This window comes from Aspergillus terreus, genomic scaffold, assembly GCF_000149615.1.
Source record: "Aspergillus terreus NIH2624 scaffold_2 genomic scaffold, whole genome shotgun sequence".
Taxonomy (NCBI): Eukaryota; Fungi; Ascomycota; class Eurotiomycetes; order Eurotiales; family Aspergillaceae; genus Aspergillus; species Aspergillus terreus.
In genome coordinates, this window is record NT_165925.1 from 1 (window position 1) to 67,926 (window position 67,926).

Consider the following 67,926-nt stretch of genomic DNA (forward strand, 5'->3'; position numbering starts at 1 on the left):
TTTAGCCGCTTGGGCGGCTTGTCGCTGATTTCGTTGTCGTGTTATCTTCGCGGCCTGTCGCTCTTCTGCAGACTGATACTTGGGGGGCCGACCGCGCTTTCGGGTGGAAGTAGAGTTAAGGGGAGACATAATAACGGAAGAATCACTAGAACCGAAGCCTAAGAGAGGGGAGAGAAAGTAGGCGGCGCTATAAGATAGAGAGATTTCAAGTGCCTTGGTCGTCGAAAGTTGAAATAAGAAAAAGGGGTAACAGGATGAATAGGTCGGTTTCTATTCTGTCTCGAAGATGATCTTAAAACAACGCATTATTACAACCTTCCCTAGCCAGGCAACCGATAGCAAGGTTTTCGGACATGACCGAAAGTCTTACACTTTCCTTATAAGTAAACCAGTGTCAGAATGTGCGAAGCATAGCGGTTGAAAGAAGCAGTGTACAGTATGCCAGGAAGTAGAGGTGTTTAGAATATAAAACCAAAATAGGTCTAGTGTTGAGGACAAATCTGAAAGTAGTTTAGTGTTGAGGAATTTAATCGAAAAAGGCTTAGTTTTGAGACGTTAAGTCGAGCGGGATGATTAAGTAATCTTCCACCCGGAAAACCTCAAAAGTTGCCAACTTTGGCTAACGATTCCACGCGAACGGAAGAAGATATTAAAATTCTGATTGAAGGGCAGGATTGTGCATTAGCTACTCTATACCTCAGCGAATTTTTACATGGCATCGACGTTGTTGGGACTCTAAGTCTAGTCGGCAAACACCCTATGGCGGGGATAATGCAACTCTCGCGCGACGGAGCGAGGTCAGTCCATGTCTGGACAGCCTGAATAATCGGCTGTGCGGTACGATGGTCCAGCCGATGCTGCTGCTTGAGATGGGTTTCGACTTCGGCCGGCCAGACCCCATGATGGCACTGGCGGCAGATCATGACCTTTAACGGGGGGACTTTCTGAAATAACTGGTCGGCCATGGTAGTGGTGTAATCGGTATTAGGTTGTAGAATCCTGACAAAGCGGATTGGGAGGAAGAAGCAGCTATGTGAGAGGTATGCTTGAGATATAGGAAGAGCGATTGTGCCGCCTGGGGGAGGCACGTTGGAAAAGGGGCCTTGTCTTAGCCCGTAGAGAGATATAGAGACGTATATCACCATCTATTATAATTGATAGATCAATCACCGCGACCGCCGCGCGCCAGCCAGCCGTACCCCATCAAAAAAATCCGCCCGTGCCAACCCGCCCACTTTGACCAGACCGAACAGCGGCATTTCACGCAATCAAGAGCGTCCGACGCAACGGGAGAGGACGAAAATGGCGGCCGAACAAACAGGCGAGGTTTCGGCGCGCGGCGGGCCCGGACAGCCGATATGCACCACACTCGGACCCGAAAAAACGCACCCTTCTCGGGACCCCAAACCCTAGCCCCCTACCAAGCCGCCCAACCCGAAACGCACCCGACCAACCGCCCCGGGGGGCTGCTGGGGTAGGGCATTGTTGTGGTATTTTTGACAGGCTAAGGCCCCAGGATGACCGTTTAAGATCCTAGAGACTGATATAAAGTAAGACAGAATTAAGGTTTGCGGGAGATCTATAGAGGTGGGGCTCTGCGTTAGTGAATAGGGACCCGTATCCGCCTATAGAAAACGTCTGCAGTTCTGTCCCTATCAAAGTAATGTAGGAGTTCGGTTAGCATATCTAAATAGAATAACCGTCCTACTGGCGATTATTCGGTCATGTCTAATTTCCAGTCATGACTGAAAAGTGCCCTAGGATTCCACCGGCCGGTTCACTTCTGAGATAGTCATATAATCGCTATGCTGGGGGTACTGCGCGCCTACAATAAAGTAAAAAACCAGAACTAGCACGGAAAAGAGAATAAATTGCTAATGCCTGCCTTACTTCGGAATCGAATATTACAAGGGGCGGATCCATGCGTATGGCTTTTGTCGTTTCCGGTTCTCTTTTTCCTCTTTGATTACCTCTGCAGGAATCTGCAGTAATAGTAAGAGTGAAAAATCATGTGCAGGCAGTCGGCGTAATTGAGGAGCAAAAGCCTTAATCGTGCCTTCGTCCAGGCGAGGTCGATTATATTGCTTACGATCGCGACAGATGAGTTCGTACATCCGCTTCTCGATCTGCTGAATATACTGGATCAGCCGGGCTTTCTGCGGTTCGATTCCCTCTTCATCGGAGGTTTGCTCATCATTTTCGGCCGGAGGCTCGGGCTCAGTGTCAGAGTAATAGTCCGGGTAGGAGGAGGGATGGCGACGACGCTGGACGCACTGCCGACGGTGGTGAAGAATCTCATATTTATATAGAGCGGGATGGAGCTTCCGGCTACACGCGGAGATCGACCATGTCTCAACCGGACCAGTGATCGGATCAAATGGATTCTGGATCCGCTCCTGATTCTCAAAAATTACTCGCGAAGATTGGTGTACCGGTCGTTGGGGCGGCCTATCTGGCGACGTCCATTGGCTCTGTAGGTCGCGTAGGGTCTGATAGAGCTCGGGATCTGATAGATGCAGAAGGCGCTGTTCAGGTTCAATTGTATAGTCAAGATGGGCGAGAGAGGGCTGCGATGGGCTCCAACCGGTCGTCGGATGATGCTTGATATAGGACGCCGGAAAGGGGCGGTCAAACACATTCAGCTCGTGGTAGTACAGATCCATCCCGCGATGCACGCTGGACCACCACATCACCTGGCCACTCTCCTTAGACTTTCGCATGAAGCTATTGTTCTGAGGATAGGGAAGCATCCAATGGCTCTGAATAAAGGAATCTTTTAGACCCTGTTTCCACTGACGAGTCGGCGTCCTTGCCTTGGAACAGGGGTAATCACCTCGAAGCTCTTTTGATAAAGAAGGTCGGTAGGGGCTTGTGATCCCATCCTTTTCGTTCGAATCGGCCATCGCGCCACTCCCATAGCCATGTAAAAAGGACATTAATATGTTTGACCGCCATGCGGTTCCCCGACGCAATATAGGGCGGACAGTGTTGGGTCTGCAGCGCGCCTTCGAGACTCGGCCAGCAGAGCGGGATCTCTCCCGCTAACGCTGCGCTTACGGATTCCGGCTTTAGAAGCCGTTTGATCTGCGTAAAAACATCCTTGCGAAAGGCCCGCAAACACAGCTGCCGCAGATATTTCTGCAGATAGTCTTGGCAGGTAGGAATACTGCTAAACTCGGTCATCCACTGGTGGATCTGGCTGATGCGAATGAAGTCCGTGCGAACATCCCGCACCTGGGAATAACGCGCGTGGTACGCGGCTTGGAGCGACGGGTTGTTGAATTGGATGTATTGCGTGGCCGGCTGTCGGAACACCATCATCTCCCAATCTATCTTCTCCAGGAACCAGCCGTACCCAAATTGCTGCATATTCCGCTGGAAGCCCAGCCCCTCGCACCGCCGAAGACCGTCCGGCTGGGTGGGATCCGGGCGAAACCAGACATCGCGCCAACAGCCGGAGACCCGCTCCAAAAGGCCGCCGGAGTAGGAGAATGGAAGGCAGCGGAGGAACATTAACATGACCCGGGTATGCTCCCAGGTCACAAAATGCCGGTCATTTAAGCTGTACACCATTTCAAACCCAACACAAAACTTGTTGATATTCCATCGGAACCAGCGAAGAAGCGTCAAGGTCGGCAAAGCGTAGTAACTCTCGACCCGATCTCCAGAACCCAGAAATCGGGTGGTAAACTGTTGCCGGGTCTGAAATTCGTGCAGAATCTGACAAAATAAAGCGTGAGAGACCCGGTGCTCTTCGCGCAGGCCAAAGACCTTAGGGACCGATCCTTGTAACGCAGCATGGCACCGTTGCTTTGTGGTGAGATAGGCCCGGTTGAGCGCGATCGGATTATGGCTAAGACCACCGCCAACGGTCTGCCACGTCTTGCGAAGCTGGGGATCCAGCGCCAAGGTCTCCGTTGCAGTATTGGTAAATGGATATGTATTGCCGGCGGCGAAGACCTCTTTCACACTAGCGTAGAATTGACTATAATAGAGACCGGCCCGCCGCTGCGGTGATGTTCGCCGGGTCTCTAACGTCAGGCTGCCGGTGTCTTCTAGCATACTGATTGGGTAGAAGTGCTGCAGAGCATGGGGCGCGTCCGCTGGCTGCTTGCTATGGATCCACTGGCTATACGCGTTCAGGCAACAACGCCGCCAGAGTAAAGATTGCGGCGGCCTCTCTCGCTCGCTCGCCGTGGTTGGGCAGGTTTCTTTTCCAAGGTCGTAGAAGAACGGCTCAGCGAGATAGTCCTCATTAATAGCGTTCTGCCAGTGTTGTTGAAAGCCCGCCATGAGATCGGCTAATGTGTCTGCCTTAGTCAGGGTCTTTAGGTTTTTCCCCTCGATTAGAATCTTAAGATCCTGAAACTGGTGGAATCCGGGGCGGTGGGTCGCCTCTAGAATCTGTTCCCAGATTGTGGGAAGCGCCTCGGGAGGAAGAAAGTAGGAAAGCAACTGCTCGCGGGGGATCGGATCCACTCGCTGGGACCGCATTTCCACTCCCCGGGCGGTCGCGTTCAGCCGGCTATGGTCGAAGCTAGAGGGGTAGTGCTGGATCAGGTCGCCGGAATAACACCGATTGATGATTGGGAGGAGGATTTCGTCCGTCCATTGCTGGAAATCCTGGTCTAGCAGACGGCTGGATTGCTGATCTTCCCGGTACAGTCGGGGAAAGAGCAGATACAGAGAGATATCTTCGAATCCAATTAGACGACCAAAGGTATAGTGCGGCACTTGATGGACCGGCCGGCGAACATGGTGGGCCTGCCCGGTTGAGTCGAAATACTGGACTGAAACCGGATCTATATGCAGGCTGGACTGGAGGTCGGACACCGCCATCTGCGTAGGATGCCATCGGATCCCCCGACGAGCTACCGCCAGACTACTGACAAACCCACCCACGCTATCGATATCAACAGTCACGCCCAAGGAAGGATCGGGACGATGGTCGGCTGCCACGCAGAGATGCGTTGGGGATTCATCGGGCTTGTGAGGATCGATGCCGCAGTAGATCTGTTGTTTTCGTGCCTTGGTGACTTGCTGGGCGAGATTGGACTCGCGGGCCGCGATTGTAGCCGAGCCCAGCACATCCGGGAAATCGCCAGCGATATTAATCTGGTCCACATACTCCCCCAGCCCGGTATGAACCGAATGCGTCTCTTGGTGCGCCGCGCAGGCCTGCTCATGGCACTCCCGACAACAGCCGTGATGCTGATATAGCTGGTCGGCCAGCACGCGTGCCAGCGTGCAAACATCCTCGCCATCCTCGGCAGCCGCTGGGGCAGGGCTTCCGGTTTCTAAATTTGATAGATCACCCTCGAGGTGCTCACTGTGCGTCGGTCGGGACTGTTCGGGAAGGTTAGGGGTAGGACTAGCGGCAGGTTCGAGACTGTTAAGCTCTAGAGGCGGCTCGTCAATTAGGATAGAGCTATCTTCGAGCTCAAGAGGAGCTGGATCAGGGCTTAACGGCGGGAGCAACTCTTCCAGTTCATGGGTCACCGACAACGCCGCTATGCCAGGAACAAGAGCGATCGGGCGTTCACCAGTTGCAGATGGACCGGCCGAGTAGTATTCATCAAAGAAGGTGTTGCGTTTAGCCGCTTGGGCGGCTTGTCGCTGATTTCGTTGTCGTGTTATCTTCGCGGCCTGTCGCTCTTCTGCAGACTGATACTTGGGGGGCCGACCGCGCTTTCGGGTGGAAGTAGAGTTAAGGGGAGACATAATAACGGAAGAATCACTAGAACCGAAGCCTAAGAGAGGGGAGAGAAAGTAGGCGGCGCTATAAGATAGAGAGATTTCAAGTGCCTTGGTCGTCGAAAGTTGAAATAAGAAAAAGGGGTAACAGGATGAATAGGTCGGTTTCTATTCTGTCTCGAAGATGATCTTAAAACAACGCATTATTACAACCTTCCCTAGCCAGGCAACCGATAGCAAGGTTTTCGGACATGACCGAAAGTCTTACACTTCCCTTATAAGTAAACCAGTGTCAGAATGTGCAAAGCATAGCGGTTGAAAGAAGCAGTGTACAGTATGCCAGGAAGTAGAGGTGATTAGAATATAAAACTAAAATAGGTCTAGTGTTGAGGACAAATCTGAAAGTAGTTTAGTGTTGAGGAATTTAATCGAAAAAGGCTTAGTTTTGAGACGTTAAGTCGAGCGGGATGATTAAGTAATCTTCCACCCGGAAAACCTCAAAAGTTGCCAACTTTGGCTAACGATTCCACGCGAACGGAAGAAGATATTAAAATTCTGATTGAAGGGCAGGATTGTGCATTAGCTACTCTATACCTCAGCGAATTTTTACATGGCATCGACGTTGTTGGGACTCTAAGTCTAGTCGGCAAACACCCTATGGCGTGCCAGCCTGCTCCATCAGCCCGCGGCCGTAGATCATACCGGCAACATGCGACGAGTGCGCCGCCTGTAAGTCGGCGATGTGGCTCTGCCACTGGTCCTCATCCATCGCCGCTTCATTATCGGAGTCGGCGATGACCTGCTCGCGCTCATGGCGCTCATCGGCCCGCTGTGGGAACTGGCTGCTGGCCCGCAGAAACCGCCGGCTGATGCCAATGGCGATGTCGCGGTACGCGGCGGGGTGGACGGGCTTATCCGCTAAATCGGCCCTGGGTCTCCCGCTTAAACACCTCGCGGAACCGGTCGGACGACCACCCCCGCCGCGTGCCAGGGTCGGGCCCCCACAGCAAGGCGCGTTCCTGCGTGGAGAGGGGCTCGCGCGGCGCGGGCGACTGCTGCTCCAGCCAGATATCGAGCTGATCGACGAACGGCCGCACCAGCCACAGGTAATAGATTATGAGCTCGCCGACCTCTTGCGGCACGTATCGGTGGATAATCTTCGCGTCGTTGCTGGTGTAAAAGCCCTTGTGGTACGCGGTGACCAATGTGACCAGCCCGTCGTCGATATATATATTCCGGCGGATGTTGGTATCCGTATTTACATGCTGGATACTCAGCAGCTCGGGCGCGCGACTGGGTTGCCCGCCGCAGATATGTGTCAACACCGCGAGCTTCTCTCGAAAGGTGACGACCTGCTTGCAGTACGCCCGGATCTTAGGGGGGTGGAACCGGTGGGTCCGAATAAACTGCGCCTGCAGCCCCGGCTCGGCCCGAACGCGGTCGATCAACCACCGCTGCCCGTCGACGGGCCACGTCGTCCGACTATCGCGCAGAAAGCTCCAGCCCGCCTGGCCTTCGACGGGGTTGTCGTACAGCCGGCCCCATGGGATCGCCGGCGCCGGCCGGTCGGCGGCGCAGAACAGCAGCTCGTCCAGCAGCCCCCGCGTCGTCTCAACCAGCCCGTGGAGGAAGCCGCGTAAGTCGCCCATCGTAAAGCGCAGCTCCTTGTACAGCAGCTCGTCGGTCCCCTGCCACGTGATGTGTCCGGGCGTGGTGCTGTTGTAATGCACCCGCAGCCCGTACGTGCGCCAGTCCAGCAACGTCTGCATCGGGCCGTGGCTGCCGCGCACCAGGAACCGCCGCACCATCCGCTCGAGCTGGTCCTGGAACGTGGCCCCCGCGAACAGGCCCGCGGTCTGGCTGCCGGGGCGGCTCGGACCACTCAGGCGCCCTCCACGGCTGATAGGGCTGCTCCGCACCGGATGGACGGGGGTGCCAAACCCCTCGCTTGACCGTTCGCTCGACGGCGCCCGCCATCGCTCCCCATTTCGATCATAACTGGGATCCGGCCGGGACCGAAAGCCCGCCTCGACACTATCGAACTCCATGGATGATGGCGCAGGGCTGCTCGCAGCCGACCCGCTGGCGTACCCCTCATCTAAATCCGCTAGCTCGTCGTCTGCGCTCTGCAGCGCCCACGGGACGGTTGCCTGCTTCTTCTGCCACATGGTGACAATCTGCATCGCCGCGGAGTCGAGCCACAGTGCCTTCTGGACGACGAAAAACCGCGCGATCTTGATGACCCGCGATAAGATAGGGGGATAGCTCTCAGGGTCGCGCCAGCCGTCCCGGCCGCGGCCTAGCACCGCCATCGCGCATACCAGCGCGCTCTCGTACTCGTGGGTGCGGTGGCGCTGGTTCAGCAGCTCGACGCAAAACTCGAGGCACGCCCGTTCGCGCGGCTCGAGCAGCCACGGCTGTAGCGCCTCGTCCAGATCCGGGAGCTCAGGCGGCGGCGGCGGTGGCTCGGGGTGCTGCACCAGCTGCCACAGTCGCGTCCACTTCTGCTGCTGCCGCGCGGTAAACTGGTATACGGGACATTTCCATGCCTGCGGATGCTGGGTGCGCGCAAAGAACCCCAACATCTGCTGCCACGGCGGAACGTGCTTCCGCACGCTGTTCGCGTCCATGTACGCCAGCAGCGGCTGGTGCGGCAGCTCCCCGGCCTGCGTGCGCACCGCCTCCATGCGGATCGCCTGCCCGCAGTGCATGACCGTCCGCTGGCTCTTCCGCGCCAGCTGGTCGACCGTGTGGTACAGGATGAGCACCCCCTGCTCCACGGGGTCGGCCGTGTCGGGGTCGGGGGCCTCCACGCTGCGCAGCAAGTCGGCCGGCGGGATGTCTTTCAGATACTCCGTCCACCGCGTCATGCGCAGCCACGGGTTGGCGTCGTGGAGCTGCGTGGGCTCGATGGGGGCCTGTCGACGGGCGGCCTCCGCCTGCTCCCACGCCTGCACGACCGCATCGACCGCCTGCTGCGCCTGGTCTGGCGGCGGCGGCGGCGACGCGCGGCCGTGCGGGAACCGGATGTGGATGTAGTGCGAGCCCGCGCGCGACGGGAACAGCTGCTGGTAGGAGACCACCTCGTACGACCGCCGCAGCTCGGCCTCCCGCGCGGCCTGCTGCGACTGGGGGGCCCGGCCGCGCTCGGGGTACTGGGACCACTGGTGGACCGCCTGCCAGTGTTTCCGCATGGACTTCATGTTCGCGACAAGATAGTGGCAGGTCGCCGGGTCGCGGCGGCATAAGAGGCCCTGCGAGAAGCAGGGGATAATCGGCAGCGGTTCGTCGAGGCAGTGGGGGATGTCGACGGCCTGACTGTTACGCGCCACGTCCGTCCACTGCGCAATCGACTGGAGCATCGGCCGCACGGTCTGGTGGTCGAGCTGGTGATGTCGCTTGAGGTGTCGCTCCGCCTCGGCCGGCCAGACGCCATACCGACACTGCCGGCAGATCATTACCTGGAGGCGCGGGATTCGCTCAAAGAGCATGTCGGCCATCGTACCGTTCCTGTAGGGGACTGAGAGGGAGAGACGGGGTGAAAGAAGGAGAATTAATTGTGAACAGTTACATATATGTACAGGCGGCGACAGAGGGAGCGAGGCGTCGCCGGCCCTAAAGGCAGGCGAGACGATTCAGGGGCCGACACCCAGGAGGAAAAAAGAAAGCATCAAACAAACAGACCTATATTTAGAGTGAAAGAAACCCTTCAAAAATGACGATATAGGGGGAGTTATCTGGTGATATTATAACCCTAACAAACGGTGTGTCAGCCGATCCGTCCGCGCGGACCGTACCCCAACCAAAATTCTCCCCTCCGACCCGTGGATTTGAAACCGCGGGGACCAGCGCAATTCAAGGGCGATCGCCTTGAAAGTCTACAGGGAGAGAATAAAATGGCGGCCGAATAGATCGACGCTGTTTCAGCGCCCGCCGCCGCCGGGAAGCCCAAAAGGACCGGGTGGCAAGTTCCCAAACCCGCCCGTCGACCACCCCAAACCCTAGCGCCCATACAAAATCGCCCAACCCGAGATCCGCCGCTCGAACCGCCCCGGGGGGCTGCTGGGGTAGAAACCCTAAAAAACCCTAAGCTACTCTATACCTCAGCGAATTTTTACATGGCATCGACGTTGTTGGGACTCTAAGTCTAGTCGGCAAACACCCTATGGCTAAGCTTAATTCTCTATATCTCTCTAAAGGCTATAAAATTATTTAGTATTTAATTAAGTAAGAAAAAATTTATATCTTTAAAGAATAGTAGAATATTACTATCTAGGCTAAGAAATAGAAAGAAGCTAAAAAGCTATTAATTTAATTTAATTCTAAAAAATACTTATTTATATAGAATAAATTCTATAAAAATATTTAATTTCTAGATAGAACTCTCTATATTTTTTATATCTTATATTCTTATTTACTTTAATATCTATTAACAGAGTATACTAAAACTAATTTAATAGCCTATTATATCTAAAAAGACTGCTTTAAAAAATCGTCTTTTATATCTTCTAAATAAATAGTAGCTTAGATATTAAGTAAAAAACCGGTAGGATATTTATCTTTCTTCTATTTATCTTATACTAAAAGTTTTAATTTTTTAAGGCTTAACAACTATCTATACTAAATAAAAATTTCTTAACTAAATTCTGCGATTTATTATGAATCTTAATAAGGTTAACCCCGACTCTATTATCTTTATATATAAGAAAGAAAACAATAATACAACCGAAGCGCCTTTATATATTAATAACAATAAAAATATAGATAGAGTAGGCATGGTTAACCGTTTTATTAACCGTTTTAGCTAAAACGGTTAAAAAATACCGCCTCAGGTATAAAGATTATAGCTTGAATATTAGGTATAATTAAATTTAAAATTGAAATTTATATATATATAATATTATTACATAATATATATAGAACTATATTACGTAATACATCTATAATACCGTATAATACTCAACGGTTAAAAAATACACTATAAACAAGGGTCTAAAATTGATTAGTCATGTATTATTTACTAATATAGCGTAATAGTGGTATGTTATTATGTAATTAAATATTGCATAGCACGTGATATCTAATTTCTCTATTATAACACTATATTACATAATTTTAGTGGGTTAAATACATATTATAAAAGCTCGGTAATTAACCTGAACGGTTAAGAATGCCCACTCTAAATATAGATAATATAAATAAGAATCTAAAAAATAGATTATTGCTAGAATCTCCGCATACTACCTAGACTGTTAAAAAGATACAATTCCTTTAATATTATAAATAACGCCCGAGACAGTATAAAGAATAAAAAATAAATAATAGATATTTTTTTTTTTAACGTGTCCTCGAAGCAGAATATTTTAATTAGTTTATTCTAAGTAGTAAATTATATCACGAAATCACAAGAATATTAATATTAAAATAAAAAAATACAGTAAACTATAAAGATAATTAAGATATATTAATTACTGTTTAATCTGCGGTTAGTACTCTTATCGGATTAATCTTCTCTATCTTACTAGCTAGTTAATCCAGTAAAATAGAACCTTTATTTTTAACCTAATTATACTAGTCTAGTTATTAGATTCTTTATACCTTAACCTAACCTAGCCGGTTATAGTTAGATTATAGTAAGGTACAACGGTAAGATTAACCCACTCTACTTGGAGTATTGAGGTACGTCATGTTTCCGACGGGAGTTGAATTATTGCAAAGTCGCGTGATAGGAAGTTCCCTGCAATATCTCGAAGCGCCTGTGTCCAGCAACCAATAAACATAAGACACGCAATATTTCCGCGTTTCCGGGAAGATTTCAGTAATACTACTTACCCCCCTAATCAGGACGTAATCGTGATGGCGCTTGTCCGTCACGCTGTTCTGGCACCACGTGTGCAAGCTCCGCTCTTAGATAGGTACGGAGTAGAGAAATGTTCTACAGGGCCACGCTGGGAGAAAGATATCAATTTTGGTTAGCATACAAGGAAAGGCGTCACTCGCGAACCTACTGTCCACGAATAAAACGTCGTTAGAGTCCAATGTTTGAGATTGAACCATAACTTGTTACCCTGTCTGAGTCGGAGCCCTGAGAAATCGTACAGGTCATACAAGATTATTCAACAAGACAGCTTCACCTTATACCCCATGGAAGCGCTTCCGAAAGGAGCCAAAGCGACGTTTACGGAGCAAAGATTTTCCAAATCATGTCATCGATATGATGTGATCGATGTCTTAGCGGAATCAGCGCCTAGCCCTGCGATTAGTAGAAGCGTCCTGTCCATTGATGACCTCGAGAGGCATTCCCAACTTCAAAGGTCTTGCCCGTCAATGAGATTAGTCAAGCTCGATTGGGACTCGTCCGAAGACGAAAAGTTCAACACCAGCGAAACCCACATTCTCGGATTATTTGAGATCCACCAACTCGACCAATATCTCTTGGACATGGTTTCCACAGATTGGAAGGGTTTCCACAGACTGGACAACGCCCGAAATATTGGAAAGAGCACACACCTCACCTATTATCTGAACTGTGATGCATCCAAAGTCGCCTGGGCCTACAACAGCACCACTTTCACGATCAATGGAGTCGTCATCTCTCGAGATACGGATAGGGGTCGAAAAGCATTCGCAGAGTTTGTTTCAATTCTTAATGAGAGCCTTCAAATGATTTCGCACCCACACTTCCTTCTGTTCGTTGGTATTGTCTAAACTATAGGCTTCATTGAAACATCAGTGCGTGCGCAACGTCAATCCATCAGAGGCGTTGAATCACAAACTAGACTTCATCCTTGGCACTCATCGCCAGCAAGGAAAGTCTCGGACTAAGACGAAATAGAGAAACTGGCCGGAATGTCTCAGCATATGAGTGCCACTTTGGTACAGCTTGAACATCTTATGTACCGGGTGAAACAGCCACAGAGGGCCATAACTGGAGTTCAAAACCAACAAGACCGTTTGGACAGGCAGGAGAGAATGCCAGGTGGCTTCGGAGACGAACCTCAAAGTTCCGTACAGTCAATGGATGAAGCTCTATATGTTTTACTATCCCAGCTTGATTCAACCCAGTTGCACATCGACTACCTTCGAGAAAGAGCTAAGAATCAACTGAGGGTGGTAAGACTATCCGCGTGAAAATTCAAAAATGGATGGGAATTGACCGCGGTAGATATGCAATATGTTGACCCGGGGTGATGCGTGGGCCAGCCTACAACTTGCAAAGTCAGCACAACAGGACACCTCGTCGATGGAAGTTATTGCGATAATGACGATGGTTTTCCTGCCGAGGACATTTTCGCCACACTCTTTTCGGTGCCTTCTCTGAACTGGAATTCTATCCCCGTGATTCAAGACAATTTTTGGGTTTATTGGGCATTTGTACTCCCGTGCACAGCTTTTGTGTTGATTCTCTCGTGGTGGTTTAAAAAGCGAGAACAGCATATGTCCTCCTTCAGTCAGGTCCTAGAGGATCCCAGAACAGTGGGCGACACTTCGAAACCCATGTTCAATTACGCCCTCCCTCGGTTCTAGACCATCATAGAACTTGGGGAAAGGGGTTTTCCCAAAACAGGCTATATGGAAATGGTTGGCACCGCTCCACGGGCCGGAGATTGTGGATCGATTTGGTGGGTTTAACATGGATCCGGGGTTGTTGTCCATTGCGTTAGTGAGCTACTTCCGCAAGAGAGTACTGCGAAGGGCACTCCCTATGTCTCACTGCAACGCTCAGGCTTTTATCAAAGTCGAGGTTTTTTTCTCGGAACAGGGCATCAATTGGCAATAATGCTGCAACAGAAATGAGAAGGAAGATTTACCGGGCATTAAAGGAGGCTGAGTTTAAGTCATAATCTATTCTACTTTTACTAAGAACGAAAGTCATTGCAACAAGTGGTGTTGGACATCTCCATCCGCCTTCGTCCTCCTTGGGCGCCGCTGTAAAACTAGTCCTTCGTTGACATGCACCAAAATGACGCCGATACTATCTGTATTGAGAAAAATCGAGCAACTCCCGTCTCGGTATACCCCCTACTCTCTAGTAGCTCGTCCCACGGTGGATCTCCTCGCCTCCTCGCCCTATTTGACATCACCGATACTCGACTTCCTGTTCTTCAGCTATTCCTTCTTGTTTGTACGGCACGCTTAGATAGGAAGATCCATCTCTATTCTTCCCATAGCATTCTTAGGGTCTAGAATTCCTTTTGGGTTCGGTCAGTGACAGATAGTTAAGGTTATCTGGTTTCTTATCTGCATCCGATTGGCGGGGATAGACGCTAATACTTTGTGTGACTTATTCTTATGTTACCATCTCAGAGGCTCGCACTGAGATGGTCTCCCATTGGTTCTACGTAACAGAGTCGGGTTCCAGCCACAGGCCCACAAGCATGTGATCGTCCAGAAACAACGTTTGTCATGATGTAACTACAGGTTGCACGGCATAATTATGCAAGAAATCTGGCCAATACTAACTATAAAGTAGAAATCGGGCTATACATATAATATAAATTGCCTAATTTTGCCCCCTGGTCCTTTCTGTCCTTCTTTTCCTTTTTTTTAATTTCTTAATACTCAATTTATTCCACATAGCCATCCCCAAAACAGTCTTCATTCACTAGCAATGACGTACAACGATAGAAGGGAACCTAATGGTCCCTCAGGTAACCTTTCTAAATTAACCAAACTTGTCACCGGACTACGTCAAGATATTTCAAGTCAAACAGGTCGCATCCTGCCAGATTTGGAGGTCCTTCAAGGAATTGGCTCGACTATTATTGCGGGGGGTATCATTGATGACCGAAAGTATCTGGTAAGATAATAACATGACCAGACTACCATAGGTGATATGGATGACAGTATTTTTAACTGCCAAAATAGATTGAGAGGATCATACAGGTTGCTGCATCTTTGCCAGATAACTCAAGGCTCCGTGACGATATCACCAACGAACTTGTGAAGACATTATGGAATTCTCTGCAACACCCACCTGTCTCATCTTTGGGTAATGAATTTAAGTACCGCACGGCTGATGGTAGTAATAATGTGCAAACATGCCTTCCATGTCGTTGCTAGGGCCAGAATAACTAATAAAGTGTCACAGAACATTATGTATCCCCATCTTGGGGCAGCTGGAAGCCCATATGCTCGGACTGTGACACCACAGCACCCAAGACCCAGTGTGCTACCGGACCCGTCGGTCATTTTTGATAGTGAGTGTTCTTCATTAATAGCCACAACTTCTACGGACTATGATGTACTAATTAAATATAGCTCTTCTCGCACGAAAAGGCCCTGCCAAGGAACATCCAACTAGGGTATCGAGCACTTTGTTCTATCTTGCAACGATTATTATTCATGGTGACTCCCACTGGTGCTGGGGCGATTGTCTGGGATTGAACTAATTACTCTTAGATCTATTTCATACCGATGAAAGTGACATGAATAGACTGAAGAATTCATCCTATCTGGATCTTGGTCCTCTGTATGGACACAATCAGGAACAGCAGAACCGAGTACGGACATTTAAGGACGGACTTCTGAAGGACGATACGTTCTCAGAATCACGACTTCTTGGCCAGCCCCCAGGCGTGTGTGCCTTGATAATTGCCTTCAATCGGTTCCATAACTACGTGGTCAAGGAGATGGCTTTCATCAACGAGGCTGGGCGGTTTAGCTTGCCTACTGGTCTCACACCGGATAGTCCCGAGTACTTATCCGCCCTGTCCAAGCGGGACAATGACTTGTTTCAGACTGGAAGGCTGTGAGTATATCCTCGTTGATGCAAAGGGATAGATAAGTTAATCATTTAATGGCAGTGTTACTTGTAGTCTTTACGTTAATATAATCCTCGGTGATTACCTCCGGACTATACTCAATTTAAACGCCAATCCGGTTAATTCCAACTGGAAACTCGATCCACGCGGCCAAATTGATTTCTTTGACTCCGAAGGTGTACCAAGAGGTCTAGGGAATCAGGTTAGTGCCGAATTCAACATGATTTACAGGTGGCATGCGGCCATAAGCAACCAGGATGAAGCTTGGGCGAATGCCTTTATGAAGGACCTATTTGGGCAGGATGTGGATCCAAGTAAGTAAATATCAACATGTAGCATCTCTTTGTTGTATCTTACCAGTACTTATACCAGGCACTTTATCCGTTACGGAATTTCTCCGGGGTTTGGGGAAGTGGAGCGCGAACCTCGACAAAGAGCCTTCACGTTGGACTTTTGGCACGTTGGAACGTCTCCCAACCGGAAGTTTCAAAGATTCAGACCTGGTGAAGATTTTGCAGGACGGCACGGAGCATGTTGCTGGTTTGTTATCAGGGCTTCTTTTGTAAAAGTCGTTCAGTACTGATGCTATTGCAAGGCGCGTTTGGGGCCCGCAATACCCCACAGGTCTTAAAAGCCATCGAAATGCTCGGCATCCAACAAGGACGTGACTGGGGATTAGCTACTCTGAATGAGCTGCGGAGTTACTTCAAGTTGAAACCGTATACCACATTTGGTAAGACATTATAGAAGGGGATTTCGCAATTAGCTCTTGACTGACAATGCTCTATAGAAGCCGTCAACTCTGATCCTGCCATTGCGGAAGCCTGTGAGTATACTATAGTCGACTGTAATCACTGTGATTGCTAACAAATTTTCCAGTGGAGGCACTGTATGGCCACCCGGACAACATCGAACTCTATGTCGGCGTCCAAGCCGAGGAGTCTAAAGTGCCCTTTTCCCCCGGCTCCGGACTATGTCCTGGCTTTACTATTTCCGTGGCCATACTGTCAGATGCAGTTGCCCTGGTGAGGGGCGATCGCTTCTACACTGTGGACTATGGCCCGGTCAATCTAACGACTTTTGGGTCAGTGCTTAGATGAAGGGCAAGCCCTCAAAGAAGTATAACTGAGATTTTAATAGGTTCAAAGAGAGCAATTCCGACTTTGACGTTGCGAATGGCGGGGCAATGTACAAGCTTCTTATGCGCGCTTTTCCTAGATACTACGCCCCAAACAGTGTCTATGCGCTCTATCCTTTCACCACACCGCAGCAAGTGCGAGAATCCTTCGGGAAACAGGCTGCTTCGGGAGATCTGGACTATAACGTGCCATCATTCCAGGGCCCGGTAACTGCAATAAAGTCATGGGAAGGGGTGACGCACGTATTAAACCAACAAAAGCACTTTCATGTCCCATGTGAGACTCGCGAGCATATCCCTTGGAATTGTCAACCAGGCCTCATACTGACCATACCAAAGGGGGTTCACATACATTCCAGCTCACACACCACGATTATATGCTGAGCGGAGACTCAACAGCAGATGCCAACCAAAGATTGTTCGTCGATAAATGCCTGTACACGCCAAAAGATGCTCTTGATGAAGTGCGGCGCTTTTACGAAGATGCGACCTCAAGGCTTCTCCAGAAATATAGTCGTAAACTAGGGCCATATTATCAGGTCGACGTAGTACGGGAGTATGTCCCCTGACAAGTCAAAAAATTTCCAGTCTAACGTGATTATAACTAGTATCGGAAACTTGGTACACGCGGAATTCACTTCCGAATTCTTCGACATTCCCCTTTGTGCAGATGCAGACCGAATGGATCGCGACTCCTATACGACCACAGAACTGTACGATGTACTTGCAAGTCTTTTCGGCTACGTCTTCCTCGATGTGGATGTTATGCAATCATTCAAACACCGTGTCGCTGCATCGAAGTACACAGAAAAGCTCGGCAAAGTGATGCAGAAGCGTATTGGGCATGTTACCACACATAATTCCCACCTCCGGGAATACTTAATTGGCTCAAAATCGAAGCAAAAGTTGCTACCTGATTATGGTACTGAACTTGTTCGTCGCCTTTCAGCCGGTGGAAAGTCGGCCGAGGAGGTGACTTGGACTATCATACCAACCGCTGCCGCCGCATGCGCCACGCAGGCCCAAGGTGTAGGTTCTAACAACGCGCGAGTAATTTTCAGGAATCTTGCTAAGTACATGCAGTGGGCCCAACTGATCGATCTCTACCTGTCCGACAAGTATTACGTCCACTGGCCTGACATTCAGAGGCTCGCCAGGTCAAATGATGCAGAATCGTTCGAAAAGCTGAAGAAATATGCCCTTGAAGGGTATGATACCGTCCCTAAGTCTGGCTAGACGAGACTTGCTGAACTTGTTAGATTCCGCCTCTCTACTCCAGCCTTCGGCGTTCTCCGCGAGGTAACGAAGGATTCTACCATCGAAGACGGTGTCGAACAGGTTAACCTGAAAAGAGGCGATACTCTTTTCGTCGATTTTGTTACCGCCGGTCGCGACATCACCAAGTTTCCAGACCCTGAATCTATTCGATTGGATCGACCAGATGATTTGTACATCCACCATGGATGGGGTCCCCATTCATGTCTCGGTCGACCAGTTGTAACTGTCGCTGCTGCTGCTATGTTGCGCGTTGTTGCTCGTCTGGATAACTTTAGGCGCGCACCGGGTCCTGTTGGTGAGATGAAGAACAAAGTTGTGGCCCCAGGTTTCAAGGTATACTTGCCAGAGGATGGGAGTGAATGGACTCCATTCCCGTGCAGTAAGTATATCGTAAGTGGACTTTTGATTACCGCTTTAGGCTAACCGGTTTCTAGATAAGAAGGCACTATTTGATAGTATTTAAGGACCGGATGCCTCAGACCCTTCTGCATACCAAGCAGGTGTTACCATGAACTGGTCATTGTGGAAGATTTAGTTAGGCTTAAAATTTATTTTTCCTGTAATAGGCTATGTGCAGTTCATTCCTTGATGTTATTTGCTGGTAGGAGCTCTCCACTTAAGAACTCTATAGTGAGTGTGGTAATGTTTAATGCCTCGGTTCCTACAAGATGCGGAATATATCCAAAGTAGCGTCCACCAGACACCCTATTTTATCAGGCTGTGGATTCCTTCTTGTAACCAAAGACCAAAAGCTGGGACTGGCGAAAGATTTGATCAATGTAGATTGATTGTTGTGTTTACAGACAACATTGAGGGCTATATAACTACAAATCGGGCATCGGACTGATTTCCAAGAGCCTCAGTATATTCTTTCTTTTTAATTACTATCTACAAGAATTGATGATAGGTGCAACATGTTTTTATAAGGGTCTTAATGATGTGGGTATACGACATTCACTTTAGCCTTCTACTGTCCTTTTTTTGACAACTGCTACGGCTTGTGTTATCGTGATGGTTTGGGTTTATAGCTCTGACATACGTATTAAGTAGAATGAAACAGGCATATAGTTCGACTTTTGTGCAAAAAAGCTGGCGGATTAGACGGATTGCTGGAGTAATTCGCCAAATGGAATATACCATGTGTGGTAGTCTCCCAAATGGAACCTGGGCAATTTTCCGGTTAAGTTTGTTACAGGACGGACCCCAATTGCCTTTTGTTCCTCTTTCTCACAACAATGTTTACTTGGAACAATAAAAATAGTGATGGCCGAAGTAGATGAGTATGTTTTATATTTTACCGTCAGACCTAAAGAATTATTGGCTCATCTCGGTAGACTTTTAGTTGCTGCAATTTGGAGGCTGGAGAGCGAGATTATGGAATATCCCTAAACTCTTTCGCTCTAGAAAAGCGGGTACTATACAAACGTCCCAAGCACACATGGTAAGCCCAGCATACGTTAATAAATATTCCATCAATTCAAGCCTTTTTTGCGCACCCGCAGAGTCCATGCCAGCTGTACTTCAGCCGGATTACACCTAGTGCATCAATTCCCACTTCGTGTACGTTTTTGACGGATACCGATGCTCGCAAACAACCCCAAGATCCATAATAGATCTCCCAATACCTGGGTCAGGGTCGCGAAAATCGTAGACAGTCGCATTGCGATCTGGTATAAGGCGATCCCGTAGATTAAAGAAAAGTTGATATATAGCGGAGACTTTCTCTCTAGTGCCTCTTAGCGCTCTCATAATATCCAAGATGGCTGATCCGAAAGGCGCAAATTCAAGTACATGGCCATAAACGTCACCGTCCCCAATTCGGCCAGGAACTTGAGCTTTTTCTATAATACCATTGGTCACATACTCAATGTAGGTGTCAATTTCCGGTATTATATGATATGCAGCGCGTGCTTGGGGATTGTGAGCGCGGATAGCGAACAGCATCCAGCGTAGGGCAAAGTCAGCGAGCACCTCGTTTGGTTCAATGACCTTACTGGCAAATTTGAACCTTGCCAGGAAGTCCTCAAGATAGCCGCCGCCAAATTCACGAAGAAATCTGAATCTTTGGCGACCAAGGTCATAATGCACGCCTGGGAGCCACTCCTGCTTTGTAACGCCAAAGTCTTCCAAGCCCTGACGATGAATATTCTCGTTTCGACTCACAAGGCAAGGTTGAAAAGCGTACATTCTGTCGTGCAGTGATACAGCATGGTACACATTTTCGACAGCGCTGGAGACATTTTGATCATAGAAGGCTGGCCAATCCAGGCCCAAGCCTCCGGTAAAGTTTGGTAGTCCCAGGCTTCCAACAGTGTCAAAGAGTCCCATGAATTTCACAGGAGGAATGAATCTTGGAGCCATCGGTTTGTCTGGGTCCTCATCACCAATGAGTGGCCAGGACTTTTCCTGTCGGAAGATTTGCGACTGAACAGAGTGCGGTCTGTTGATAGGATAAGGGGAACGGTAGTTATTGTATACAGCTTCGCAAAGTGTATGGGTTTGTAGTTCATCAATAACCCCATTCACCTTTACCGGTTTAACAATTCCACAGTTGTTAATCATGCCAGCAACTGCTCTAGCCAGGTAGGCACCTCGGGATAGACCAAACATCCAGATTTCGTGATCTGGATAGGTATAATTTTTGACAATGAATTTGTAAGCTTCTATGCACTGGCTGGCAATGTCTTGCGCTGTAACACCATTAAAGACGTAACTGTATGGCATAGCAGCTTATCATCAGTATGCAAACCATAATGGAAAGCTGAAAAAGAAACATACTCTAGAAATGTACCTCCAATGCCTACCCCCTCAAGGTAGAAGACTCTGTCAGGATTTTCTTCAACTCCCATTATTCTCGCGAGCTCAAGAATATTAGTGTGAGTATCTGTCTCTCGACCACACCAAGTTCCATCACAAAGGAGGACGAGAGGTTTTGTAGGCTTCTCAGAAGGCGCAGGCCGCCCTAGGGTTTTTGATAGTCTTGAGGTGTAACTAGCCATATTGGGTAGTGTCGGATGGGTTGTATTCCGGCTTGGAATGATGGCACACCGAGAAGGTAGGTATTGTTCGGATACGAAACCCCGAGTTAGATCCATGTACAATTTATAGCAGTTTTCTATATTTGAATTTCGGTGCTAAATGAATCTCTGGTTCTGGTCTGTAGTGGGCCAGACTAATCCTACTAAGTTCTAGATGAGTCCGAAAGCTGAAAACGGAACGAGAACACAAAATAGAGCATTGCCGCAGTTACGTGACATTATGGCTGGACAGTTTTCAGCTCCTGAAGCCTCTGACATCAAAGTATAAAGTTAAGATAAATGTGAAAGAGTCTGGAATTAAGAGCCGGCTTTGGCTGATGAATAAGTCCTAATGAATTCATGCCATTTTAAAGCTGTTTGTCATTTAAGAGCGGTAGCCCCATGTCAATTCAACTTCTACTTTTTACCTGATCTTTGAGTCATGTCACTAGTGCGTAATTTAGTATCTCTGAAGCGACATTGTCACGCCATTGACGAGAGTAGAGGTAATAGTCAGTGAGGGCGACTTTGCATTTGCCACTGCGAGCTGAAAATGCCCACCTAATCGCTAAGATATCAATTAGAGTTTAGAGCCACAAGATGTCTGTTCTTACGGTTCCCTGACAAACGGGGAGAGTTCGAGAGCTTCCTTGGTGATAACCTTAGCCAGAACTGTTACTTGTTGAAGAAGACGAATTGGACAAATAGGATGCCTTGCCAAGGGAGATATAGAAGCAAAGCTCATTTTCTTGGTTGTGGTTGAGGAGAATCCGACAGGGTGGGACAGATCCCAGGTCATGCAGACATAGGATACACGACCGCCGGCCATGGTTACGATGTCACCCGCCACATGGGTCTCGGTGCCAGTGGGAGCCTCGCCAACCTTCTTTCCACTCAAACCGACCTGCTAAAAGGATGAACCGGCAAATTGTCCGCAGCAGTGCATGGCAATATGATCACAGGTCCCGGTTGAAGATGTAGCGGGCAGAGTCGGCAACCGGGCCAGAGCGCCGAGGCCCTTCTGGGATGCGAACCCCCCAGATACATGCATTTATGACGCATCTATATGGACAAGTATGTGTCTTTATGGTAATTGTTGAGAACGTCATGACCTCCGTGCAACAAGACTGGCCTTACTTCAGGGGACCTTGGCTTCTATTTTTTTATCAGTGTTCACGCTTGAGCGAAGTGTCGTTGGCTGCCTCGGAATACCTGTTCTGACGCTCGGAGGTTGACAAGATGCCACATATGAACCGCAATCCCATTTTCCCATATTAATTACAAGAATGTTCGTCTGGTTGTTTTGCAGAGATACTACATCATAGGTGACAGCACAAGGGAACTGGCGTTGGGGTGTCGAAATGAGATATGCGCAGGGACTAGTTATGCCCAACACATGTAGCCACGATAGATTGATAGTTATAAAAACTAGAATTCAGAGGTTGTATTTTTGTCCAAAGAGAGCGGACTTTCGTCCAGTAGATCTCTGAGCATATTTTGGGGGTTGGGGAGAGTGCGCCTGGTAGTACGCTTGACACTGAAAAAAAAAAGTTCCAATAGCTTCAGCTCCTTGCAATGGATCGTAAACTAAACATGGATCTAGTAAATAGAGGGAATATATCGTAGCCATAGTTACTCAGTTCAATAAACACAGAATGAAGTTCTTTTCAGTAAATGATTGGAGAAATGACTGGAAATAGATAGAAAGAAGTGATAATGGCAGTTAGGAAAGTGAAGTGAAGCTGACCCAGAAAACAACCAGCAAAATGACAGTAAATTACAAGCCCTTCATTCCCTTTTTGACAACAAGTTAAACTGTGCCTTGGTTTCTACTTACCCCCGCATGCATCCCCAGGCTGGCTCCACCCTGTTTAATTGAAGACATATGTGGGTAACGCCTTGTAGTCAGGGTACAAACTCCAACAACAGAGCCACATGAACACACTAACCCATCTCTGTCTGGGTTTCAGGGGCCCGCCTTGTTCAAACTTTGTTCATACCATTACAAGGCTAGCTGTATTATAGTAACAGGGTTACTCTGTTTTTATACCCAGCAGACCAAGTCTGAAAAGACCCAGCCCGACAGAGTTAATATAAAACGGAAACCAAAGATAACTAGGCAACCAATAATGTGACATAGATAATGTTCTTGTAGCCGGTATACTCCGCTATGTCGGAATAAGGCCTGGAGTGCTAGATCATATAAGACTAGTTGGCCCATGTATTTATGTGCTATTTATTGTGCTTGTCGCGTTCAGCGCGCCCCTTCACACCTGACAACCTCCAGGCTACCCATCCCTTTATTTCAGCATCATAGCAGAAATGCGTATCGCTGCTGCTGTTGCCGTGCTCAGCGCCGGTGCCATCACCAGCGCCCAGCTATCCAATATCCCAACATGTTCTGTAAGATCTGTCCGCTCAGTGCTCCGGCTCCATATCTTATTTCATAACTAACGCATGCTCTCTTCTTCTTCTTCCTCATGAAGCTTCAATGTCTCACCTCGGCCCTTGGTGCGGACGGCTGCTCCGAGTTGACAGACTTTGCATGCCATTGCCAAAAGGCGGGCCTCGTGGAACAGGTTGTGCCCTGCGTCAAACAAGCCTGTGATGTCGGGGACCAACTAGGTATGAGAAGCCACATTCCCCTCCATATGATCCCCTCTTACCATGCCTCTTTAGCCCTTTCCAAAGTTGTCGCATCCTTGTGCTCTGGGGCTGGACACCCAGTCTCTATCCCACCGGTGGACTCATCAGCTCCCATCTCGACCTCTGCGGGAAGTGTTCCCACCACGGTGGGCAGCTCCTATTCTACCACGGTGAGCGGTCTGGGTAACAGCCCTCAGACTTCGTCTGAGGCCTCTATGACTTCGACTATACGTTCCACGACCTTGGCCACGGTCAACACTGAGTCGCCTTCAAGCACTTCCCTGTCTAACGGGGCCTCTGGTATTGGATACGGAGCTGCTCAGGTGGGTAGTACTGCGATCCTGATTGCCAGCATAATGTTTCTGGCCTAAAGTATGGCGTGCATAAAGTCTCGGGGCTTCGTTCCACTGTTGTCTGATATACTTAACTTAATGCTAGTATCTTCTTTGGACCGATCTATCTCAAGGTACAACCATTTATAATATTACCTATTCTAGGATACACTGTACAATCACAACGCTGCGGAAAAACTTACTGCAGGGTGCATTTCTTCCCTAATTTCTGTCTCAAACTACACCCTAGAGCTTCTCAAGTTGAGTTATAATCCATAGAAGGAATAAGGATGACCTGGGTGCTCAAAATAACGCCCTATGGCACGAAGGAAAGGCATTTTCATGGTCAGACTACGCGGACTGGGTTGTTCACATGTTTGGGACGGCACATAGCCTCACTGGAATGGCGTCACGCCAGTTGAAAGCAAGGCACTCTCCAGCAACACTGCCAATATGAATACGCGCACCTCTAAAACCCGGCTATGCGGAAATAGAAGTCCGACGAAAGCATCTTATCCTAAAACACTCTAGTGGTAATATTGGATGCAACATTGGCAACAGCAAGCTAGTCGAAAAATGGAGAAAAAGCTTTAGTACGTCCTTGGTTCGGAATCTTTAGATCATTATTCGTGGCGTGCCATCAGTCAGTTCTCCTCGGACCTCCTCAGTGTCCCCTTTGCTGAAATCTTATTTCTTCAGTGGAGACTGATTTCCACCCGTTTTCACATAATGTCTGTTTCCCTGGATCGCGGATTCCAAACCGCGCGCAATCCTTATCCCTAACTTCCTAGTGATGCTTGACTGTGCCCGCATTGAACAATTCCTGTCATCGTTATCCCGTAGAAATCAAAGGTAGCCAGGTTCGATTAAAGCAGCCACCGACTGGATATCTGGCTGCATCGAGATTGTCAGCCGGAGGGGCGTTTCTGGCAGTGAGGTTGGAATTCTCCATTGACCAATTGACGCATACATCTAACGCGGGGATCTAGATCCTTGGCTTGAGGACCATATGCCCCACCCAAAAGCACTAACTATTTCGAGTTCCGGGCACATGCTCAATGTTCTTCTAGCACCCCTCCAGGGATGGGCCTCGCCTCGGTCGATAAATTCTTAGACAATATGGTGGCAAAAATCATGTGAAAGTGCAGGCCACTTCCGTGGATCGCTAGTGGATTGCTCGGTGGTGGACTGAACTCCCAATATCGAAGCACATCTAAATATTATACATCGTAACAAGGTCGTATTCCTCTCAAAGGCAACTATAACACGAGACTTGCAAGCCACTAGAAGTCCTAATGAAGAATTAAATCAGAATCCTGTACACATACCCAGCTCTGCTAAGAGGTCTCTCGCGGTAACGTCGATACCGCAAGCGGCCGAGTCCTCCCTCCCAAATGCCAGGAATAATATGTCATCAATGTACCCATGATACTTCTGACCTCGGCCTTTCCAGCTGATGCTAGTCATATAGAGCATCTCGGAGTCTTCCGAGAATGATGTTGAAGATGAATCTGACTCTTTCGGACCAGTTCTGCGACCAAAAATCCAAATTGGTTTTGCCGAGATTGCATGAATTTCGTATGGCGTAGTACGCCGCGTAAGTACGACATATGGCTCATATACAGGGTGAAGAGCGTGTAATGTCTTTTGTTGGATGATAAAGAGCACAAAGGTATTGTTCGTATCAGGTTGGCAAGAGTGGTCAGATCGTGCACATAGAGTGATAGCTAATGAGTTTGTGGCTTGATGGATGCTCGCTGTTGGGCTTGTACTCTGAGGCAAGAATCTGTCAAGACACGCTTGGTCAGAAGTCGCGGTCGCCAGAGCCAAGTTTGGCCCAACGGAGCCATCGGTCTCGAGTTTCGCAAACACTCGCTCCGGTGCAATATCATGGTGTATGAACATTTGTCCAAGGTCGTCCCAGAAAAGAAACCAATTCTTCTCGACAGCATTCCATGGCAATGGGCGCTGGAGCTCACGATACTGGCGGAACTCGTGTTCATGTATCGTGTCTATGCCCCAGTCCACCAAGATTCGAAAATCGGAGATCCATTGCCCAAAGCAGGTAAAGAACGAATTGGAGCCATAAATGGTGTACGGAATCTTGGGACCGTAGAATACCCTCGCATCATGAGGCCCAACGTTGAGACTAAAGTGTGAAATGTCGCCGGTGCACTTGCTGGAGTCACCAAACGTGGCTGGTAGAGGCAATTGCAGTGGTGGTTCCAGACAGCTCAGAACTCGCTTATCTTCCGAGAATGCCGCATTGCAGACTAATTCAGCAAACCAGACTGATGCCATTCGAGCCGCAGGAGGGTTATGAAGTTGTGCAGTGACGATCCAGGTGTCAGGTAATTCAGGATGAGGTATGATATTGGGATTTATCACGGATCTTCTCCCAAAATCGATTTTAAAATACTCCCGATCGGAACTCGATACCGAGTATAAGATATGGTGCGTTCGAGAAATGTCTCCTTCGTGTTTAGGACCTCTTCCGTCCTCGTCTGCAGGTTGTCCATCCCAGCAGTGAGACCAAGCTTCGCTGCCGGGAACGCCTGAGCAAGCTGTCTTGGATTCTCCAGGATAGCTCTGTGACTGTTCATATGGGGCAACCGCAGAGTGACGCGTGGTCATAAAGATCGTTTGCAAATCAAGATGGTTGGATAGAAGTCTAAGGACGAGGATCCCTGCGGAAAATAGCCCTGCAAGAAGCATCAGGCGTGTGGCTTGCTTTTTAGCCATGTTCAGTCTGGCGTGCGTAGAGAAGAGCATCGGGAAGTAACAGTAAGAGGTAATAAGCTATATTTTAGAAAACGGGTTGCCGAGATTGGTCACTGGCTCATTGACTAGAAAAGGGGAACCTAACGGACACTAGAAGTGGACTGAATTAAGGGTCGGTTGTTTGCCACTAGTGATCGATGGGGAGTGCAATTCTTACTTTCTGTGTATCGTAATCAGCGTTGCCTCGGGGCATCACCGAAAATCCTCGCTAGATACAACTCCTAAGACTGGCATTGCATCGGCCGTGAGAAATTTGGTAAAGCGATGAAGGACACGTGCGGAAATCGATCCTCTGATAAGCTTTTCCACTGTGATCTTGAATACAAGGCATACATACTCTCAAAGCAAGTTGTTACGTGACGATTGAGGTGTATTTGGACTTAAGAATTGCTACGACTTTTATCATACAACAATATATAATGCGGGCGGGCTTTGCATGAGAGCCAGAAAAATAAATAAATAGATGGATAAAATCAAATGGGATAGAATAGAATAGAATAAATTAAGTAGATCATAAACACAAGCGGCGATTTGTCAAGCTTTGTCGACCAGTGCCTTTTGATACATCCACTGAGAGACCCTCACAGCGGGCTCGTCAACTAGTCTAGTCGTGATATCTGCAAGCCAGAGGGTCAAGGGCAACAAAATGAACTGTGGGACAAGAAAATTGATCTCAAGCCCGAAAGGACCAAGGGTAGGCAGGGGCAAACGATTAATCCACCAGGGACAATTTTGGGCATGTGAATCGCGCTCAAATCCCACTGCCGCGTACAGCCTGTCTCCTAAAATCCACAGAACCGGTCCGTGGACTAAATATAAGGCAAATGAAATGCGCCCTAAATACTGGTTGAACGGGGAGGCAAAGAAGGCCTTGAGCCAGGGAAGGTGAGATGTGCACGAGACAAGGAAGACAGCGGCCCAGAACAGGTAGAACCACTTGTAGTCGAACACTGCCTGTGGCTTGAGGAATGATAAGAAGTACCACCCCGGTGAATCACGTAGTTGTTGTAGGTTATCCGTATGAGATGGGACCCCGCCAAGGTAGAGGCTGGCATAGAAGAGTAGAGTCATGATGGCTGACTTGAAGGGGTCCAGTCTGCGAAAGATGTCGGGCAAGTCATTGCGCATGGCGAGGAGATCGAGATCTCTCAGAAGCATGCCAGCAATAAACATGGCAAAGTGCGCCCCATCGGCAATGTACAGGAAGTATACCACCAATGCGACTTCACCAGTTAGCCGGGCGTTTCGGCGAAACCTTGCTAGAGCGATCGCGGCGGTGTAAACAGCCAGAGAGCCTCGATATTCCACTGGTATAGACCAAGTATGGACATTGTACGTGAACCAAGGCTCACCGCCTGTTCGCAGAACGAAGCTGAAATTCTTGAATTCGGCGTACCAATTCCATAGCTCCGAAAGGTAGCTTCCTTGAAGTTCTGTGACAGTGCGGATTTTGAAGAGATGCAAAACTGTCATGTAGCAAATTGTTGTGCAAATGACGGGTATATAGAGACGAAACCATCGGCGGAATACAGCAGAGGAAAGACTTCTACCTAGTTCAGCGTAGTCGCCATCCTGGATGCACCCTAGTGGCTTCATGGAGAGAACGTACCCAGAGAGCACGAAGAAGACGCTGACAGCAAAATGACCCCCGGCGAAGATCGTTCGGACACCAGGAAGGCATGCGAAATAGTACTTGTTGTCGTAACCGTAGGCCAACTCGAAGGCCTTTCCCACTCCTACCCCATCGTGGGCCCAAAGTTGATGATGTGCCCAATAGACCAGGAGAGCCGCAAACCCTCGCAAACCATCTAGGTATGCGGTCGACCTGGTACGCTGTCGTTGTTTTTCATTCGTATTTGTATCGCGATTTGTCGGCCCAGTGAATAAGGTGGGCAGGAAAGGCGCCGCCCATGAAAAAGACGGCATTCTGCGTCGAGGGTGTGTCCTTTGGGCTAACAGTGACTTCCACTGTCCACCCTCGACGACTCGTTCGGAGCTCAAATTCAACTGGGGCGAGAGTCTCTCGATTGAGGTGGGTAGGATTGACATCCTGGGCAAGAGTTGAAGTTGCCAGAGTCTTTTGAAAGGATGAAGAAGACGATCAATAAAACGCAAATACCACCACTTAAGAGATCTCAACGGCTCCTGGTAGCTGGATAACTTGTGAATTGTGTAGAGTCATAGGGTGAGCACGGATTACGGCTCTCACAAGGCAGGCCTAGCGCCAGTGCCACTACCCACTGGTGCCGAGGCTACTGCTATATTTTGTTTCATACAGGTCATGCTACATCTTTGTGGACCCGTTGCTTATCTCCACGAGTCGGGGTCTGGACGCAGGCCCCCGGGGGAACATGCTCGCGTGGCTGAAGCCATACAGGCACGATCTCACCCCAGCAATTTGACAAGGTTTGGGGCCGTATTTGAGTGGGGTCCATGAAAACGAATAAGATTTACGGAAGTCTCAACGGCACTTTCCACTCAAATATGCCACGATTGGCTGGGCCCACCACATCCCCGCTATTTAGTCCGGTTGATTGAGCAAGAGCGTCCGGAGACCACCAAGTAATGAGTGGATCTTGGGTTTTATACGGTTCCTGTACCAGTGGCTCCAACTACATTCGCGGGGTAACCAAAAGGGCGGCCCTCTAAATGAGACATAAGCTTACCAGGGACTAACACAACCCGAGGTACCTAAATGATGGCCACATGTGAAATACAAAACTGTGTACTGTGTGTAATCTATACCAGCAGTGAAAGAAGTTCCTGGACTCATGATCTTTCGCCTTTTCTGCGATTTCTTTGCCTCTCCCAGACGAGAGGTCACTGAATAAGATCACACCACAGGCACAGTCATGGTGGAGAAGAAATTCGTGCCGATCAGTCTCTTTCCGAAGAGAGCACGTCGATTCACACATGGCGGCCTGGTAGCATTGTTCCTATTCATCTATTTTTGTGTTACCAGGACATCACACAACTTTAGTGAGACTCAATTATACTCTACCAAGGTGAGAGGCAATGTTGGTGAAACATTTCCTCGGAAAATCTGGCAGATTTGGAAAGTGAACCCATTGGAATTCGACGGACGTGATATCGAGGTTGCGCGCAGCTGGACGGCGAAAAACCCGGGCTATCGGTACGAAGTTCTGACCGACCAGAATGATCTCGAATATGTCGAAACGAATTTCGGACCTCTTGGGGAGAATCGACCAGATATCGTTGAAACGTATCGATCGCTCACTGCGCCGATTATCAAGGCTGATCTGCTTCGGTACCTTGTGATGTATATAGAAGGAGGTGTCTATGCTGATATAGACGTGGAAGCATTGAGACCTGTCGAACGATTTATCCCAAGCACTCACGACGAAAGGGACATCGGAATGGTTATAGGCGTCGAAATTGATGAGCCACAGTTCAGCGACCATCCTATATTGGGTCCGAAATCACAGTCCTTCTGCCAGTGGACCTTCATGTGCAAGCCCCGACAACCCGTGATGATGCGACTGGTCGAGAATATCCTCCACTGGCTTAATGAGCTCTCTATCAAGCAAGGAAAGCCAATCTCAGAGCTTCAGCTGGACTTTGATGATGTGATCACGGGCACCGGGCCGTCTGCCTTCACGGGCGCCATTCTATCTGAAATGAGCCGTGCCACTGGCAAGACCGTGACATGGAATACGTTCCATGATATTCCCGAGTCCAAAGTTGTTGGAGGGTTCCTGGTCCTGACAGTTGAAGCCTTCGCTGCTGGGCAAGGACATTCCGACTCAGGCACCCATAACTCTCGCAACGCGTTGGTCAAGCATCATTACCACGCCTCCGAGTGGCCAAAACGTCACCCCCGGTTCCATCACCCCATCTTTGGGGAAGTTGAAAGGTGCAATTGGAATGTAGACTGTGTGAAAAAGTGGGACGAAGGAACAGCTGCTTTTGCTGCCCTGCCGCAGGAAGAGCAGGAGCGACAGATTGCCACGTTTCAGGCGATAGGGGAAGCGTTGAAGGATATGGACCCCCCGCTGGAGCCCGCCTTTGGTGGTTTTTGATACATTGGACGTTCTTCTTTAACTTTCTCTTGTCCTTTGCCTTTTTTTTTTTCCCCTCTTGGATATCTGGTGATATATTATAGATAAGTGGCTTAAGCGATTATTGATGAGAAGTCCATATGAGACTCTCTTATTACAAGTAGAAATGCAGCTATCTATAGTTTCGGTAGCAGGCATTTTGACGTCAATTCACATATCCTTATATTCTAGTTGTAATGTCTTCTGGCAGAAAGGAAAACTTCGGTAGCCGAACACAGTTACTCTTCAAGACGTTAACCTCGGGGACACTGAAGGACTGCAATAGTAATGCTAGAACGGAGGCTTGAGATGTACGCTACAAAATATCCTATACCCTACTTAGTGCAGACATTAACGAAGGCAAAGAGGTAGGGAGAGTTACAAATTCAGGCACCTGGCTCCCGGGCTCACGAGCCTCGCCCAATCCAATTCTAAGCCCAATAACACGGGGTCTCCTTCCTTTTCTTAGCTCTTTTTCTCTTTCTTCCTTCTTGAATGGCGAAAACAATTGGTAAATGTTCACAGGGTTATCTCCCCTTAGGTGCAATTCTGTCTGCCATGTATCTAGCTCATTATCTAGTTTTCCTTCGTTAATATATTTCTCGGTTAAGTGGGCTGTCTTATTGAGACCTGCGTTTATTGCCTTGTTCAAGTTAAATATCAACCAAACCCCTGAAAGCGCGTTAAAATCCAAGAGGTCTAAATTAGCAGAAGGGAATACTTCTACCTACTATATTTATTTTATAAAACTAGCAATCTCATACATTCGCCAGACGGCACGCGTCTTTGAAACATTATCATGACCATATAATATTACCAACAGACAAAAATAGTGTCACAATAAACAACACTCCAAGAAGAAGAGAAAGCCACATTCCAAGCCGAAAAGACTTGAACAACAAATAGACGGCTACTGCAGCAGCCTCTGGTAGCACATATGGTGGCTAGCAATATTATGCTTTCAGACGACTCATAACCGGGCGTCAATAACTAGGAGCTGCTGGCGTTATGATTGAGCCAGAGGCTTGCCGGCCATAGCCTTTCCCTTATTCCTGGCATTAGGTCGTTTCGGAACGCGGCAGTGTGCCTGGTCCACTTCAGCGACAACGTATTCCCTTTGAACCCAGGCCTCCTCAGATCGTCCGCGGCAACTCTCATCACTGCTGCATGTATTCCTATCGTAACCAGCATATGTGTAGAAAGCAGCCTTTTTCTGTGCGAGCGTCTCATCGTCTATGTTAACCGCAAGCGACTCCACAGGGTATCCCATGTAACTTGTAATTGGCTTCCCAACGTCACAATTGTCGAAGGCCTCCCGGACGAAATAAGCGGTGGTAAGATGATCGCTATGGTCACCTTCGCCATATCCATGAACAAAGTCTTGTGTTCTGATGTTGTCACAGCCGAAATCATTGGCCATTTTTCTAAGCACATCCACCAATGCGTGCTTGGAATACGACGACCCGCTGAAGGATGTTAGAGAATCTATACTTCCTTCCCATAGGCGTTGCAGACTGCCTAATCCAAAGCCTTCGCCCCCGTTGTTCCCATCTGGCAGCTGAAGGAATGCGAGTGATATGTTGGGGTTATTATTAAGCGTAAACAAAGGGATGTTGAAACCTGGGACCCCGGCGTCCGACTGGGTCCAGGAGTTACTGACGTTGCTCATCCGGGCATACGCAGCTTTCGACCCTTCCTGCCGCGAGGTCCAATAACTTGCATCATTGCCTGCATCCCCAGCAGTAATGAAAATGGTGCGGATATGCCGTCCAGATTGCACCTCATGAAGAAGATTCGGGCTGAGGAAGAGAAGGTCATCGTCCTCGTGCGCAACGATGTTCAGGGTTTGGGCGAGAGCTGTAGCTGTAAGTGCTATAGGAAGAAAGAACGACGGAAGCTTCATTTCAGAGACCGACAGGAGATAAATGATAGTAGAAAGAATGGTGAACTTTCAAATAAATCAGGTCCTGACTCTATCGAAGTCATCTAGGTACTATTCTCGACATATTTAAATTTTTTCAATGTGTTAGATGGGGCCACTTGATGATCAACGTGGTGTTGTGGTAGACAAGGAATGTTGAAAAACAATAACAAAGTCAACATACACTTTATCACACCATTTTCCCCCCTTCTCCCTTGCATACATGCATGAACAACGGGTTAACTGCATAGGAATGCAAACCAGACGGACCATTCCCAATGGCCATTTCGTGCCGAGGAAAAATAACAAATACATTGGTGTCATCCAGTTGGCTGTCCTACCAAATGAATGACCCATTTTTCATCGTTGCTAGGTAGAGCTGTCCCCACTATACTACCTGCCTTTTGGAGAATTTATAAGGGCTTGTCGATCTTGTTAAAAGCTAAGCAGGCTATTATGAGTGCTGACTATGTACGTGCTATGCAGAAGAGAACTAACCGCCACTCTCACCAAGAAAAAAGAGCCAACAGAAAAACACCATACCGTCTACAGTCCTCTAGTACAGCAGATCTTTTATAATGATGGAGAAGGACACAGGTTTGTAGTCTCTGGTAAGATTAATAACATTATTGTCTTCTAGCTGCCAATACTTTTAATCCCCGCAAAGAATAGTGGGTAGCAGAATATATAAGCCAAAGTAGTATAATAGGGTGATGGACAGCTTGTAACCAGAATAAGATAACCACTTAGGGCTCCCTTTTTGCTTCGTGAACAATATTATAGGTGTGAGAGACTTGACTGACAGTAAGGCTGGGGAGATCACTGCTGCTATTATCACTATCGCTATTGGGCCTTATTAAGGGAATTAGCGATGTAGCAGCTGTCAGACGCCTCATACCAGTGTATAGCTCCTACAAATTTGGCTCAGGGAGCAGATGATTGATATCTTACGGTCCTTGGGATGCAACTTATAACACCATAGCTTGTTCCAGGATTAGCGCGGCAGTTAACTCGATTGCCCTTCAATAGAGGATGTGTCTATCAGGAATACCGTGGCGGCAAATAGAAAGGAGCAATAACCTTGATGACCGCTTTACTGGTATATCCAGATGGGGATCCAACAGCTTAAAGAGACCTGCGAGTTAGAGTGCAACAAGAGAGCTTCTGAAAGCCGCTGATTGCTGGCATTTCTAACGTAGCAGATCTCCTATATCGATATCCAGAGGGGCGCCCGCATTGGATTTTTAACCTCAACGAATATCTGCAGCAGTTTAGCAGGGACAGGACTTAATCCACTCAATAAAGGTCTTTAGGCTTATAAATCAACTACGTACGGTATACACCACCAGTAGTTGAAGACTCATCTTGCTCTGCTTTTCAGACACTTACTGTACTTTTTGACAGTTAGCTACATCCCTAGGTCCGGAGATTACTGGCGGGCTTATAAACTGGCGGTTAACAGGCGCCATAGTGGCGGGATTATCGAGTCCCGACTTATTTTTGTGTAACAATTCAGCTGTAATTTTAACGCGGCAGCAATATACAATATCAGATTATTTTGAGCATAACATGAACTTTTCACTCCTTGAATTCAACTTCCTTGCCACTTTTCATTCCTATAGCAGCGTAACTAGCCGGGTCTGGGGCCTTGGTCAATAAATGATGCACGTGCGCCTATCCTGAACAGCTTACCCAACGGTTGAAAGATAACTTGCTCGCCAGGCAAAAATTGAACATCTTGCGTACAGTTGAGCTCAACCGCATTTTCTGGAGATCGATAAATGACGACCCGTTCAACTTCTCCAGTAACAAGCTCCATCCCGTCGGGTTTGATCATTTTGCCACCAATCTGGGCACCGATGTGGTTGCCTTCTTGCAGCGTTATAGTGTCACGGTCAAAATATGCTTTAGGCATGCTGACGATTCGACGTGCATACAATATTAAGGAGCATGAAATCGCGAAGATGGATCAAGAGTTCACTCAAGTTCTGGGCATAATTATATACTATCCTCTTTAATAGCCGGTACATTATAGCGAACGACTGGGGCCAGACTTCTTTCGTCATTATGACATATTCATCACTATGTATCGATTAGGTAGTATGATGCAAACATATAAGGTAAAATTTATCACCTAGATTTATCCTTTATTCAAATTATTGATAAATAACATTATTAACGTGACGAACTGGTCGAGGACATCCTAGACTGGCGTTACAAGTTGAAGTAGGGGATGTGCTCAGCAGCTTCTCGAGACTGCTAGGGGGCTTGACTGAGGGCAAGAAGGTAACCTAACTTGCAGTCTTTTGAGTTAGGGTCGCGGCCGTTCTAGACTTTGCCGCGAAGTCACAAAGTTTCTGGCTCTACCGTTCCTCGGCTTAAGCATTTTTTTAGTCGCCTGATCACTAAATCCTAATACATATTACTATAATCCCCGGATACAGACAGATCGATAGATGGAGTGGATATTCGTAGGATGTGGAAGACGATAGCTAGATAGAACCAGCAGCTGACTAGAAGGGGTCTATCCTAAGGACAGCGTAACGCAGGGCTGATAGAGAAGTATGTACAGTGACAGCCACGGCCACATCATCTACCGTTCCGACCACAACTTTATGTACAGCTGACCCACAGTATCCATGCCACTGTGCGGGATTAGCAGCCCACATTATTACGCATGCTTTAGAACCAGACTGATTCGTACATAGCGCATGAACAGGCTACGCGGGTGGTCAATCTAGAGCCCGCCAAGTTGCCAGATTTCTCACGCGAAGGTTCTCACCAACGGGTTGGACGTGGAAAGCTACAAGGGTTTGCGAGGCAACACGGAACATCACCTACAGGCCACATGATCCCCGCTCCGAGCGGTATTGAACTGTTATAAAGCCTCCTCGATTCTCCTAGTCTGCCCACTATCGTGCGTCTAGCTCCCCGCAATTGTGCTACGTAAACTGGGAGGCAGACTGAGCTAGATTCGCTATAATACGTAGTACCACTACCAGGTAGTGTGACCGGCAGTTTTTGGTCGAAATCTACGCACGTACGACCTGCGAACATAAATACAGACAAAACGGTTTCCAGGAAGACAAGATTTATCTTTCGATTACTCTGTCCAAAAAAATTGAGCTTTGCGCGCCATGAATCTTTGATTCTCAACTGCAAACCGAAACCTCGCTGGTGTGGCTCCTTTGGCCTGCAAATTCCTAAGACACTGGCACGACCATCATGGGCCCCAACTCAGCAATATAAACCAGACAGCTCGCCATTGAAGGCCATGTTATGTCCCCAGGGATCCTCACTTGGTCTAGTTGGCTCTAAAATGATATCTTAGCGGAATGCGATGGAGTGTCGATTGCTAAGGGTAATACTTCCTCAAGATGATGCAGTTAGTATAAGAAGACTCTGCCCTAGTAGTTAGAAATGACACCGTTGGCTTACTAGCCTCTTATCTGATGGCTGACGGCTGGTCTGTAGGTCTGCAGACCAGACCGTCTGAATCTCCCATACTCCATGAAAGAAAGGAGAATTATGTTCTCCCATGCGTCTTGAGCCCTCCATCAGCCGATCAAAGTGTGGTTTTCATTGGATTATCTTGTGTTCCGGCTTAGTAATTGCGTGGCCAAACTTTGGATTCTATCCCAAATAATGAGTCCAATAGAACACTTTTATTATAAACTCTGCATGTCATGATGATGGAATGTCAACCATTATTTAAAGAAACTTTGTTCCAAAGTCATTTAAAATTGATATATGCATCACTGACTGACGTCTACGCCTTCAGAACAACAGTTTACTTTCTAGGTTGTGATACCAAAAGAGTGAAAATAACCCGCCAACCTCACTATCTCAACACAGCGCTCTCTCGGTTTGCAATTCATCAGCTATTTTATCCACATTGTTAATTGGTAACAATGGAAAACAAACTATGTTCCCAATTAGCTGGTCGCGAATCACCTGCACCTGAAAGCCAAACTGCCGAACAACAGGCGCCTCTGTGTCAGGGTAGAATATGCCCCAGCCTCCGACAGGAAGCGCAAATTCGACTTCAGAAGACATCGGAAAATGACAATATATCCAGGCTTGGGAGTAACCCTGTACATCCACTTGAAGGCCCTGAGATGGCAAAATACGAAGGAGACAAATTGAGGCGCAGTTCCTCTTGTTAAAGCTGATTTTGCTGGGCGTCTACCAGCACATGACAGGAAAATGTACCCTTTCTGCATTGTGTTAGTATCTATCCTTCATTTTTGTTAGTTCTAGCCGCCTGCGAGTTGTGAGTGTAAAAGCATGAACACTACATTTATGTATATTATATTTACGGAGTTGAATGTTTTTGCCTTATTTCGCAATGTGGCATGCTACTAATACTCATAATGCTAGCTCTCTCAATCCCTACTTAGCTGTAGCGTAGTATACTGGGCTTGTTCCTGGTCCACTCATGCGCATAGACAAATATTGTAGCCCTTTATTACCCGGGAAAGAGCTAGGCCAGCTATGTAGGGCTATCGTCCGATCACTAAGATCTTACGAAAGCAATACGGACCAGCTTCGCCACTGCCCTCACTGCATCGTCTCCCGCCTTTTGTTGGCCCACCGACATTAAACTAAGTGAGTGAGATGTTTCTGCGCGAGATATAAAGACCTATACGGAGGACAGGAAGTCGGTAGCGAGGAATAGCGAGGAACAGAAAGACTCCGCAATTGGATGTAAGAATAATTGCTTTACGTATTGTACCATGGTGTCAATAAAACCATTTCTCAATACACTACTCCATTACAGGCTAACGGGTCATCCTTTCGCCTTAATTTCGGAAATAATTCCTATCTAACTTACTGTAGGCTAGAGAAGAAACAGTCTCTTTAGCCCGAATCAGAAGTTTACATGTCTACAGCGATTCAATGAGCAGGGAAAGCAAGAGGCCGTGTAACCTCGCCAAGCAAAAGGCCAGGAAAAAATAGGCAAGGAATCTTATATTAGGCTGTATTCATTCTTCGGCCTGTATGAGAGAAATCGAACACGATGACGAAGCCGTTCTCCGATTTCTGGCAATGCTTTTGCAGTGATGATTGCCGACTTAAAGAGAATCGAAGGGATATATATGTACTGTTGGGTTACATTATTAGCTTAATCCTAAGCATGACTGCCGTATAGCCTGAAAGAGACAATCTAGAGACGATCTAGAAATGATTAGTAAATACAGTTGTATGTGTTGCATATCAGTCTTCCAAGATTTATCACCACGGGCACAACTCCTCGTCCAATCCGTGGGCACCCTCGCCGTCCGATGGTTTCGATCAGAATTGCTTCTGTATCCTGGAGATGCAGTGTAGAGCAGTTCATCCTGCGTACAAGAAACATGGTCAGTCGGGTATGTAATGCATGTACGCATGGCGACTTGTCGGGCCGGAATATGCACCTCGAGACTCCTAGACCCATCATAGGTTGCCGTCGTTGCCGCGCTGGGCGACCGCCATCGCCCGGTGCCTTCGAGTAGCACGCTTCCTCCAAATGACAACATCCCTTTCCTACTGGCTTCCCGTCGCGGCCAGTCGGCTGCTCCGCCAGACATGCCGGCGGTCAAGTTTGACTGGCTAGATAAGGATACCTGGAGCATTCCATTCGACTACAAGTTTGTCCATGGTCAAGAAATCTGTGCCATCTATCTGATGGAGCCATGGAAGCCCTTGAATGAGTTCATCGACTACGCGGTGGAGAAGCACGGCGTCCGTCGCTTCGTCCTCGTGGCTGGTAGCTCGGCCGAATGTGGGAAGCCGGGAATGGGTATGGTTTGGCAGCATTTTCTGGACAGGCAGGTGGATTATTGTGTGCTTCGGCCGAGTTGGTTTATGGGTTAGTAACTGGAGACCCCCTGTCGGAAATTCTATCTCGTGGAAGACATTGGGCTGATGTTTCCTCGCTGGCCAGAGAATCTAACCGAGAATGGTCCGCGCCAACTTATCCGTGATCAAGGCAAGATCTATACTGCCTGCGGCCAGGGCAAAATCCCGTTTGTCAGCGCCACGGATATCGCGGCCGTCGCCTATCGCGCCTTGACTGATCCCGACTCACACAACTGTGACCACCGGGTGCTGGGACCCGAGCTCTTGACGTACGACGACATTGCTGAAAAGCTAAGCCGTGTTCTGGGACGAAAGATCGAGCACGTAAAACTTTCAGGAGAGTCGCGGTACCAGGGGCTGGTAAGCGCGGGGGTTTCCGAGTACTATGCGGCCTTCTTGACAAAGCTGGAGGTTGCTGCCTCGACTGGGTTCGAGACGCGGGAGAATGATGAAGTTGAAAAAGTCACTGGGCGACCTCCGAGGTCCTTCGATCTCTTTGCGCAGGAGAATCGGTCGGCCTGGGTTGGGGATGGCAGATGATCATGTTTACTCGCAGTCTGCAATTGTGTAGTGATTACATTTTCGGTATGGCCAGCCCTGCTAAAGCTCGAGCATCCATGTCTTTCCCACTCCGTATGTAGAGAACCCTCTGTCATGAATTTGAAGTTCGAGCCCAGATAGTTCTGCGCACCCGTATCATACATCTACCTAGGGAAGAGACATACCAAGTACTCCTAAGAAAGGAACACCACAAGCGGGAAACAGTTGGCGGCTTCCGAGCCCCGCTGATGAAACATGCACTAGTGCGCAAAGAGGACAAGCCGACTACTCTTTATTTGGACTGCACACCACGCCGCCTACGACGGATGGTCTCTGCCACTCATCTTTAAGCAAGTAGTGTCATTGTATCGCAATCCTGATGCTCTAAGTAACAGTGGGCAGGAATTATTTAATCAATTCAATTCACACACCATACAACCTCCCAGTGACTTCCCGTGTGGCTTTCACTATCGCCCCCCCACTCTGCCCTGCATCAGTCTTCACATGGCATATACTTACTTCCATGGCCCAGCTGATCGTTCGAATGCATTGCTTGTCTTCCATGATTCAGATGCATCTCCGGTGTATGAGCACCCTAACCAAGGCCTGCTTTGCAGTATCATTCGACAGAATGACATGGCGGCTTTAAACTCGTACAATGCGTGTACGCACACCAGTGTCTTCTGGAAAGCATATGAGTTTAATGACAGCTGTCCATTCCACATTGCAATCCAGAATGATAGTTTTGATGTCCTGCGCGAGCTCTGTCGGATCTATCTTTCGGATGCAGCGCTCACAGAGCCCCTGGAGGACTACCTTGCACGCTTCCACGTCTCTCCCGTGATAGCGGCTTGCGCGACGGCGAACCGAGGCATGGTCTCGTGGCTGATGAGCCATGATCAACCGCTGGGGAAGCTGCACGATCACGACTTCGAGGGTCAAACAGCCCTCTCACGGGCTGCTGAGGCGCTGAGAGAAGCGGGTAATGTGGCGTGGGAGGCAAAGCCCAAAGATCGCCCAACTGCGCAGCAGCGGTGCGACCGCATTGAGTCATTTATTCGCTGGCTTTTAGAGTGTCCCCAAGCAGGCGAGCAGGATGACTCGGACTGTGTTCCGATGCCGAGAGGGACGGTTCTTGGCGATGCGGTCAGCTATGCAGGTTACGACTTGGTTTCCCGACTAATTGCACATGGTCAAACAGCCGTCGGAAATATTGTACTAGGTGCTTCAGTGTGGTCTACTGCTGTTTCAGAGTCTCCAGCGTCTGGAGTCTGTGCAGGCTCTGTATTTTCAGCCGGAGTCTCTGCTGGGTTTTCGGCTGGGGTCTCTGCTGGATTCTCGGTGGCTCTTTGTTTGGCAGTCATCTGCGCCTTGGTCACGCCGATCTGCTGCTGCGAGGTGATGATGCGGGCTTCGATTTCTTGCAGAATCTGGTAGTTGTCGAGGGTTAGCTTCTATTTTCATGGACCGATGCGAGGCATCGAGTGCTGTTCACCTTCTGCAGAGCTTCATTCGGGATGGACATTTATCGACTGGGTCCCCCAATCTCCTCCACTCTCTCTCTCCATCGGCCTCGTCATCGTGGATCCAAGCTCCGGGTATGTTCGGTTCATTTCCCAAGGGCAGTTTAGAGGGGAGGTTCTAACTCAATGTTGCAGGAATCGAAATATTCGGAATGGAGAAGTGTGTATATTCTCACTGGTGAACTTCTCGAGACAGTGAAGCAGGCTGGGCTCGAGTCACCCGTACTTTGCTTCCTCGGCGCCGCTATCAATGAGCTGCATCAGAGACAAATACCCAGCCTTGTCCCAGCGCAATGCATTCGGATCATTCCCCGATATCCCGGAGAAATTGGCTCCCGCCCTGTACATTCACAATGATCAGACACCGCTGCTTCAAGAGCGCGAGACCGGAGCGAAGCGGGGACGAAGATATTGTACAGGAGGGTTCCGAGGGGGTCAGGAAAAGAAGTTGGAGAATGCAATCGGTCAAGAAACGGGTGATTTGGGTAACGAACAGGTGGTGAACAGAGGTTGTAAGCAAGGTTGGGGGCGTAGAAGAGAGAGACCGAGGGGGGAGAGGGTACGTCACGAGCGTTGCAGGGGGAGTGCGGGAGGCGGGCGCGGACGTGCACGGCCGCCAGGTCTGGCATGGCGGGTTTTTCTTCGGGATCACGGACGGACATGATGTAACCCCTTTGCATACGGCCGCTCTTTCCTGGAACATGGACGCGATTCGGGCTCTCATCGATCACCGTGGCGATGTCACGGTAGAGGATATGGTCGCTGTACCCGATAGCTTCGGCAGGCTGCCACTCCACTGGGCCCTGGCGGGTGTTTCCGGCAATTATACAGACTCCGACAACTCAGATGCCATCTCGTTGCGGATGACCGGCACCGTCAAATTGCTTCTTGATATCAGACCAGACACCGTCAATGCGAGTGATCAGCATGGCGCCACCGCTTTTCACTACGCGGTCAAGAACAACACCGGTCGCGGCGCGAACATCGGCGCTCTGAGGCTCCTTCTACACGCCGCTCGGCTTCCGGACACCCTGAACTTACGGGACGATGTTGGTACGACGGCGCTTGGAGAAGTAATAAAGCAACACCAATGGGCTCCTGGTAGTCTGCAGGCTGTCTCAGAGATAATAGATATGCTCCTCAAACATGGAGCCGATCCACGGGCATGTGACTCCCTTGGACGGAATGCGCTGCATGGACTGTGCAGCGTGAGTCGGTGTGAGTCTATCACCGCTTCATCTATGGTGAACCAGCTGCTGGACCATCTCCAAATCAACGAAACAGACGACTTGGGTTGCACGGCGCTTCACTACCTAGTCAGAAATCTGGACCAAGTGGACGCTGTTCGCTACTTAGTGAGTCGTGGTGCAGATGTCAATGCCGTCGACCTCAAAGGGAATACCCCACTCCATGAAGTAATGAAGGGCACAATCATCAAGCCAATGGAAGAACGAGGAAATCGCGAAGAGATTACTGGACGCCTCAAACAAGCACTGGATCACAAACGAAATGCGATTATTCAAATCCTACTAGGTGCTGGAGCCTCTGAAGAAGTGGTCAACGCAGCCGGCGAGACACCGAGGCAAGTACTAGAGAGGGTCACAGAAGAGCGTGCGCATCGATCGGCAGCTATGTATGCGGGCCGTGGAAGAGGCCGGGGGGAGGTAGTAGGTAAGGAAGTTTCTGCCTAGATTGCTGTGTCTTCAGCTAGTCTTGCGAAGTGTGGCCTTATATAGGTCATGAAAATTACTGCCTGCTGAGTTCTCTTGGCTGTTATATTCAGCGTGGTTCTTTTGCATCAACGGCGGCCTTTTGCATCGACCCTGTAGTAGCTTCGGTCTCGTTGTTTTCACGCCATTGTTGAAACTCGTATTAGTCCAGGCCCAGGTCGATGCGTGTGGTTTCCGTGTCAGTAATGATCAGGTATTGATTAATACCTGCCAGGGCGTTATCTAATGTAAGTGACAAAACTTACTTAGGTAAATACTCTTCTTATCGTTCAGCTCGAATCCTACTTTCAGAAAACACACCTTCACTGGGATATCAGATTTAGATGATCCCTGGATAGAAAGAGACATGTTCAGCCAACGTACCGCGAGCTCCTCTCTATCCCAAGCCGCTTCTGCCGAGGTATCAACAACGTGCAAGAAGACAAGAATGGTATTTGTTTCGAAGGGCAGGTCATCGGAATCTGATCATTCGCCCGCACTATCAATCAAGTAAGTTATAAAGCCATCGCTGTCGAGCTCGAATTTGCCAGTGGTCGAGGAGTCCTCATAAGCCCGTATCCATATAGAGATCTTCCATCGATCAGTTTTATCCGCGGTTAGAAGGTAATGACACCGTATCTTCCTTCATCCCTACGCTCGTTATCTGTAGAGGAGAAGGAGAAGGACGGATCCTCATCCAGGGTTGAACCCAACGTATTCGACTCGTAGGTATATGCATTTATGGTTATCTAGTGCACGCATCAACTCCAGATGATTGAGTACGCCGTTTCTCTTCAGCTTCACCATTCGATATAGGAGGATGCCAAGGGGACAGATGGCGGTGTATTGAATTCCGTAAATCAGATCCGAATTACTGTCTGATCTCTCGGGGATATAGGGCACGAAGTCGCCGTCAAATGGGTAATTGCCCTAAACACGTTAGCACCTCCTATCACAATACATTACAGCACTCACATTATCATTCAGGACCACCTGGATGAAGTTAGGGATATCTCCAAAGATTTGTTCTGTTAGTATACCAACCTTTGTTGAAGCGTATGTTACTGTTTGCGCTTCGTCAAATAGTAAATCCGCATTTGGGAGAAAAGAGAACTTATATCTACACCAACATAGGGATGATCCTCGCTTGAAGGCTTAAAGAGAGGCAACCAACTTCTCCGTCAGCTGTCGAGAGCCATGGTGGGAATAGCGCACTCACGGTCACTAGGCGAATTGTCGACAGGCTGGAGTATTAGGGATCTGCACTGTTCACATTCAGAGGTATACACCCCGGTGTATCCAGGTAATTTCGTTAGCTTGGTATGGGGCTGAAGCGGGTCGGTCACCAAATCTGATCGCAAAGACCCACAAAAGACGGGGGTGGGTACCCCGCACTGATCAGCTTGGATGCGGCCATCTTCAGCTATCTAGACAGACCGTGAAGCGTGCTAAGCAGCCACCTGCCAAGATTGAAGGGACAGTTAGGAGCCAGAGCCGATAAACAGTTCGCGCTAGGTTTGGAACAGGGAGCATACATTACTGATGAGAGTGCCCGATCTCAAATCTCGAAATCAGAGATTGTCAGTGCCGCCTCCGTAACGTGTCCACACGTCTCCACCTCAGGCTATTGGACGCACTATGCTATCATCGTATCTGACCGCATGTCCATGACCACTTAGCAAGGGATAACTCCATTTACAGAATAAACTTTAGGGTTGGTGCATCGTGCCTTGGCGGCCTCTTGGTTCTGGAAGGTTACGTTTCCTATTCAATAGAGGAGAGAACATGCGGCATGCGCCATTGGAGCGCCTAGGCAGAAAACGAAACAGCCGGGTTCATTTCAAGCACAGCAGGGAACTGGTAGGCCGCCAAGTGCCAATCACCCACAGGGTCTGCGCGACTCGTGTCAGTTGCTGTACATGTATTGCCACGTTGGCACACAGGCTCCCTCGGGCCCCGCTAGTGGGTTCGTTGTGATACCCTGTACATACGGCTTTTCTTCCTACCTAGATAGGTAGCAGGCGTATCCCTAGATTATCCCAATTCGGTCCCCCATTGGCTTTACGAGTAGCCCTGGCATTGCAGTAAACAATGCGGGTGGGTATGCTACAAGGTATTGAACAGTTCATCGGCAGGCCTATGTTGATCAATTGCAGTAGAGTTGATTTCGTGCCCTTCAACACGCACATTCTGGTGCAGGTCAGCATTTAAGATCTCCGCTGCCCTCATATCCACATTTGGACTCACTCCGGAAAATTATACCACTATCTCCCACTCCGCGAGCAGCCATCGTGCAGACATTGCCAAGTGCTTCCCTTCTATTGTGTGCTTGTTCTTGTTCTTCCTTCGTTGGCGGGAAAGGCGGACACCATGGCTGCATCGAATTATTCCGTACCCTTGAGAGTCTTGGTCACTGGAGTATGTCCTTCTACCTACCGTTTTCATGAGATACTAAGCTTCAGGCTGCTGGCTTTCTCGGATCCCATCTAGTAGATTTCCTGCTACAAAAAGGCCATGAGGTAATCGGCATCGATAATTTTCAAACTGGATCGGTTGCAAATTTGAAGCATTTAGAGCAAAACCCCAAATTCACGTTCTTCAGGTAAATTCTATTCTAGGGATATGTATGATGTGCTTGCTGACCGAGTCAGCCATAATATTCAGAGCCCACTTGAAGGTTTAAGAATCGGAAAAATAGATCAAATCTTCAACTTGGCCTGTCCTGCGAGTCCAATTCACTACCAGAATGACCCTATTTCTACCCTCAGAACCTGCTTCCAAGGCACGGAAAACATCTTGGAGCTTGCGGTGAAAAGAAACACTCGCATTCTCCACACAAGCACATCCGGTTCGTCATACCTAGATACTTTTTGATTTCGAAGACTGAACAACAATCGTCAGAGGTATACGGTGATCCACAAGTGCATCCTCAACCAGAGGACTACTGGGGTCATGTTAACCCATTTGGAGCCCGCTCCTGCTACGATGAAGGCAAGCGAGTCGCTGAAGCACTCTGCTACGCATATCAGATGAGATATCCCCGTTTGCAGATCCGCATTGCCCGTATCTTCAATACATACGGACCTCGAATGGCCCATAGTGATGGCCGAGTTGTATCCAGTTTTATCGGCGAGGCTCTTGCCGGTAATGAGATCAAGATCACTGGCGATGGCACGGCGACTCGTTCATTTCAGTACGTCAGTGACTGTGTCGAGGGATTATATCGGCTCATGAACAGCAATTGCACTCTTCCTGTGAATATTGGTAACCCGAGGGAGTTTACAATCCGCGAATTAGCAGAGATTGTCGTCGAGATGGTCGCTGAGATGGGGAAGCCTAGAGTGCCCATCATTTACTGCCCACGACCTTCTGATGATCCGAATAGGAGACAACCCGACATCACGCGGGCGAGAGCGATTTTAGAATGGGAACCCGAGGTGGCCCTAGAAGAGGGATTGAAGAGAACTATTAAGTGGCATATTGAGCAAGGTACATAACACGTTCATTTTGCCTACTCATTCCTTTCCTTATGGCGTGTTTCTTTTTTGAAGTTAAGGTGAACACCGATGGTTTTGTTTGCGAGTTAATTTATCGGTATGTAAGACACATTTCTTTGGCTTTGCCATGTACTCCGTAATAATATAATGCATCGAAACTTGCACTACGTTGGCTCACAGGCCCACCATCGGGCTATGCATGGTGCATACCAATCGATGGGTTGTCGCCAGATTATGAAACGCTAAAGCAAATTTTCTTTCCGGAAGGTAACTAATCACCACGTAATGGCCTTCAAATTTATTATATTTATAGATGAGACCATCTAGACAATTGTTCCGATTAGACGAATGGCTGCAGAACTAGATTTATTCCCCAAAGAGGATGATGCCATCATGGGGTAGCCCAAGTCCCATTGGGCATATAACAAGGGTGATAGGCGAGATGTACTCAGCTGAGCTTACAGGTGCCACGATATCAAGACTTATCTTAGTTGCACGAAAAGTTTAATTGTGGTAGCTGCATCGGCCTTTGGAATCTGACACCGCCGGGTTCAGCTACGCGCCTTGCTAAGATTTAGTCTGCATGAACACCGATTCAGTCGCCCACCTGCTCACTCAACAAAATCTCAGACCAATTAGATGAAGATGCAGGTTTGCCGAGTGGCTGGCTGGAGTTCAGTCGCCTGCGCTGCTGGGCCTACGGCAAGACCGAAGCGGCAGAGGGGAACCGACCGCACGAATTGCCCTTCGCTTCGTTTCCATCTTGAGTGTCGAGACTCCATTCTACGCCCTTTATATGACCATCGTCCATGAGTACTATCAGTCGATATACCTCAGTATAGGAACTATCATGATCCGGAAAATCACTTGTATTGGGGCCGGATTTGTCGGTAGGTAAACCCTGTTATCGAAAAGAACAGCTACAGCACTCATCACACTCTTAGGTGGTCCATTGGGCGCCGTGCTTGCCTTCCAATGCCCAGAGATTACAGTTACCGTTGTTGACAAAAATCCGGCCAGAATTGAGTCATGGAACTCAGATGATTTGCCAATGTACGAGCCTGGCCTCAGTGAACTTATAGCTCAAGTACGACAACGGAAAGATACCTGCAACCTCACGTTTTCTTGTGACGTCAGAAAAGCGATTGGGGATGCAGATTTCATCATGCTATGCATAGATACGCCGACTAAATCTCACGGAACCGGAAGAGGCATGGCTTTGGATTTAGCTCACGTCCAAGAGGCTGTACGCACGATTGCCGAAGTAGCCACAACAGATAAGGTCATTGTTGAGAAATCAACGGTGCCTGGAGGTACTGCATCAACGATACAGGACTTGGTGAGCCCCTTTGCTTTACGTCCCATAGGTGTATTATTAATAGTGAATGATAGCTTGAGTCAACGTCCAGGGAAAGACCAGTTTTTGAAGTCCTCTCTAACCCCGAATTCCTTTCAGAAGGTAGCGCAGTGGCCGATCTTACACGTCCTCCACGGGTGATAATCGGATGCCAGCAGACGAAGTCAAGTCGACAAGCGGCAGAGAAATTAGCTGCCCTATATAAAAGATGGGTTCCGCGCGAGCTCATTATTACTATGGATCAATGGTCGGCCGAGCTTTCCAAGTTGGCATCCAATGCACTGCTGGCACAACGAATCAGCAGCATCAACTCATTGAGCGCGATTTGTGAGGCAGTGGGCGCCGACATCAATTCCGTTGCAGAGGGGGTGGGAGCCGATCCTCGTATCGGCAATAAAATGCTGCAGAGTGGACTAGGGTGGGGTGGAAGTTGCTTCCCCAAGGATGTAGCGGCCTTGGTGTATCTCGCGCGAAGCCTGGGGCTCGACTCTGTCGCAAATTATTGGGCTGCCGTTTTAGATATGAACCGAGCCCAGCAGAGCCGATTTGCCCACCGTATTCTCAGTTGTATGCATGGCTGCGTCAACGGGAAGTCAATTGCCATTCTCGGTTTTGCATTCAAGCCGAATACGTCGGACACCAAGAATTCTCCGTCCAAGAATCTGGCCTGTCAGCTATTGAGAGAGGGTGCGACAATCTGTGTATATGACCCAATGGTCTCTGAAGACCAGATTTACAAAGACGTAAATCCATCGGAAGAGGAGTCCAAACGATTACGAATTTTTTCCACTGCCGGAGAGGCGTGTGCTGGTGTCGAAGCCATCGTGGTGGCCACCGCCTGGCACCAATTCATGACTCCGGATGGTTGCGAAGCGCCGTACAAGGCTAATGGGGAGGTCTGCACGAATGACTTACACATCAACGATATTCAAAGCGATGGTGTCTATCCAGAAGTTGGGAAGGAGCGTATTAATTGGCCTTCTATCGTGGAGAATATGGTTCGACCTGCGTTTATATTTGATGGAAGAAACTTCCTTAGTGCTCAATATTTGGAAAGCCTCGGCTGTCGTTATGTGGGTATTGGTCGCTTGTCAAAATGGGACAGAGACCATCGCTTTTTGCGTTAATAATGGCTGTCGAATTACTGCAATCCGGCATGCCGGGCCGAAATCAGACAGTACGAGTTCGCCGAGTGCAATAGAAGTAAAGACGAATCCTCTAGTATTATGAATCAGCTGTGAGAGGGAATTTAAGACGGTTTCTGCCTCCAAAATGTTGTATCGGTCTCCCATGTACACTCAAATCAAGCGATCGCCTTGATCGCACACCAGCTACCACAGTATCGGTCTAACAGGCTGCCACTTCTACCGAGTATAGCATCAAACGGATATAAGGATCCGCCTTACCATATGTCTAAAACAGTCTTATCTAGCTTCCGTTTATACCAATTGTCTTTGATAACCAGAAAGCATTTGTATATACTGTTATAGCTAGTGGTCATATATATATATATATCCCTTTAGCTTTACTTCTTCCTTTGTTGCCTTGAATATTAGGTTTGTTGCGTTAGTTCCATCCGAGGGAGGGCAAAAATACAAAAAAGTAAGCGGTAAGATATTGTCAAAGTGACCAGGAGGAAAAATGCTTGCTTGGAGGAATGGAAGATGAAGATGACCAGCTCTTATCATACAAAACAATGTAGGCGCGTAGGACGCTAGTCCTAATTAAGCAGGTGGCTTACCACCTCGGCTCGAGCAAATTGCTTATGTAATCTCGATGCTCCAAAAACCTCGCAAACTCTCTAACTTTAGGCAACATTTTCACGCGGATGGAAGAAAATATAGAAAGTATAACTAGTAATTAAGATTTAGCATGGGATATTCTATATTCAATCAAATTTTGACAGGGTTCCGATGTTGTTGAAGCTCTAAGTCTAGGCGGAAAACAAGCCATTGCACATCGAACAGTAGAATATGCGAACTTCTAGCATATCCATAGACAGCTGGGCTTGCGGAGCATGATCTTTTTCTATTCCATACGGAAGGAATAGAGAGCTTAGTGGAAAGTACGCTCAAAAAAACAAGCCAAAAATTACCATCGCGGGGTCATCTGATAGGAAGCACCTGGAAATGCGGTATATTTAATGGTTAGCGCAGGTGGTTAAGGAGGTAGTTATATATGTAGGTATTTAGTAGGCGGTATAACAGGTAGTATGCCTATAGACCTACCCCCTATTACATGACTAATTGGCCCGCAAATAACTACAAGCCGCCGAGCGAAGCGAGAGAATACGGCTTGTTTTGACATGGGGTATCTGGTGTAAATCCAGGCATACGGCACTCGGCTACCTCCTGAAGATACGTCATCGTCATCTAGGGATAAGAGCAGAGGACGATAAGACACCTCAAGGGGCTGAAAATAGCTGACTTCTCTCGTTGGCCGGCAAGTTGACATAACACAGTAGTCGACTTCAAATTTTTGATCTTGCGAACACGACCCGCACATCATCCCATACCCGACCCACCCTCCTTTAACTCGACCCGATCTAGTCTAGGCCTAGCCTTACTCCGTATAACGCGGCCCGACCCGCAAATTTTCAGGATGGGTTCGGGTCGGATTTCTTGGACGAACCAACCGAGTAGTCTTGGTTAGGGTAGAGAAAAGTGTTGATTCATATCCAAGGTCTGCCTCTAAAGAGACGCAGATACAACTTAGGGCCCAGAAAAACAAACAAGCCTAATAGGCAAAGGGAAAGAATTAATCCTCTGCTGTTCCCCCGCTACAATCTTCATATATAGACACCCAATCATTAGACGTCTCCTGTCTCCTCCCGATAATTTGGAATAGCCTGGTGTTGTTACAACGGTTATTATGCATAATCACATTTATATATGTTCCTGAACAGCGAATACTTACCCTGGGTCGTGCCGGAAAATCAAAGGTTCCGCACTCCTTGGTGAAGTACACATCCTCAGGCCCGAAAGCGCCCTTGATATTCTCCCCAGCCAGGAAACTCAGAGGAAATCGTGTGTCAAATGGGACACATTGGTCAATAGCCCGGACAGTTCCTTCGTCAATCTGCAGCTCCAACGCCTGCAGGTTCTGTTTCAACTGTTCCACAGTTCGCACACCAACGATGGGAAAGGTGTAGGGGGCTTTACTCATAATGTACGCCAAGGCCAGTGCTGTCGGGTGAGTCTTCATCTGCTCAGCAAGATTCCGGATCTTCTCTCCGATCTTCCGCATCTCCTTTGGAGGGTCCGGGAATTGGCGTCCCTGAGTAGGGTCGTGATCGCGAGGGTGCTTGAGCTTCCCACCCCCTAGAGTACCCCACGGCACAATGGCCATGCCTTCGGCTTGGCACATGGGAACAATGTCCGTTTCCATGTCACGCTGGGCAGCTGACCATCGACCCTGATACATGCTGAACTGCCGCAACCCATGGTGACGGGCATCTGCTCTTAATCAGTCAGAAGTTCACTCCTTAAAGATAATCTAAAAGGAACGGAAAGGGTATTTCGCAGTATACACTCATTCGCTTTGACTACAATCCAAGCTGGGGTATCACTGACACCCAGATACAGCACCTTCCCACTGGCAACCAAATGATTCAGGGACTGCATCAGCTCAGGAATAGAGGTCGTAAAGTCCCAGTAATGCACGTAGAGCTGGCCACACAATCAGCTTTTCGTCTTGTTCTGTTGGCCTTCTTAATGGTGTCACACTGACTATGTCCACGTATCTGGTTTGGAGTCGCTGGAGACTCTTCTCCAGTGACTGCACCATGCTCTTGGTGGCATTTCCTCCACGATTGGCCCGGATAGTCGATTCACTTCCGTCCTGTGTGTAGGCAGACGAGTATTTGGTGGCGATTATAAGTTCTTCTCGATTGCTGCGAGCCACCATCCATTCACCGATCCAAGCCTCGGATTCTCCTTCTTGATAATTATTGGCGCTAAGGACATAGCCAGCGGGGGTTAGTGCACGAAATCACCAAATTCATGACCTAGGTATTCACATACGTATCAATAAAGTTCCCCCCTTGCTCATAGAAGAAGTCCAAGATTTCGAAGACAGTTGGTTTCTCGCATTTCCCAAGAACCGCACTCCTATCGAGCAACCTATGAGACCGATAATATTCCGAAGGGATCAATATTTACCATTTCTCTCCGAACGCCATGCTCCCCAGCCCCAGAGGGCTGACTCTAAGCCCGGCTGAAGGGGCGAGCAATCTGTAGCGCCTTAAACGGCTGATGGGTTTCTGGGCGAGTTCAAATGCCATCTTTGTTATTTGGCTGTGGTTTTTGCTTCTTTTGCGATCGAAATGGTGAACAAGTTCGAATGAGAGGAGTATCCCGAGAGCCAGCACTGTCTAGGATTCCTTCTTGGCGAGCACGTAATGATAGGCACAGAGCATAAGATGAGTTCGTCGGCGATGATTTTCGGCGATCGGCGTTGGTCAGATCTTCGAGACATGTATTTCGCCGAGCGACTGAAGTTCGGTGGAATGGCAGCATTGGCGGGAAGAGATATAACAGTAATATATATCAATGGAACAAATGAATACAATAGAGAGACAAATTATGGGACGATATACTGCGTCTTCTCTACTCGTATGTACAATATAGACAGGAAGCCTGGTTCTCAGTGAGCATTTTGCCTTCACTCTTCAATGAAAGTAGACGACCAAGTGGACATAAGGACGCCAGCAACAATCTTTGTTTTTCAGATATTCCGCCTTGAGCTCAACTCACTCTTTCTACCTCGAGATGACCCCAACGGAGGGATCTAAATTTCCTTTTGAGGTCCTCATTATTGGGGGCGGTCCCAGTGGCCTCGCCGCTGGTCTGACCCTCGGACGCGTTCAACGCCGGACCCTAATTCTAGATATGGGACGGTATCGAAACGAGCAGGCCGTCGCGATGCAGACGGTACCGACGAACGACGGGAAGACACCGACAGCATACCTCGAAGATGCCCGCCGCGAAATTGCCGCTTATCCAACGGTGCAAGTCAGGGTGGGTCCAGACAATGAGGTCGTTTCCCTCGAGCGGGTGGCCCAACGTGACGAGGTCAGGGGCACCCATGTTGACAGATTCATCGCCAAGGATACGGCGGGGAACACATACGTCGCCTACAAAGTGTTGATGGCGACAGGAGTTGCGGATTTGCTCCCCAATATCGACGGATTCGCCGAACTCTGGGGAAGTAGAATCTTCGACTGCATCTATTGTCATGGCTATGAGTGTCGAGGGCCGCGATTGGCTATTCTGGGAGATGATGAGGCCGCTAAAACCATGTCCTTGCTCGCAGCGTCCCTCTTTCCAGACCGAGCACTACTGACCAATGGCGGACTGGTGGCGAAAGAGGAGGAAGAGAGACTGGGGAGGTTTCGGGTGACCATTGATCATCGCGAGGTACTTGCGGTGACTGGAACAAACACTGATGAGGAACGATCAGGGGTACGCGTGACCTTTCGACAAGGGGAAGCAATGACAGTTGACGCGGTGCTGCACGTTGCGCCCACACTGCCCAACAGCGCAGCTTTGGCCACCCAACTTGGGGTGGGCTTCGATGATGGCGGGAATTTGGCCACGGAACTGGGCGGGCGCACTAGCGTAAGAAGTCTCTTCGTGGCCGGGGATGCCTCTCAGCAGTTTAAGTCGGTGACAAGTGCGGTCTTCACGGGTAATGCCGCCGCCACGTTGATCCACCATGAGCTTACCATGCAATGGCCAGAAGAAGAGCAAACTGGAGGCTCATGAAGATTTGATGATTTGACATTGATCGCTGTCGCCTTCAGGTGGTTTGTTACTATGCTGTGTCTGAATTATTAAGGCACCTACATGCTTCCTAATCTGTAGAGACCAACAATGCCTGCTGTACCTAGTCTTCCAAAGCATGTAAATGAGAGGCTGTTGAACGATACATTTTCTTATTTTTTTCAAGATTTATAATACTCCGTATACATATATAATAGCCCAGGGCTGCGGCGCGGGTCGATACCCTGCTTGAATTATAGCAATAAACTTTATCTACTACTCTGGAGTAAGGTACTTTTCAGATCTGGACACTTCGGAACCGCCGGAATCCTACATACAAAGTAGCGAGTACCAATGATGCAAAAGTTGTTGCCTTGCTATTTACAAGGAAAGATGAACATCCCTGTCAGTTTTATGCCGACATAGTTGCGTAGACACAAATGTGGGCGAACTCTGACCCAATCACGGCCCGGCCTAGCCGGGCTCTCTTCGAAAAGGCATCTGAAGGCGAAGAATACTAGTACAGGACTAGAATCCTTCAAGCTCGTCCGCTACTGCGGCTTGACGGCTGGGTCTTTCTTTCATGCAGCCTGGTAAAATGTTTGAGGTATTATTCCTGTGATAGGAGCTGGATGAATTTCTGGTGAACAGTGCAAATCTGACTATGATCTACCTTTTAGCGGTAAAACACCACTTCTCTACAGATCCCCGCAGTTTCATATCCAAAAGAGGGTATATGGAGGCGGCTAAGTATGTTTATATATGGGCTTCCAATGCCACCTTCGTTTCGCTGTCACCATTCAGATAAAAACCATACATTTTCCACCTCGTTTTCTGTTCCTGATCCCAAACCCCCATAAGACCATGTCCCATCGAAAACTCCGGAATGCATGCGATACTTGCCACCGGTCCAAGGTTCGGTGCTCTGGGACGTCTCCCTGCTCACGATGTGCTGGGCATGGTATCGAGTGCACCTATAGCCCCTCAAATCGGCCCGGGATACGGGCACCCCGCGCCCGGAACGTGGATAAAGCCCAAATGTTCTCCTCCCCATCTTCTGAGGCCAATCAATGTATGAGTGCCATTTCGATAAGATTCTCCCTATTTGCATTCTCTCATTATTGGCCCTCTCTCCCTCTTATATATATATATTTGGCTTGCTTCAGTCGTGACTAAATCCATTTTGCGGCGTATACCGTACTAATAGGGCTCAACATAGATTGTATGACCGCAGGCTCGGCTTCGGCTGACAGTGAAGCTCTCACAACCAACGGTTCAAACTGTCCGAGCTTGCCATCTCTGCTGCCTGCCCTTACTAGCGCTGAGGACTGGCTAGGCAATGTAGCGGGGAGTTTACCAATCGAAGAAGCTACCACCCATCTCTCGGATTTGAACAGCACCGCCAGCATGTATGACACACTTCCTCCCATCGATCTAATGACACCTCTCCCCAAGGTAACACTCGGGGACGCCACCGAAATCCGCAACGGCGGGAGCAATCAGTCCCCTGTGAGCACGCAGCGTCACAGCCAAGATCAACCACATATCTCTTGCGCGCTAGGCACCCTGACCGTTATGCGGGATATCCAACACACACTATGCGGCCAGCAAGAGTCCGTTTCCCTCGTTGTGCTCGTCTCCCTCCTCGATCGGGCCCTTACCCTAACGAAGAACATGATGCAGTGTGAGCGCTGCCGGGTGCGAACCGACTGCCTTCTCCTCACCACCAACCTGTTGAGTTATGCGCTCATAATACTCACTCATGCTGGGCAAAGATTGCTCTCGAGGAATCACCGAACAAGCCCCCCTTCCATCCCATGTGGAATTGAGCCTATAACAGCCTCATCGGCCGACACGGTCTTTACTATCTACATTGGGGATGTGAGGCTGGACCTCGCCTCCCACAACCGCATGTTGTCCCAGTTGGCACTTCAGAATATTGAAGGCCAAGTAAAAAGCAGCCTGCAGACCTTGTCAGAGCGGATTGAGCAGGTCCGGCGGAACCCAGAAAAACAGGAATCGGAGCTGGATATTCTAACGGTGGCGTTCAACCATCTAGAGAATATATTTACCAGTATCCAACTCTCGTTTAGCCAGCTGGGCTAGCTATACTCGGATGTTCCCTCTCATGAAACTATTTTACGACGTCCGGGGTCAAAAAGACGAGATTTTGATTGATACTATAACCCGAGTTCACTAGACAACTTCCATTTTACGTTACGTTGAATAGCCTGCTTGGAATCAGTTTTTTTTTTTATCCTGTCGTTCTAGGGGCGTGAAATGTGGTTTTTTGATAGAATGGTGGGTGGAAGTTGATCATTGCGATCAGTCTACCGCGCGATCAAGTCATTACAGGTAGTTGCTTATTGGGTAGTTAATTCAGCTGCTACGTGCTTGCTCAGGTACATGCCCATACTGCTAGTGATGAATATTAGCCAAGTCAGTTATCCACTTTAATACCATTCATACCCTCACCCCATCAATCCAGCTATTATCATTGCAATCAATTACCGGCATGGTATGTCCATCGCAAAGTTGTGTATATTCCGATGTCTTCGCCAGCCTATGGACGGCATCTCACCATGACTTTACCGGGAGAGCTAGTTGGATCTCTTCACTATCTTTACCCACTGACAAGTAATCGCGTTGTAATTTTATGTGTATCGAGATTTGATATCTAGGGGAGATAACTCGTATCAATTAGCGAGCTTTTCTCGGGGGAAGAGAAAGAGGCAAATGAAGAAAAGGACATAGGATATCTTGATGATCTCATTATTAATGGTGATAACAAGCAGAATATGACGCTTATCCAAGAACAGCCTACGACACAGGGACTTTGGGCACGTGTCACAAGAAAGATACGAGGAAGTGTGGCATCCCAGCTAGAGGGAAAAGCTCAGCAAGCTGCAATCCAACGAAGCAGAAATTCCATTGCCAAAGTAGGTTAAGTAACACTCAGCAGCGTATGTCAGGGAGAGATCGGAAGTGTACAAGACGCGAGACTAATGATTCCGTTCATTACTACTGGCATGATATAGAGTAAGTCTTCATTTAGAGTTTGATTTATCTAAGCCCCTTTTTTCTATCTCATGGCTCCATATATATATTAAATACTCCGAAATACAGAGACATCCACGCAAATAATGCGATTTCCTGTGTTTGCCCTATCTGGAAACCCGCCGGGCCGGCACGGGGCGCCCGTTGTAGCCGGCTGCCTCCACCGGCGAGCCCTCGCTCAGCCCATACGGGACCGCTCAGAGCTGTGTCAAGGTCTATAGTACGAATAGTCCCCGGGAAGCTCCAACAGTCCTGGTGGCAAAATTCCGCACCCACTTTGATTGAAGCTTATTAGGCAGGCAGACGCACCGTGTCAGACTACATATGGTTGCGATTTCCTTTAGTTCAGGTCTTATTAACCTTATAAGAATACTAGCTGCATGGGTTTGCAAAGTACGATCGGACCATCGTGGTAAGTGATACTTAGTAGCCGCCGGCCGCATCCGTTCCATAGAGTGACTAATAACTCACGGACCGGCGGGCGGGGTGTAAGGTTCGAGACTACTTTAGCGCCCATGTAGTACGGCAGGATATCGGATGACCCTGAAGACTGCAGATCCTGGGCTCGCTATTGGATTTGGAACGCATATTGGGCATAAACAAAGCAAAAGTCAAGTGATTCAGTAAGATCCCGCTGAACACACTATCGAACAACGGAATATACTGTTAGAACTTATAAGTCAGGTAGCACTTGGGAAGCGGGAGCCTGTGGTACTGAAAAGACGGCAACGAAGTAGGTTTTTAATGTCTCGAAATTTTCAGTACTGTAACACGTAGGAGAAAGCTAAATGAGACAGTGGCCATTTGTGTTGGTAAACCAAGAGAAAGTCCGTGACTTCTCAGGCGGCCCCGCCTCGTGGGAACGGATTGTGGCATTATAGAACATAACAAATGCAGTAGCGGTACCATAATTGCTACGGTCCGGGATATAGCAATGGATGTAATTAGGGATAGTCACTCCCGGAGCGGAATTATGTCTCACCTCATCCCCCCTTTCGTGTACAGGAAGGTCAAACCCGCGTTGAGCAGCTTCATACGCATTACGTATTTCAATGAGCAGCCCGAGGAACCAACTCCGGCGCCTCGTCGAGAGCTTCGAGCCTAATGGGGGGTGCGGAGAAAACGGACCGCTCGATGGTTGAAAACGTTACTATTCAGAGGCTATAGTATATAACTCAATAATCTAATAATGTTTTAATCCAGGGGTACAATCTAAGTTTTTTCAAGTAGGATAATCAACAAGCTATTATTCCATACGTTAATTTTGGCCCCTGTAATCTGTTTATACGGTTGGTATGCCAGGGTTGAGAAGTTGTGAATCTCGGCCGTCTGGAGACTGACGCTATTTCTAACAGAGCCAACTTTGCCTCAATCACGGCCTGGCATCTTGCCTACACGGAAATGATAAAGCCTTTCCGAATGTCTTCAAGTTCTCCGTCCCGTTGAGCCTATAGAACATCCCGCAGTGCACCATGAGATAGCCGTTCATTATTTGTTGATTACCCTTAATCCGGTCTTTCTTAAAGAGGAGCGTGTACGGAGAATGCGTTTTCCTTGTTTAGGAATCAAATGCGTTCGTCTCGAAGCCGGTCACTGAATAGACTGGTTTTTGTTCAAGGTACAATAGGGTGTAGAGCCGGATAACAGAAAGACGCCTTCAAGTGTGGTATAAAAGGTATTCTAATATGCCGGTATGTCGGGTATAAGCGGCGCCCTCTAACTCGTGCAATGGAGCAACAGCCAACGAGTTTAGTGAGATTGTCAAACCAGGGCGTCTCGTATCGGGTGCTGAGACCTCACCGCCCATACAAACTGCCTTAGTCAAACAGTCCCTGCACCTCGCTCCTAGACATCATACAGGACCGCAGAGCTCCGGAAATGACCCCGAAATGGCGGTCAAGATTGATCATAAATAGAGCCACTTTTCTGATAGATTTAGATGAATCGGAGTCCTTGCTAATTCCCCAGTGGTTCCCAAAATTCTGCCAGCGCCTTAGAGACTTCTTTACAGAGTAGTTAATTATTTGGGTCACGGTCGTTGAGCTGTATACCCCGCCACATAATAACGCATTGATCAGCATAAGTAATTCATAATAATATATTCATTCGGCTTATTTCCGCTAATCCCTGTTTAAATCATCTTGTTATGTCTAATGTGGCAGATTTTGTCACAACTAAAACCCCTACGAGGTTCATAACCCGTAGCTTCCAATAGGCATGGTCTTTATTCATTATCTCTAGTAAGCAATCCCACTCCGCCATCGGGAAGTTCTAGGCGGCTATATAGCGCTTTGCCCAAAAGGCTAGTCCGGAGTATACAACCAATTTAATTATATTCAGCAGGATGCATTGAATTGAAGTAGACAGGTAAATACTACACCACCTGCGTGTGTGACATTGGTCAGGGAGGCCCCCAATAGTTAGATTGATAGGTTCCACAGGGTCCATCAGCTTCGAGACCGTGTAGAACCTGACCTGGACTCCAACCTGGCAGGCTGGAATCCCACCTTGATTCACATAATGAGTTGTTTCCACCTGATTTTGCCCGGTCATAGTCTTCTTGTGTTCAGGGGATGAACATGCAAAATACAGAGTAGATGTAGAGTCAGTTAATTTGAATTAGCCTGAAAATATATAGGTATTTTTATATAAGCTTCCAAGTAGCGACTTTCATCCTAACGGCTGCCTCTATATATTAATAGAAATGTTGATCAGGATAATGGGTATAGTATAAGTCGAGTCAAAGATATATATTCTTGATATACCACATCAACCACATCCACTACTAGAATTGAATATTTGAATACTAAGAACCTAATGAGACTAATTCTTGTTCGATATAAATCTCTTAGGCTGGGTATTCTATGTACACACGAATTTCATATAATTCCACAAAGGACACGGTAATATCGCGAGTTACTAAAATAGTGCTCAGAACAGCAGTAAATTGTAGTACATAACCTAGATGATAGATCCATCCGAATTAGGCAAAAACTGGCGAAATTATGCAAATCAGGATCCGTCCAGTTCGAACCTGGCTTCAACTTGTTAAGACCACGAGTCCGCGACCCAATTCAGGTTCCAGATTTTAGAACCCGAGAACCTTAGCTTCGGGTTCGAGGTTCTGACCCTTGGGACCTATGTCATGTAATGGCCGTGCAAGAGAATGAAGAGATTATAGTACTGGCGCTGTCCGAAGAAGATCCCAAGCCCAAAAAAGAGAAAGAAAAGGAGAAGACATGTGTATGTGCGAAATGCATACATATAAACATACACAGGTGGTCGAGCAGGCAAACCAGTCAAACAACACAACTAAAACAAATACCTTCCTGGTCAACCTTCAGGCCATTATAAGTCAGATTATTTCAAGGCTTAGACCCCAAGATGCTATAAAATCTTGATTAATGGCAGCTACGTGCTTGTATGACCGATAATCCCACCGACTTCGGCCAGTCGACCGCAAATTGGATGCTTGTGAGAATGGTTCATGGGATATCAAGACATATGAAACTGTATTTATAACCATCAGTGTCATCATTGGAGGGTTTTTGTTGGATTTGACTACTTCTGTCATATCTTGTCTTTGTAAGACGTTGTATGCTTTGATTGGGCAATGTATGCGTTTGGGTTGTAGAGTAGATCCATAGGTCAGCACTAGGGTTGGCAATTATTCATAAATAAAATTATGAACAGCAAAATAGCTGCTGAACCCTTTGAATTGTAAGATGTGGTAGGTGTATGAAACTTGGTGGATCTTTCGGAAGGCTATTCGCGCTACCCTTTGCTTACAAAACACCCAGTTGCACTGGACTGGTCCAGGGAACACTTAATGTTTTCTTGAATACTTGAGCCTGAGGCCTCAACTTGACGAAGCCTGCATTGTACCTAGTTAGGTAGGCTGCTACCTGCCCATCAATCTCGGAGCCTGGGTGGGGTGTGTATAGTATCACTTCGAAAAATTACTTTTCAGAACACAAGATAAGAATTGTAGGTAATCATGCAATACATTTGAAATTCGAGATTATTTGGAGTTTTTCAGACGCACTTCAATAATCACTGTCAAGGTCGCTGCATTCTTCCACACACGACGGATGTAGAGCCGGGGATCCGCCTGCATCAACAAGTCTTCCCACTGGCCCAAGCTGCGCTCCTTACCGCCAAACAAGGACATCATGTCAATATCGTAAAGCATTGAAGCGACAGAGGGATTCAACTCATCCATGATTTGATCGCAGATAAGGATCCTACTCTGCTCTACATCCATTGCATCAACTGTCCGCCGAAGAATCGTGACACAAGCATCATCTGCCCAGTCGTGAAAGATGTGTCGAAAGAAGTAAGCCGCAGCACCTGAGCCAATTGTTAGACATGGGACTTCCCCCAACGGGTTTGCTGTGAGAGGCAACAAAGAACGTACCTCGGACGGGTTGGGGGTCGAAAAAGCTATGCAACTGCAGTTTGAGGTTATTCACACGATCGACGGATTCGCACAAGGCAACGACGTCTTGCACAATGCATTGCAGACCGCTGTCCGGGTAGGCGGCAAGAATCTGCTTGCTGACATGTCCTAACCCTCCGCCGACATCTACCAGGATGTTGCCGGCAGCGGCGAGAGTGTCGAAGGGATAGAGCCAGGGGATAGCATCAATGGTGTTGATGTTCACGGCATGCATCGCGCGGTCGAATCGCTCCCCCATCTTGGGTTCCACCCGCCGGATATATTCCCAAAAATTGTACGGGGTAAAGTAGGCCAGATTAAACCCAACCACGTCGTCCTTAGCTGGCTCGCGGTACCTGATCTGCTCGAGAGCATCCGCATGTCGGCTAGCAGATCGGAAGACGTCATTCAGTCTGAAGGGTTTATTAATAGTGAGGTTGAAGCAACTATGTGGTTTTATGTTCGGGGGATGGGGTTGTTTCGGTACCTGTGGGAAAGGAGATCAGGCATGAACTGTTTGCATAGCACGCTGGACATGGCTGAGTGGGTATAACGGAATGGCTCTGGCTCGAGGAAGACGTATCTTGTGGTGAGTACTCGCATCGTCCTGACTGAGGACACGAATAAGTCCGAAAGTGCCTCGGATTTGGATGTCACACTCCTCACCTAATAGAACTTCATCCGCATCCGTAGCCTTTGCAAGCGCTGCGACTGAGATAGTCCCTTCGCGAGGGACCAGTTCATGGATACGCAGGTCTACGGCAACTCTCAAGCATGTGCAGAAATGAAACTGCAGCGAAGAGATCAAGAGATTTATCTCGGCATCCATTGCCATGGCAGTGATCTGCTGCGCCTTATGCACAATCTCCGCCTGCAAGGCAAATTCTTTTTGGCTGCGCAGTCGTGGAGTAGTGGCCGATGGCGGTAGTAGGGAAGGCATTGGGATACCTTCCTTCTTCAAGAAGGAGGTATAGGCCGTAATAGCATGTTGGAGACTGTGACCTAACTCCTCGAAGTTGGAACCAACGCTGTTGCTGATAGAACCCATTTTGCTTTTCCTCTCTGTTTCGAAGCCTTTCAGATGGAGGCCATCGACTGATGAAGATTCCGATATACTCCAGGCTTTGTTGAACAGGAGGCTTTGATATTAAGCATTTTCGTTTCCTGTTCCAGTTTGCTAGTCAGCCAACGCCTTCACTCAACGTGCCACCCGACTCCAGCATGGATCGTCGGCAGTCGTCGGCGGTCGTCGGTATCGGTGATCGGGCGTCGGGGTTGCCATAGCTCGCTGCAGGGTTACAAGTCTAATCCAGGTTCCAAAACCTCTGAAACTTCTTGCCGAGCTTAGAATCCTCATCTTCACCACCCTCGACGATGGTCGCAGAAGCTCATCATCCTCATGATAGTGGCCAGAGTGATGATGTTCAGGTACCGACCATTCCCAAGTCAGCCGCCGGCGTCAAGCCCGGGAGCCCCAGCTAATGGAAGAGCTTTCCGTAGGATGTGTCGCTGAACAGGGTCGTCTCGTTGCCCCAGTCGCTCTTTATCGCCCTGCCCCTGTGCCTTGCTGTGCTGCTCGTGTCCTTAGACCAATCGATCCTCAGCACGGTAGGCCTCATACATCCTGTGGCTGAATCCATCCATTAACCTTCCAATAACCAGGCCATTCCCACCATTACCAACCAATTTCAGTCACTGGGCGATTCCGCCTGGTATAGCTCGGCATATCTGCTTGGAGCATGCTGCTTCCAGCTCATTTTTGCCAGGATCTACCACAACGGCGATGAGAAGATTGTCTTCCTGTCCGCCCTCGCTATCTTTGAAATTGGCTCAGTAGTGTGTGGTGCCGCGTCGAGCTCCTCAATGTTGATTGTAGGACGCCTCGTCGCTGGCATTGGCTCCGCGGGTATTGGCACAGGAGCTCTTGTGATTCTATCATACCTCATTCCGCTCCAGCTGCGACCTCTGCTAACAGGAGCAATTACCGCCACTGTGAGTTGCCCAAAAGACAAATAGAAAGTAAAGTTGGTGGACATACGGCTCTGTTCCCGTCGAGCGACTGACCGTGTTGGGATTATTCTACGCAGACCGGAATAGCCGTTTCCCTCGGGCCCTTAGTTGGTGGCACTTTAACAGAAAAGGCATCCTGGCGATGGTGTTTCTATATCAACCCTATTTGCGGTTGTGTAATCATCTGTCCTATCTTATGGTTCTATGCAAAGTATCCTCCTTCTTCGCGCTCGCATGAACAGGGCTTGTCACGGTGTAGTCATTTCATCCAACAGATTCAGATCGTCGACAACGCCGTGTTCACCTCTACAATCTGCTGCTTCCTGCTGGCGCTATCCTGGGGCGGGGAAAAGTATGCCTGGGCTAGTGCTCCAGTCCTTATTCTCTTGATCTTCAGCGGAGTCGGCCTGGGAGCTTTTGTCTGGCTGCAATGTCGACAACCGGAAGCGGCGTTGCTACCAGGCCGGATCATTGGGGTACGGCGGGTAGTATGTGCGTTTGCGCAGGCCTTCCTCCTCAGCGGTGCCTTTCTCATCCTAGGCTACTTTCTGCCTCTCTATTTCCAGGCTATCAGGGCTGCGTCAGTGATTCAAAGCGGCATCCACACTTTACCACTGACGGTTGGGGTAGTCGTTTGCAGCCTACTCACAGGGCTTCTCATCAGCACCTGGGGCTATTACACCCCATGCGGAGTCGTGGGCTCAGCTCTCGTTGTTGCGTCAGGTTTCATGTTGACCCGTCTCCAAGTCGACGCATCCGCAGCGCAGTGGGTCGGCTTTCAGGCGACGGGGGGTATTGGGTTGGGTTTGGCGTCCGAGGTGCCCATCATCGCCATCCAGACCGTGTTGGCGAACACGGACATTGAGGTTGGGTTAGCCATGGTGATGCTGTGCCAGTCGCTGGGCGGCTCAGTCTTGCTTATGGCAGCACAGAAGATCTTTATATCACGTCTGCAGGGCATCCTTCAAACATCGGGACTTGCAGAGTCAGGTCAGTCTCTCGACGTGGTGGGTGCGACATCTATCTGGGAGAAAGTACAACCCGGGGAACGGAGGCAATTCCTGCACAAATATAACGAGGCGCTGCGGTTGCCCTATTACTGTGCTGCCGCTGCCGCTCTGATCGGCTTTGGATGCGCCCTCAACCTGGGATGGGTAAGTGTTAAGAAGATGCACCGTTGAGAAGGATATTCTGGTGGTCAGTTATCACTTTAGGAATACCTATATGATTGCCCCCTGCTGTGACAGCCTAGCTGATTTTTCTAACAGCTATCTGGATTATGAAAAGTCACACTTAGAAATACTGCACCTGGACTGACATTTGGGGAAATTCTTCCGGTGACTGTACTTTGCCTTTATGGATTTTTCTCGCATCAAAGCAGGAATGAAGAGTACTAGGCCAGCAGAATTGTCCACACAATGGCCTGATTCCGATTTTGAAGATAGAATTTTGAATCTGAACGTGGGACTCAAATTCCACCTTTTCAATCTTTTCAACCCTGGGTTGGGTTGTGGTTTCAGCAGGTAGGACTGAAGTTGTAGTCTGGCAGAGCCTGATTCACTGCGGCAGCGTCTCGCTTAGCGAAATGCGTTATTAGTTACCAACTAGGTCTGGGTAGTGTAGATCAGAACTATTAGAGAAGCTGTGAAGACATGTTGACTCAACTACAGTATGGGGTTACCTCTGGCCTCTGAATGCGCAAGGAGCGGTTCGAAAGTTTCTTCCTATTACAGACCACAATCCTACAACAGCTTCCTTTTCGAATTAAAGCTCGGTTGGACCATCGCAGAATCCACACTCTAGCTGCCTGAACTGAACTCCTGTATGGCCCAGAAGGGGAGGCCGAAACCCTCCCTCCTTCCCCCCCGTTCGGGCGTGCTGCATTCCAACTGGGCATCACCGTATAACCCCCCGGTGTTGAAAGCCAGGCCTTCCCCACACATTTGAGTATCGGCCATGCGCTCTGCCGCAGGGCTTTTGCTTTACATTTGTCCCCCGCTATATTGTGTTGCGGCCAGTATAACTCCGATGTCTCGGAGGGATCTTCTATCGCATTAATTTTGCCACAGAAACATGACACAATATATCTCCAAATAGACACAGCGTCAAATCGGCGATCGGTGTTGGGACGGCGGTATTCGGTGATCGGAAGACCACACTCGAGATCGAAAGTTTTCGACTGCCGAAGCTATGGCATCGGCTCCGGAGGAGGGTCTGGCGACTCGTCAATGGCCTGGCGTTTGGGTTAGCATGTTAGGGCCGCTGAACACTGAATTCCTGTTATATAACAACAAAATAGGTTCATGGCGTGATTTGAGAGTCAAAACACGATCATTCTCATTTCTTCTGACAGAATTACGAGTATCCTAGGGATTTCAAGAACGAATATGGACATTTGCAAGGCTACTATTGCATACTCATGGCAGTGTAGCCTGAGTAGACTGGTCTGTGGTTTAAACAAAGCCCGCTCCGAAGATGCACGCAAGAAGATCGAGAGGCGGCTGGTAGCGGCATGGGTTACCACCATTCACCTATCGTCGGGGAACAAGTATGACACGAATGAGCTTCACCTTACCCTTTCCACTGGAAGAGGGGAAGGTAGAGTTAGCGTGGAGATCGACGAGAACCTAACGATTGATACACTCGAAGAAGGCATTGGCATGGGCCAGATGGTACCAGCTGGTTCAGACTCTACAGAGTCGGCAACAACACCATCGTCGTCGTCGTCATCCGTGATGTTTTCGTGGCCCAACTCATCTTCGACATCGAGCCTCCCTGAGGATGGCATCGGCCGCATGAAGACATTTTCGACTGTTCTCTCTATTACGCTTTCAACTGCTGCGGTAGATTGCGAGGCAAGGGTGTTATCAGGCGAAACGCGGCTGGGGTTGAAGGTTAACTGGGAAGATGGAAAGGACGAGGCTGGTATCGAATGTTCTCTGTCGGGACTGGCCGGCCCGGATGCCCGCAGGCTCCTCCATCGACTTCGCTTGGCGGTGGAGGAGATCAGTACTGCCAATCCCCAGTGCCGTGTGGTGGATCTACATCTCTTCACGACCCTCGACTGGGAGCAAATAGAGCTTTGGAATGGTCCTGGGGTCCCCGCGACCCATGGAAATCTGGATGCTTTACTACATGATGTTGCTCGCTCGAAAGGTGAGTGCGTGGCGATCGACGCCTGGGATGGCAGCCTCACTTACGCCGAGCTGGATCGTTATGCTACCGAGAGTAGCATCAAGCTCATCTCTCTCGGAATTGGAAGGGGTGATCTGGTGCCGCTTTGCTGCGAGAAGACAGTTTGGTTCCCCGTGGCTGCCCTGGCGGTGCTCAAGACTGGGGCCGCGTATGTCCCTCTTGACCCATCGACATCGGATGCGCATCTGTTGGAGGGGGTGAGACGCGTCCATTCGCATCTCGTTGTCGGATCGGCTGCACTCCGGGAGCGGCTGCAGAGATTAGGGTTAAATGTCATGTGTGTGAGCCAATCGACCAGATTCGAAAACGAGGAAAGCTGGCCACAGTGGAATGCAATACAGGCCGAACGAAGTGACTCGGATCCAATGGTGGTGATGTTTACATCAGGGAGCACAGGAAGGCCTAAAGGGGTCGTACTCCAGCACGAAGCGATTGTGACTAGCGCTATAGAGCACGGGAAACGGTTACATTTTGGCATGTCCACTCGCGCTCTACAGTTTGCTGCTCACACTTTCGATGTGAGCGTGTTGGAGATTTTCACCACACTGCTGTTTGGCGGCTGCGTCTGCATCCCTTCAGATGACGACCGGGTGAACAGGCTTGCCGCTTATATCGACAAGATGCGCATCAACCTAAGCTTTCTCACGCCCACGGTTGCATCCTTGCTCAATCCCGACGAGGTGCCGTCGCTGACGACGCTTATAATTGGAGGCGAGACCGTCACCCACTCCAATCTGAAGAGTTGGGGCCACCGCAACTTGCATCTGGTCTACGGACCGAGTGAATGCACGGTGAGCGGCGCAATAGAGAAAGAAAAAGAAACATCCAGAGGCTAACGTTGTAGGTCTTGTGCCAAATCCACCCCTTCGCGACGGCAGAGTCTAACCCCGCGAGTCTTGGCCGGCCATGCGGTGGTCGCACATACATCGTCGACCCGCATGATCATACCAAGCTCTTACCCATCGGCGCCGTGGGCGAGCTCATGGTGGAGGGGCCAATCGTTGGCCAGGGATACCTCAACGACCAGGAACGGACGGCGATGAGTTTCAAACCCGCTCCATCGTGGAAAACAGAAGGAAGGTCGGTGGACTCTACGCTGACCGGCACTGTCTACCTGAGTGGAGATCTGGTACGGTATGCCAGCGATGGTAGTGTACTATTTGTGGCCCGCAAGGACACCCAGGTTAAAGTACATGGTCAGCGATTAGAAGTTGAGGAGGTGGAGGGCCATCTTCTGGACCATCCGCTTGTCACTGCCTGCGTAGCGCTCTATCCTTCCCGTGGCGTCTTTGCGAGGCGGCTCGTCCTCGTATACTGCTCCATAAGCGGGAATCGAGTCCTGCACAATGGTGCCGGTCAAAAGGGTGCAATCGCTATCGATGAAGAGCCGCTTTGTGATGGCTCAACGCTGCAACAGTTTCTCCTAGAGCGCATGCCACAGCGACTAATCCCATCGATCTGGGTTCCACTACATCGGGTCCCGCTGACCGCGTCCGGCAAAATTGACCGCAAAAGCGTGCAGCTTTGGGCTGAAGCCTTGGAAAGAGCACCTGTCTCCCTCGTGAGTGCCGGTGCGTCCAGGATGCCAGGCGACAGCCCCTGGTCTCCGGTCGAGGCTACCTTCCGTTCCTACTGGAGCCAGGTTCTGGTGATCCCCTCGGAAGCTATAAGCCTGGGCAGTTCCTTTTTGCGACTAGGTGGGGACTCGATTGCTGCGATGCAGCTGGTGAGTTTGGCACGGCAGAATGGTATTGCCGTCACCGTGAAACAGATACTTGAAGCGAAGACCCTGCAAGACCTAGCGCGGATTGCTATGCAGCAACGGGCCTCCCCGATCAGCCAGGGGCCACGGAATGAGTTGCTTGACGTTCCTCTCCCACTGTCCCCGATGCAGGAACTTCACTTTAGGCTGCGGCCGGACGGCGGACACCATCACAATATGGGCTTTCTGCTTAGGTGCAGCAAACCACTGGATGCGACGACCTTGAGGAGATCGGTGGACGAGCTCGTTCAGCGCCACTCCATGCTGCGGGCTCGCTTCGTTCAGCTAGGATCACAGTGGTTCCAGAAGATTGTGGCCGATGTGCAAGCTTCCTGGCGCTATACGTTGCATGAAGTGGATTCTCTTGACAATATCTCAGCAGTTGTCGAGTCAACCAGTCAGCCATTTGACATCGCCAATGGCCCGTTGCTCGCTGTGGAGCTTGTTTCGAGCCAAACTTCTCGAACCCAGATGCTCTACATCCACGCACATCACCTGATCGGGGACCTGGTCTCCTGGCGCATTCTGATCCAGGAATTGAACTCACTGCTGGACGGCGAGATCCTCCCTATGCATCTGTCCACCTCCTTTCAGGAGTGGACGCTG

General features: G+C 48.8%; 21 protein-coding genes across 21 annotated transcripts in view; 13 read left to right on the forward strand and 8 right to left on the reverse strand.

Annotated features, from left to right (window-relative positions):
* Nucleotides 1-1,757: 1,757 nt before the first annotated feature.
* ATEG_00982 (uncharacterized protein) lies at nt 1,758-5,721 on the reverse strand (the record flags this gene model as incomplete). The annotated part of the gene is made up of 3 exons (XM_001208347.1): nt 1,758-1,825; nt 2,090-2,759; nt 3,058-5,721. The coding sequence occupies 3 exons, from the start codon at nt 5,719-5,721 to the stop codon at nt 1,758-1,760; spliced, it is 3,402 nt and encodes a 1,133-aa protein (XP_001208347.1).
* A 628-nt stretch (nt 5,722-6,349) lies between these two features.
* ATEG_00983 (uncharacterized protein) lies at nt 6,350-9,185 on the reverse strand (the record flags this gene model as incomplete). The annotated part of the gene is made up of 2 exons (XM_001208348.1): nt 6,350-6,623; nt 6,700-9,185. 2 exons carry the CDS (start codon nt 9,183-9,185, stop codon nt 6,350-6,352), a joined length of 2,760 nt encoding a protein of 919 aa, XP_001208348.1.
* A 2,653-nt stretch (nt 9,186-11,838) lies between these two features.
* Nucleotides 11,839-12,402, forward strand: ATEG_00984 (uncharacterized protein; the record flags this gene model as incomplete). Its single annotated transcript, XM_001208349.1, has 1 exon — nt 11,839-12,402. The coding sequence occupies one exon, from the start codon at nt 11,839-11,841 to the stop codon at nt 12,400-12,402; it is 564 nt and encodes a 187-aa protein (XP_001208349.1).
* Nucleotides 12,403-14,305: 1,903 nt separating this feature from the next.
* Nucleotides 14,306-18,337, forward strand: ATEG_00985 (peroxidase/cytochrome P450 family protein; the record flags this gene model as incomplete). The annotated part of the gene is made up of 14 exons (XM_001208350.1): nt 14,306-14,494; nt 14,563-14,719; nt 14,778-14,894; nt 15,097-15,445; nt 15,513-15,772; nt 15,831-15,998; nt 16,054-16,191; nt 16,249-16,284; nt 16,338-16,542; nt 16,599-16,873; nt 16,936-17,152; nt 17,205-17,804; nt 17,856-18,253; nt 18,309-18,337. The coding sequence occupies 14 exons, from the start codon at nt 14,306-14,308 to the stop codon at nt 18,335-18,337; spliced, it is 3,138 nt and encodes a 1,045-aa protein (XP_001208350.1).
* A 1,073-nt stretch (nt 18,338-19,410) lies between these two features.
* On the reverse strand, nt 19,411-20,873 carry ATEG_00986 (T6SS phospholipase effector Tle1-like catalytic domain-containing protein; the record flags this gene model as incomplete). Its single annotated transcript, XM_001208351.1, has 2 exons — nt 19,411-20,603; nt 20,666-20,873. 2 exons carry the CDS (start codon nt 20,871-20,873, stop codon nt 19,411-19,413), a joined length of 1,401 nt encoding a protein of 466 aa, XP_001208351.1.
* A 2,340-nt stretch (nt 20,874-23,213) lies between these two features.
* Nucleotides 23,214-24,148, forward strand: ATEG_00987 (putative GPI anchored protein; the record flags this gene model as incomplete). The annotated part of the gene is made up of 5 exons (XM_001208352.1): nt 23,214-23,294; nt 23,453-23,516; nt 23,571-23,860; nt 23,976-24,003; nt 24,078-24,148. 5 exons carry the CDS (start codon nt 23,214-23,216, stop codon nt 24,146-24,148), a joined length of 534 nt encoding a protein of 177 aa, XP_001208352.1.
* An 831-nt stretch (nt 24,149-24,979) lies between these two features.
* On the reverse strand, nt 24,980-26,611 carry ATEG_00988 (uncharacterized protein; the record flags this gene model as incomplete). Its single annotated transcript, XM_001208353.1, has 2 exons — nt 24,980-25,161; nt 25,198-26,611. The coding sequence occupies 2 exons, from the start codon at nt 26,609-26,611 to the stop codon at nt 24,980-24,982; spliced, it is 1,596 nt and encodes a 531-aa protein (XP_001208353.1).
* A 573-nt stretch (nt 26,612-27,184) lies between these two features.
* On the reverse strand, nt 27,185-28,699 carry ATEG_00989 (acyltransferase family protein; the record flags this gene model as incomplete). The annotated part of the gene is made up of 1 exon (XM_001208354.1): nt 27,185-28,699. The coding sequence occupies one exon, from the start codon at nt 28,697-28,699 to the stop codon at nt 27,185-27,187; it is 1,515 nt and encodes a 504-aa protein (XP_001208354.1).
* An 803-nt stretch (nt 28,700-29,502) lies between these two features.
* Nucleotides 29,503-30,690, forward strand: ATEG_00990 (glycosyltransferase family 32 protein; the record flags this gene model as incomplete). Its single annotated transcript, XM_001208355.1, has 1 exon — nt 29,503-30,690. The coding sequence occupies one exon, from the start codon at nt 29,503-29,505 to the stop codon at nt 30,688-30,690; it is 1,188 nt and encodes a 395-aa protein (XP_001208355.1).
* Nucleotides 30,691-31,714: 1,024 nt separating this feature from the next.
* Nucleotides 31,715-32,915, reverse strand: ATEG_00991 (uncharacterized protein; the record flags this gene model as incomplete). Its single annotated transcript, XM_001208356.1, has 2 exons — nt 31,715-32,656; nt 32,853-32,915. 2 exons carry the CDS (start codon nt 32,913-32,915, stop codon nt 31,715-31,717), a joined length of 1,005 nt encoding a protein of 334 aa, XP_001208356.1.
* A 5,282-nt stretch (nt 32,916-38,197) lies between these two features.
* ATEG_00992 (uncharacterized protein) lies at nt 38,198-39,010 on the forward strand (the record flags this gene model as incomplete). Its single annotated transcript, XM_001208357.1, has 2 exons — nt 38,198-38,411; nt 38,556-39,010. 2 exons carry the CDS (start codon nt 38,198-38,200, stop codon nt 39,008-39,010), a joined length of 669 nt encoding a protein of 222 aa, XP_001208357.1.
* A 504-nt stretch (nt 39,011-39,514) lies between these two features.
* On the forward strand, nt 39,515-40,447 carry ATEG_00993 (uncharacterized protein; the record flags this gene model as incomplete). Its single annotated transcript, XM_001208358.1, has 1 exon — nt 39,515-40,447. One exon carries the CDS (start codon nt 39,515-39,517, stop codon nt 40,445-40,447), a length of 933 nt encoding a protein of 310 aa, XP_001208358.1.
* Nucleotides 40,448-41,234: 787 nt separating this feature from the next.
* Nucleotides 41,235-42,224, forward strand: ATEG_00994 (uncharacterized protein; the record flags this gene model as incomplete). The annotated part of the gene is made up of 1 exon (XM_001208359.1): nt 41,235-42,224. The coding sequence occupies one exon, from the start codon at nt 41,235-41,237 to the stop codon at nt 42,222-42,224; it is 990 nt and encodes a 329-aa protein (XP_001208359.1).
* Nucleotides 42,225-44,612: 2,388 nt separating this feature from the next.
* ATEG_00995 (UDP-glucuronic acid decarboxylase 1) lies at nt 44,613-45,739 on the forward strand (the record flags this gene model as incomplete). The annotated part of the gene is made up of 3 exons (XM_001208360.1): nt 44,613-44,660; nt 44,907-45,090; nt 45,144-45,739. 3 exons carry the CDS (start codon nt 44,613-44,615, stop codon nt 45,737-45,739), a joined length of 828 nt encoding a protein of 275 aa, XP_001208360.1.
* Nucleotides 45,740-46,589: 850 nt separating this feature from the next.
* Nucleotides 46,590-48,223, forward strand: ATEG_00996 (UDP-glucose 6-dehydrogenase; the record flags this gene model as incomplete). The annotated part of the gene is made up of 3 exons (XM_001208361.1): nt 46,590-46,629; nt 46,684-47,078; nt 47,132-48,223. 3 exons carry the CDS (start codon nt 46,590-46,592, stop codon nt 48,221-48,223), a joined length of 1,527 nt encoding a protein of 508 aa, XP_001208361.1.
* A 1,682-nt stretch (nt 48,224-49,905) lies between these two features.
* ATEG_00997 (norsolorinic acid reductase) lies at nt 49,906-51,378 on the reverse strand (the record flags this gene model as incomplete). The annotated part of the gene is made up of 6 exons (XM_001208362.1): nt 49,906-49,944; nt 50,013-50,551; nt 50,626-50,764; nt 50,826-51,051; nt 51,119-51,217; nt 51,257-51,378. The coding sequence occupies 6 exons, from the start codon at nt 51,376-51,378 to the stop codon at nt 49,906-49,908; spliced, it is 1,164 nt and encodes a 387-aa protein (XP_001208362.1).
* Nucleotides 51,379-51,865: 487 nt separating this feature from the next.
* Nucleotides 51,866-52,861, forward strand: ATEG_00998 (NAD(P)/FAD-dependent oxidoreductase; the record flags this gene model as incomplete). The annotated part of the gene is made up of 1 exon (XM_001208363.1): nt 51,866-52,861. The coding sequence occupies one exon, from the start codon at nt 51,866-51,868 to the stop codon at nt 52,859-52,861; it is 996 nt and encodes a 331-aa protein (XP_001208363.1).
* Nucleotides 52,862-53,722: 861 nt separating this feature from the next.
* Nucleotides 53,723-54,964, forward strand: ATEG_00999 (Zn(II)2Cys6 transcription factor domain-containing protein; the record flags this gene model as incomplete). The annotated part of the gene is made up of 2 exons (XM_001208364.1): nt 53,723-53,930; nt 54,078-54,964. 2 exons carry the CDS (start codon nt 53,723-53,725, stop codon nt 54,962-54,964), a joined length of 1,095 nt encoding a protein of 364 aa, XP_001208364.1.
* A 4,972-nt stretch (nt 54,965-59,936) lies between these two features.
* On the reverse strand, nt 59,937-60,612 carry ATEG_01000 (uncharacterized protein; the record flags this gene model as incomplete). Its single annotated transcript, XM_001208365.1, has 2 exons — nt 59,937-60,265; nt 60,333-60,612. The coding sequence occupies 2 exons, from the start codon at nt 60,610-60,612 to the stop codon at nt 59,937-59,939; spliced, it is 609 nt and encodes a 202-aa protein (XP_001208365.1).
* Nucleotides 60,613-62,793: 2,181 nt separating this feature from the next.
* On the forward strand, nt 62,794-63,544 carry ATEG_01001 (uncharacterized protein; the record flags this gene model as incomplete). The annotated part of the gene is made up of 2 exons (XM_001208366.1): nt 62,794-62,851; nt 62,994-63,544. The coding sequence occupies 2 exons, from the start codon at nt 62,794-62,796 to the stop codon at nt 63,542-63,544; spliced, it is 609 nt and encodes a 202-aa protein (XP_001208366.1).
* Nucleotides 63,545-64,750: 1,206 nt separating this feature from the next.
* ATEG_01002 (uncharacterized protein) overlaps nt 64,751-67,926 on the forward strand; it is a gene marked incomplete at both ends in the record, with an annotated part of 14,933 nt that continues 11,757 nt past the window's right edge. The window contains 2 exons of the mRNA XM_001208367.1: nt 64,751-66,349; nt 66,403-67,926. The exon at nt 66,403-67,926 is cut by the window's right edge and continues 11,757 nt beyond it. Coding sequence (XP_001208367.1) covers nt 64,751-66,349; nt 66,403-67,926 — 3,123 coding nt within the window. The remainder of the gene's footprint in view (nt 66,350-66,402) is intronic.